The 72,089-nt window shown below is 40.6% G+C and overlaps 1 protein-coding gene across 3 annotated transcripts; it reads right to left on the reverse strand.

Annotated features, from left to right (window-relative positions):
* Positions 1–12,099: 12,099 nt before the first annotated feature.
* Positions 12,100–42,097, reverse strand: lysmd4 (LysM, putative peptidoglycan-binding, domain containing 4). Of its 3 annotated transcripts, none has more exons than XM_069686687.1 (3): positions 42,049–42,097; positions 15,381–15,653; positions 12,100–15,286 (listed from the first exon to the last, which is right to left on the reverse strand). In XM_069686687.1, exons 2-3 carry the CDS (start codon positions 15,642–15,644, stop codon positions 14,738–14,740), a joined length of 813 nt encoding a protein of 270 aa, XP_069542788.1. In that variant the 5' UTR covers positions 15,645–15,653; positions 42,049–42,097; the 3' UTR covers positions 12,100–14,737. The 3 variants fall into 3 exon arrangements, with proteins under 3 accessions (XP_069542788.1, XP_069542787.1, XP_069542786.1); XM_069686686.1 differs by lacking the exon at positions 42,049–42,097 and adding an exon at positions 17,607–17,678; XM_069686685.1 differs by lacking the exon at positions 42,049–42,097 and having other exon boundaries at positions 15,381–15,688.
* Between the last annotated feature and the right edge of the window lie 29,992 nt (positions 42,098–72,089).

Below are 72,089 nucleotides of genomic sequence, written 5' to 3' on the forward strand. Positions count from 1 at the left end.
TGTCTTTAAAAACCATCAACGGGGAGCTCAGTGGTTGAAGCTTGCGCCTCATTTATGGAGGCACAATCCTCAATGCAGCTGTGCCAGGCTCATCCCCACTCTGCAGGAGATCCGCACTCTCTCCACCCTCATTTCCGATTCTATCCACTATCTTGTCTATAAAGGCCAGAAAAGCCAAAAAATTATCTTTAAAAAAAAGGGTTTAGCTCAGCGTTTAAATCGCACGTACACCAAATGATGACATACATCAAATGATCGGCAGACCAGGAGTCAAACCTGCGATCAGAGCGTCAAGGACAGTAGCCCCTGAGGCGCCTGCTCCACTAACTGAGCTAAACCAGCGCCCAACTTTAAAGCTGCTGTGAGGAACTTTTGGTTTTTGTTGATTTTGGCGCCCCCTGTGGACAAAGCTGTACCTCTTATCTCTCTGCTGTTTTTGTCCTGTACATGCTTAAGAGGTGTTTTTAACAATAAATCTCATCCTGCTTTCTTTAACAGTCATATGTATCACTCACTTTAAATGTTTGCCCTGGAAAATGTAAACAAAGGCAGCGTGCAGTTAATCGCTTCACCTGACACCTACCCCCCGCCAGCGGTTTCAAGGATTAAAAGTAACTATATAGAAATAATCTTGTTGCTGATGGTCTGGTTTGCTTTTGTTGGTCATGTAGAGAAATAAGAGTTAATTTCATCCTGTTTCATAACCAATGAAAAACTCCTCACAGGAGCTTTAAACTACAAATGCCAACCTAATGTTAGACAAGACAAAAGCTGTTTGCGGAAGCCGCTCTACAAAGAGTAAAAAATGTGAAATATACCTTTAAATCTCACACACAAGTAACTTAACCTAGCTATTATAAGGTCATTGAGTATATTATAACTGCTGCCTGTGTTTTGTCATGTTCAATACACAAACACAGACAGCACAGAGCCGTTTCGCATGACGTCAGTGAGCATGCACTATCTGCAGTGGAAAACATAGTCGAGATAGTACTAGCACAAATTTAAAGCAAGTAGAGTCAAGAAGTCAATGCTGTGATGTGTGCGGAAAAGCTGCAAATGTCACCAGATTACATCATCCAGGAATTATACTGTAGAAATCATGTGTACCTAACGGTGGGAATCGCAGGGTAACGATACGATACACTAAACGTGGTCCACGGTGACGATATCACGATACAGCATTAGACAATCATTTAATGAAGCCTCACAATATCTGATTAACTTCTTCGGCCAATACATTTCCGTCCACATTGATGTCATAAGCGCCACCTTGAGGAGTCGTGAAGCAGTGCCACAGTGAAGTCAAAATCGCAGGGAAATCTGTTTAGAGGTGGAAAGTAACTAATTACATTTACTCGTGTTTCTGTAATTGAGTAGTTTTTTGTCTACTTATACTTTTTAAGTAGTTTTTAAAATCTGTAATTTTACTTTTACATAATTAGGTTTCATTTGAAGTATTGTACTTCGCTACATTTTAAATCACATCTGTTACTGAGTAAAACAAATGGAGGCCTAAATAAAAAGCAAAAGGGAAAAAATCACGCCTCGTAAACAACTGCAGGGAAACAAACTGGCGTGAAATCACAAGGACGACCGAGACGCACAAGTCAGACCACAGCGGTCCCAGCCGAAGGCGAAACGCTGAATTCTGATACTTAGATTTTAGTCTTCTTTGGTTCATTTAGGGAAAGTCACAACACTTTTGACCTTGTGTTCTACAGAATCCACAACTTCAGCCTCCTTCAATGGTTGTGTTGTTTGAAAATGTTTTATGGGATGGTCTGAACTAAAATGTCACGTTATACCTCCCTAAGGGTTTTAAATGTTGTGTGTCGACATGTTTGTAAAGATTTTCCTTTAATTAATAACAACTAGTTTGAGATTTATATCCCCATGTCCTTTTTGCACTACACAGGGGAGGCCCCCCTCTCGTTGTTAAAAAAAGTAACTTTTACTTTAAGTACATTGTAAACAAGCTACTTTTTACTTCTACTTGAGTACATTTTTTAATAGCACTTTTACTTGAGTAGAATATTTTAGTATTTTTTCCACCTTTGGTTTAGAGCATCATATATTTGTCAATTCAAATATCGATATTTGGCTCCAGCCTATCGAGCAGGGCGACGATAGGCGATATATTGCTGTGTGGATATTTTGTCCCACCCCTACTTGGACCTATCCATCCCTGATATTTGCCAAGATTAATGAGAACCAAGTTATCTGCTGTGTTTACGAAAAGTAAGAGGATTACCAAAAATATTAAAATGCATTAGGATTCATCATCTGGTGACCAAGAATGTGTTCACATGAATTCATGACATTCCAACGAGTAGTTGTTGGTTCATGGACAGACTAACCAATATTGGCATCTCTAGCCCCAGGCCGATAGATACAAGGAAGGTCCTTTAGAAACAGATATAGCTGCCTCTTTACAGCATTGAACTGATTTCAACTACGTCTAAGGTGGTAGTCATACAAGTCAGTCTAAAGTCAAACTTAGAGTAAAAGGGGTCAGGACATGGTGCACTACAACAATGAATTAAGAATGATTAAAATAAAAGTGTTATGAAACCACAATCCGATCATTGTGCCTGTTGTCCTTCGTTTGTTCCACACTTTTCAGCTGCACAACAGAAGACAGCCTCAAACTCCCTCGATCACTTCCTGCCAGTCAGAGTCTCACTAAGTGACAGTCTCAGTGACCGCCTCGCTGCCGCAGATATAAAAGTACCACAGGGTAGTAGTTACAGTACGTGGAGCTAAAAGCTTAAAGCCCAGCAGCCCTGTGATCTGAGAGGCTCACCGTGTTTTCAAGTGTAGAACAAAGTCTGACCTTTTTGCATCAGGTTACAGTGTGTAGGGATTCATTGTCATCACTTTGGCGCACACACACACACACAGCCTGTGTACGACCAACCTCCGAGAGCAGAAAGGAATCATGTTTTCCATTCAACCTCTCCTCCTCCTCCTGTGCGGCTGTATCCATGGAGGCACAAACCAGGTCAGAAAAACATCAACACAAGGAAATCAGATCGATACCAGAGTGTGGGGAAAGTGTGTTTTTATAGTGTGTTTATAAAGCAAATTAAGTCATTACAATTATGAATAAAAAAAGACCTTGTAGTGGAACATTATTCAGTCAAACCAGCTTGTTGATCACGTGTCGAGTATAACTTCAGACTTTATTTCTCGCTGTGTAAGGAAAGAAAACACTCTCTACGCTCTATTCAATATCGCGAAGTTTGCAGATCTTTCATCTGCATATAAAAAAGCCAGTGCATGCGAGCCTCTGCTTTAATATTCAGCAGCATCTCCAGTATTAAGACAGACCACAGAGGCCTGAAGCTCAGCAGTCTGTGATGTTCCTCTGACTCTGGGGCTGCTTGTATGTTTATCACAGTCAGCGCTGAAAGGAGAGCGAGCAGAGTGTGCTTACATTTCTCAAGGGGCATGTTCCACTAATCCTGATTGCTATCTTGGTGCCATTGAAGTGGTGAGCATCCACATGCACTATTAAAAAGTGTTGATTAGCTCAGTTTCTAGCCGAGTTTACTCACGCAGAAGAAAAAATCTATGACAGCCTTCATCAGAGCCGATACGTTTCTTTAAATATGCTGAAAAACAACTTGTGTCCTTGTAGCGATGATTACAAAAGGATGGGCTATTATCCTCTTCATAGTGAGGCCATACAAATGTCTGTCATTGCTACATGTTAGTGACCTACCTAAAATGTTTTAGTAGCTTTGACTCACTCAGAATTTCATGGCACTGTGATTTTAGTAATGCAAGCAGCATGACCAAAGAAAAGAAGTGGACTTACCCAGCAGCCATTGATTTGTGGACTGCTGTTTTGAGGCTTCTAGTTTGGCTTTCTGGTCATTTGCAACTTCTTTCTTTATATTTGTCTTTGAACTGACCATATAAGGACAAAAAAGAAGAGCTAGGATGGAGCGCAGGGTTAGAAAACAAAAATCAAGTTATCAGCTGTGTCTCATTTCAGGGTCTGCATCCTTCGAAGGACGCGGCCTGCGAAGGATGAGTCATTCGTAGCCTGTGTAGACCGCTTAGGCCGAACGGGAATGAGACGGAGCATTTCCTGTTTGCGTTACCAGCTGTTCCCGGACTTACCCTTTTGTCACCAAACGCAGCTCCTGTCGCCTAGCAACAGCTAGCTAGCGCGCTAATTAGCCCGCTAATGTTAATTTAACCTATTATTTTAAAGATAATTTGTTTCAAGGCCTCTTTCGTTTCTTTTAACATATGCATCGCCTCGGCCGGTTGAGAGTCCTCGGGATACAATGGGCCACGAAGGATGCACTCGATGGATCCAGCGTGGCCCGGGAAAAGGAGGACGCATTTGTCGGCTGTGTCTGAAGGAGCCTTCCATGTGCCGCTGTGGCGCAATCAGCCTTCAAGTACGTCCTTCGAAGGATGCAGCCCCTGGATTGGGACACTGCCATCATCTAATGCTAGTGCTGGCTAGCTAGCTTGGTTAGCAAGATGCATCTGTAATTCAAATTAACTGTGATATTAATTGAGCTGCTAATTTTGGCTACTAAAAACATAAAGCATGCTTATATTCTCAAACCAAGATGCAGAACATCTTTTTATACAAACCTTAAACCTGCTCAACCTTGGCATGTGATCATTTCCTTTTAAGCAGCAACATTAGCACGGATTAGCATCGCTTTTCTGGCAATGTCGCTGTTACTGAGGTCATGATGTAACTTCTTAAACCGTGTCAAGTTCTGATGTCGTTCATAGTGACGACAGAGTTATGGACTATCATGACTGGCCAATATAAGTGTCAGAACGATCAATACGGAGGGTTAGGGTTAGTAACATAAGACAGTGCTGCTGTGCTTTGATTTATACTGTCAGAGCACTGACCACAGGAACGCTGTTTGATCTGTACTGTAGTAAACCAAACTGCACATGCTTGTCTCCTGATTGTCCTGTTGTTGTCCTGCGCTTGTTTTCTCTTTCTTTGCAGACGAACAAACTGAACTGAACCCACTGGCCTCTCTGACTTATCTGCTGAAACATCTGCTCGTGTCTGGAGACTGGAGGCACAATTAATGACCAATCAGCCCGACTGTTTACGCACAGATCAGTTTACATGTGTGGATATTCTGTCATCATAACAGCATTTCAGACTACGGACAGTGATTCAGGGTCAGGTCTCACATCGGTCCTTCCACAGTATTTGTCCCCCCCGATGACAAATAATCTTCCAGGCTACGAGTCAGGAGGGTCTGTAGCTGTATCTTTATCTGGCCTTGGATCAGGGGCCACTCGCCAAAGGGAACGCAGCTGACAAGTACTCCCCTATGAAAGACAGCTCTGTGAGCCTTGTGATGAGAGATAGACGCTTGTTCCCTCTGTCCTCATTGTTGACCGAGGCCTCGATCATGTTCTCATCAACTTTGTCTGACCTCAATATTCAGAGGTCTTGACACTCGGTTATGTCAAGAATCAAAGACATAAAAAAATCCACAAAAATAATAATCATTTAGCACTGATTAAATGTAAATTGATGTATGGACAGGTTTATTATCTGTTCTGTTCTTCCTTTATGTTATTGCCGGCCTCGTGTACCCTCGAGCGTGTTTCAGACAGCCATCTTTAGCGGGGATGTGCGAGCAAATGGCAAACATGAGCGCAGCTTTCGCAAGCAAATAACTCTTCCTTTGAAAGGCTCCTCTGAGAACATCTGCACGGGAACATCTGGGAATGGCAGGAAATTCGGCATCTCTCAGCGTGACGTGCAACGAATGTTTTTCAAGCACTTCAGAGGGATGAGCAGGGCACTGAGCCCCGCAACCTCCCAAACCCTGACACAATTTATGGAGTCCAGCGGCAAGTGGTTCTCATTACGCATGTCATCTCGCAAACAAATTGCAGCATTGGAGTCGCAGCTGGGGTTCTGTCTGCTGTTATAATTACTGTTATATTGTGTTTTCACAATAACGCTCCAGTTGTTGTTAATAATACACTCGGTGTGACGTGACATGAATATAAACGACAGAGGAGGATTTTCATATCATTAATGCTCGCTATGCTTGTATTTCAACAAAATCCCAAACGTCCCGGTGCGGCAGAAAACCACAGAAGAAGAAATGTCTGTTAATAACAGGAATCCCCGACCAGACTGACAGGGGCATTCCAGCTCCAGTTTAAAAACCATCCACTTTTAATAGTGTTCATCTGGCAGCGGGGAGCTACGAATTACCCGCCAGGAATTACGGTATAAATTGTTCCTGAGGCCGGAGAGCCAAGCAGACTGCACCTGGTCTGACACAGCTGTTTGCACAGTTCTGCTGCTTAGATTAAGAGGCCTGCTTTTGTGTTAAGGTCTTTTAGAATGTGTCAGAGGCAGAAAATAGAAGGGAAAAATGGTGTCTTTGGCCGGTTGTTTCAAAACCAGTGAGTTTAAAGTGTTTGATTTGGCATCTACAAGCTATTAGGAGGAAAGAAATCGAGGGGAGTCATTCATCCGCAAATAGAGAAATGAAATTTAAATTCACTTGGTAATGTTTCATCAGTTAATATTGTAATAACCTTTATTTTGTATTCATGTGTGCATTGTTTGCCATTATAACTGAAGGCCGTTTATTGTGCTGAAAGTCTTTGTTTCCCTCTGCAGCTCCACGTTTGCAGGTTGCAGATAAGGGGTTAATTTCATCAGCGCTGCAGGTGTAATATTCTATCAGAGAGAACTGAGAGGCCATATTGAGCCTCCTGTTTACGACTGGTTGCGCTCTCGTCGAGCCAAGCAGGTGCTCGGTTGAGTTGCATCCAGTGATTTTGAGAAGCATGTCCAACCCATTATCCTCTCCTCATCCATGCCTGTCTCAGTGGATTCGGTCCTCCTGCCAGAGTTTCACATTGTCCTTGCCTGCTAACAAGGACACAATGAGTGTGTGCATGAGAGAGTTTGTGATCTCAGAGAAAACCACTTCAGATAAGATACAGTTCGGCGTTTTTATCCAAGTTGCTGAAACAGAGAACAAATTGTGATTTTTGGAATCAGTTCTGCAAAAGTAAAAGCAAAATTTACGGCTTTGTCTTACATTATAAAAACCTTAAAGTGCATCCAGAGAAGAGATTAAGTATCGAAAGGAGTCAATGTTGTGTAAATCTGCTTTAAAAAGGGATATAAATGTATTAAAAGTATGTTGTAATTTATGCTCGGTATTTTAGTAGTATAATATTGTCTCTATCACTATATATTTAAGTAATAGTAAAAAATAAAGCTGTAAAGCACTAATCAATCACATTTTATTTATATAGCACCAAATCATAACCAAGAGGAGCAGGTCTAGACCGTACTCTTTTAGAGTAATAAGGAAGTAAATTATGTATTTGGTATATTTTCTAAGTATATTGGTGGCATCAGTATGATCTTTTCAGTAAAAAAAAATGTTATACAGCAGGAAAAAATACAAAGAAAGTAAGCAAAAAGGATAAATGTTAGTTTTTGGGCGCCAGTTCAGCTCAGCGGTTCGATCGTGTGTCCCGTCTACAGAGGCTCGGTCCTCGATGCGGCGGCCCCGGGTTTGCCTCCCACCTTCTGCCGCGTGTCGTCCCCACTCTCTCTTCCAAAGACCTCCTTCTCAATAAAGGCATAAAAGACCAAAAAAAAAAAAGTTTTCCAACCTACATGAATTGAATTGAATTTTATTGATAGGGGGGACGATGCAATTGAACATAGTTTGAGTACAGAGCACGAGTCAACTCTTGTCCATAGTTACCTACACGAAGAGAATGAAGTATCTCAGCTGTAGAGTTAGGAACAGATGTTGGTAGTTACTATTAAGTACTTGTATGTGTGTGAATTACTTTAATACAGACATTTACTCAATATGTCTTCGTCATGATTGATGATCATGGGTTGTCGCTGCAGATGTTGACAGCGAATGCTACAAAAGAGGCTAATGTGTTACATGATGTCAGTCACAAGTTTTGGAGACGAGAAGAAAAACCTTTGTCCTTTTTAACTGTTTTATCCTCATCTGGTCATACAGTATGTTTGTCCTCAATTACAATTCCCTCTATGATTTTGATGAAGATGTACAATATGTCACACTTTTTCACGAGCATTGTAGATGTTAGACACTTCTATAAATAATTTCTATTATCACTGAATTGATATACCACAGACTTTAACTACAGTAAATTAGCTATAATAGTTTAAATAGGGAACACTTAGAGTTGCTTTCTATCAGTATTCCCGGTTCAGCTGCTAAAGATCTGACAACCTGTTTGAGTTACATATCATGTTGTATCCTACATGATCTTGCCAAAAAGTATTGTTTCATTTCATTCTTTAAGACTTTTTTTTAATCTATAGATTGTATAAATGCTACTACTTTGTTTATACAGCTCATGAACACTGATCTATAAGAGGTGTCACGAGGATTTTAAGCGTAAACACCAATTAAACACAACAGAACTCTGCTCTCTTCTTCTGTGTAGCTCAACCAGCACCGTCCCCCGAGTGAAGACCCCTCAAACCTCGGCTGGAATGTAAAACAGGTGCTGCACAATTGGTTCCTCCGCAGCGGGGGCGAAAGAAAAACAGCCGCCCCTGACTGACAGAACATCACATTCTCCAGCCAACTGTGCCTCCAGATGATCCCTTATTTACTCAGACAGACTTAAGGGATAACATACAGCATGCGTGCTATTTTTCTGCACGGTCCCTTACATTTAAAAAAACAAAATCCCACTATAGAGATGAAACATTCATTGATGGCACATTTTCTGATTGTTTCCATATCACACATGTGTGTTTCTCATAAAGGGGAAAATATGCAGATAAAAAAACGAAAAAATCCGAGCTCTTTCCTTGACACCTTGTGTGTTCTTCAAGTGGCGAGGTAACATCTGGCATGGATTTATACAGTGAAGCTCTGGCAGGGGATTCAAAGAGGAGAGTTTTTAATTGAATCCACTCCGAGGCCTGTGAGACTGAAATGTCTTCTGGCAACGAGCTTCGAATACATACTCATGTTGCTTTGTCATGTGACCTCTTTCACAGATCCAAATAGTTTTCCCCTCGTTATTTGACTCCTGTCTCACACCGTCTTTTCATGCTTATATTTAAGTATCTTCTTTTTTAAAACTTGAATAATGTAACATTGATTTAAAAAAAAAAACTCTTTACTCGCTAAGAAAATAAGCAATTATAGTGAAACCATGCACGCGGGTTGTGGTTTGTCTCTGATTGTTTGCCGCTGCCTCCCTTCCAGCACTCCAGCCCTGACCGTAGCTCATACCGGCACAACACTGAACCCACTGCTGCTGTGCAACAATACACACATTCACAGCCCACAGACAGCAAATTGCTTCTCTCATTCCCCACCACGCCCTGCCTTCGTTCTCAGCCACCTGCAAAACAAACTGCGCTGGAAATTTCACTACAAATTACCCTGTGTCTGCCAAATCCCCCCGGGAGCAGAGGAAATCAGAACCCTGGATCTCCCTGCCCCCACTGAAACAGAGCTGAGCCTCGCTCACAGGGAAGCCTCATGTTTGTTGATAGGTCGAACATTTAGGTGTTTTTTTTGTTTGACAAATTAATTTAAATACTTTGATCTTCTTGTTTGAGTGATTATTAAAGTTTTATTTCATATCTATGAGTTTGTATTTGGCATTAAAAGTGGAGCCAAGCTTAAAAACAGAAGATAATCTGAGTAAAAGTATCCAGAGGTGGAGACTAGAAACAAAGCTAAAGTTCCCAGTATAGATTGTTCCACTTTCATGAACACGCCATACATCTGCGGGCTTCAGGTCAACAAGACAACGTGAAACTTAGCCTCCATTCCCACTAAGAAAGAATGAAAACTGAGACCTGTTTCGCTTCAGGGGAATATCAAAGGAAGGCACATACCTTAGCAGTGAATAACGATCAACAGCGTAAACCCAGCAGCTTGCACATCATCAGGGCTACAGCGCCTCCTGGTGACCGCTCTGCAGACCTGCAAGCAGACAGGAATGTCAGATAGAGAAAGAGAGAGAGAGAGTGAGTCAGTGGCTGATGTGCCAGAGAGATGAGTGTTGAAAGCTCCTTGGAAAAAGGATTAGGGCTGTTTATGTTGGCCAAGTGGCGCGCTGCCAGCTGCTCAAGTGTGCAAACTTCTTAAAGCTGCAGAGCTTCGGGTTTGCTCGTGAATCTTTTCACTCTATTTACCCTCCACCCAGACTGTGTGGATGGTTGTGCTTTGTTCAAGGGGAAAACCCCCTTCACTTCAGCCCCAACCTCTGGAAAAGCACGCTCTGCCCCCCCTAAAAAATGTGTTGGATTCAAACCGAGCCTACAACACCAACCACCCAAAAGTACAAAGACTGTGCTTTAACATAGTTTATAGGCTTTCATGTTCCCCTTAAATACAGGAGCAAAAGTTTTGTATTTCAAATATATGAGGTTAAAAATCCTGATCATACTCAAGTCATACTGTAAAGGCAGCTTTTTCTGAGTGTAACCTAATACATCAACTAAACCTCTGCCAATCGGCATGCACAGTTTCATAGCAATAAGACACACCGTGTTTGGTTTGTTGAAGCTAACAATCTGATTACATTAAGGAAAAACTGTCCTCTACAGGAGCGGACTTGATATGGATTTCATCACATAAAGAAAGGCAGGGAGTAACAGTGTCCAGGTTGGAGGTGGAAGAAAAAAAAGAGGGGAGGCCCATGTATCAACAGTAGGATAAGACTCAGCCTGGGAGCTGGCAGCGTGCCACAGCTCTGCGGCCTGGAGCTACATCAGAGCAGGGTTCGTGAGCTGCAGTTATGAGATGAGGGTCATGGAATAATAAAAGGCATAGAGCTCACTGCAGCTGCGGAGTTAGACTAAAACTTTTGCTATCAAGCTTAAAAAAATACTATATAGCTTGTTTGTCCTTGCACTAGCAGGCTACAGGACTACTGTTGCACACAATGGATGTGTTTTAAGGTGCTACAGCAGTTTGAAATGTTTCCTTAGGAGGTTTTTTTTTTTCTTGAAACATTGGGTACAAACTGTTTAGATACACTTTATTAAACCAGGAAATCAAGGTTCAGACCTCATTGCAACAAGCATCCATTGGCCAGACACTGAATGTCTTATTAGATTTGGCTCTGGTGCTGACCTTGTGCTTGGACTTCTGCAATAAGAAGGGAAAGAAAAGCAATTAATTTTGCCTTGGGCCTTTAAAATCCTGCTGGTTCTGTTACTGAGTGGAGTGCTCATAGTTGATTTACAATTGCAAAAGCTCTGGTGTAAAACCTGGCCACGGGTGTCCAAGGTTATCCACATATTTCTTATTCAAGTCAAGCTATTCAGAACTTTTAATTTTAACCTTTCACCTGAATGAAGAGCTGAAACTTTTTGCCATACAAAAGTTATAAAGACTGGTTTTCTCTCACTGGCATTTAAGCAAGACTTGGAAACCTGGAACCAAACTAGGAGTTTTGTCCGGTGTTCGAGTTATGTAACTCTTTACTAAATGTTTCAAGATTCCTTTCACATACAAGCTGCTCCTCACACAATTTGTACTTTGGGTTTTACTCTGAAACCAAAGGAAATTGTGTTCAAATAAACTAACTAACTCCAACAGAATGACCACACATCCTTGGAATTAGCGAGAGATTGTGTACTAACTCCTGACTGATCAGACAGCAAAGCTCATGTGCTCTACAAGGTGCAACACCTGATCCTATACAGTGAGAGATAGCTGCTGCACAGGCCTCCTAAACATCACAACTATCATAACTCAAAGTCAATTTTTTCATCACCCTTCTAATAGAATTAGTACTATTGTCTGACTCCATCCCTCCAAAGACAAACACACAACAGAAACACAAATGTTTGTGCATGCTGCCATCTGTTGGTACCTGCAAGTACTGCAAAGATCAGGGACCACTCTAGTACATAGACATAAACAATCCCACAATATATGCATGTTCTGTAGAGTTAACTGTATATTTGTAATCACATACAAGTGTGATAAGATAATCTTGAAGGAAAAAAGCATCAGCCACAAAAAATCAGACATCAACTCAAAGAATATCTCAGAGACACTTTGACTCTATAAACTTTGTATTCAAAGAGGACCATGCTGAAGAAAAACATCCCTGCACATTCATAGTATCAGTCGTTCCATTTAAAATGGTTTACAAATTGACTTTAACACTTGAAAATATGTCAACAAAATATATTTTCCAGTTTCATTAGATTAAAATATGCCGACTTTAAAAGTGCATTCAACAAGTCACACAAACTTGCACTGTAAGACGGAGTGTGCAGAGCTATAAAGAGTTTAAGGCACTTTCATTTATCTCACACTTCTTTCAGGGAACTTAAAGATGACTGAACGCCATTTTCCAAAATGCAACACTTTGTCCTTTAAAGGTCGCAAGTTTTCAGATGAACACAAGACAAAAGCATATTGCACCAAATTCATACTGTAAACACTGTTTTCACTTTAAGCACTGTATCCAGACCTAGAGAAAATGCATGAGGTGCATGGCAATAACTTACTGATAAACACACAGACACAGAAAATAAGTTACATCAAACAAGGCACACAAATAATGCTTGAACCCCCGTCCTGTACAGTTTACCTCCCAGAGATGGCAACAGGGAACTAACTTGCATCTTTTAATTAAAAAGTAAAAGTTTAAATTCTTAAGTAAAAGTTTAAAAATATATTACTCTATCAGGACATAAATGTGCGACAGATTGTGCCTGATATACAACACCTGATATGATGACACATGATGGTTGGCTAATACTGACAACAGGCACTGGTGAACACACAGGTTATGATCTGATGCTTGCATAACCACGGTTGGCCGATACAGGCCATATCGGTATATCGGTATCTGCATATTTGTAATGATTATCACTATAGACTGCATAAAAAGATGGACGAGATGACAGCTCCCTAAAAGTGAAGCCAAAACATTTGGAGCGCCCCCTGCTGACTGGCTGCAGTATAGCTCATAAAGCCCGCCTCCTCCATGTCAACAGATGGGACATGAGTCAAACTATAAAATCAATATACACGCCAAATAAATGTTTCTCATGGTTTCTCTCATTATAGTTAGTTCTTATCCTGCTGATTTATGTCCATGTCATTTTTCTGACAAGTTTAATTTTAATTAGTTATTTGATTCTGTAAAGATGATTGACAGTTCTGTTGACAAATCCGGCTCCTGCAGCCGATCTGTTCCGCATTAGCAGAGTAGAGGAGGAACAGAGAGAGGAGATGTCACTAAAACAATCACTACAGTCATTGAAGTTTCCATATCTGTGAACGTCTGCTTCTGACCAACACAAGAAGCTGTTCTGCTGTTAAACACGCCGATGTGCGGGATCTTTGCTGGGTTTTTTCAGTATGTTAAATTTGTGTTTTGGTTAGCGGAAGTGCCTACATAAGCTCCGCTCCCCGATCTCTACTGCACAGCTCTGGCTCCAAATGACGTCACCATCGCAAGATGGCAGCGCCCGCCACAGGGGCTATTTTGGCATCAAATTTGTACAATGACAGCAGATGGAGATGTGTCATCCATCTATATATACAGTCATTGATTATAAACCAAAGCATGTGATTCTTGGGGTGATTCAGAAATGGTGTCATCACATGCCCAGGACAGTGCACTCCAACTCCACTACAACACTCTTAGCATTGTCTGAAGCGCATATAGCTGAGCAAACAGTGTTCTGCACTACAATTGGTTGACAAGAATAACATTGTTAAATACTCTTTATTAGTTATTTGTTTAAGGAGAAGCCTTCTGCATACCTTAGCCTAAGCTGGGTAATAGGTGCAAAATTGGGGCACGATCCCTGTAGACAGGTCTTATTTCATTCCATCTAAAAAATCCTTATTGGCGTTAGTGAATTTTTGTCCTGTACAATTGGCACCCTGAGCTCAAATGCATACCTCAATTTAAAGGAGCAGTTTGCCATCAGTCAAAGCTGGTGTTCTCTGTAATCGATAGAAGCAATAATATTTGAAATTGGCGCCATAGCTGTCGAGACAGACAGACAAACAGCTTGTGGTTTTGCCCAGTCTACACTCCTACAACACCCAGCGTGCATTGCGCCCCTCCCTCTGAAAGGAACGGCCCAGCGAGAGGCGCTGGAGTGAAATACTACCATTTTCCAGTCAAGGACATTGATCGCTGCAGGCAATGGCTCAGAGCGGTACAGAATCTGAAATACAACAAGAATGTACCGGTGGATCATCTAAAAAATCTTTAGGTCTGCAGTCTACATTTCAAACCTGACAATTTTCCAGGTTTTCCAGGGCCCATTGGAGAAGGCCCATTTTTTCTACTATAATGGCATTAGCTCTCCATAATAGCATGAAAGGACTGAGGTTGAAAATCGGCGAACTGGCCCTTTAAATCAACTAAAATCATAGAGTTTTTCAAAGCAAAGGATCAAGAGTATGAAGCGTAGCACTTCGGGACACTGTACTCTGTGAAAGCTGTTTGATCAAATGCTAGCGCCATTAAATGTCATAAAATATGAGTACAGTGTCGAGCTAATTCACTTCAAGACAATCGTGGAGGTATTTCAAACATCAGTTATTGTAGAGCAGGTTTAATTTGCTGGTGGAAACTAGACACATATTGTGATATTGCACTTAATTTAAAACGTTTGAGAGTTTGGCTTTATCTTTATTCTGAAAACATCAGACAACAACAGTCTGGTTTTCTGAGATTTCAGTGTGCACTATCCGGCTTCTCTTGTAACAAGGCCCATCCCTGAGGCGTTTGAAGAGGTGATAGATGCCTGTGTGGCTGCACTGCCATCTGTTGGCGAAACTACTCCATTATCTTTTGTTTTGAAATAAATTACATAAAATAGTGGCAGAACGATGCCTATGAGGAGCATAGCGACTACAGCGTTCCACCACTGGATGCCCCAGTCTGCACCGTGACTGGTCAGGCTTCGTCCTTTGAAACCAAACCTCCACTGACTCTCAGAGTTATCCAGGAAATCATCATCTTGATCATTTGTGGTCTGAATCAGTTTCTCTATATCCTGGTCCACCTCCATTAGAAAGTCAGTGACCTCCTGTAGATGTGGTTGGGCTCTGGCTCTGTCTGTCTGAGTGTTCACTGGTGTGTTGGATGAATGTGGCATTTCTTCTTGAGGGTCACTAAGGTCCGTGTAAGCCTCCGTTAAAAAGCTGTGTTTCTGAACTGGGATTTTGATAGATTTCAGTGCAAATAAATCTTGTTCCTGCATCAGGTTGTTGACCCGCTTTATATCAGCTACCTGTGGACAGAAACAAGAGTGAAGCTACATAAATATTCACATTTATAATGCCATTAAAGAGATAAACACCAGATAAATCATTGAACTTCTTTACCTTGCAGCCATATTGTAGTGCAAGCTTGTTGAGATTGTCCCCATCTAACACCTCCCGCTCCAGGAGCTGGACATTCCTCAGTCGCTCGTGCTCCTGATCTCGAAAAACTCGAGGCCTCATCTCCAAGACTGTAAGCTCCTCATCATCTGAGGATACAGTAGACTCATTCGCCGTCCTCCTGAACATGTAAACCTGGCCATCTGCACTGGCATGGACGTCCACCGGGGCCTGGAAAGCCTGTGCAACGTGCTCCCCCCGCCGCATAATGAAAGCCTGTAAAGAATGTCCCAATTCCAACATTAAAGTTGGGTGTGCATTAATATGGACGCTGAAAAATTATTACACAAGAAGCTTTTTCAAGCTTAATCTCCAAGTTAGACTTATTCATATTTACTTCTAACTAGCCTCTGCTCCACTGGCTTGTGTAACTGAGTTGGGTTTTTCATCTGCCTTTTTCTATTCTCTAAAAACAGATACCTCTATAGGGAAGCAGAACCTGTGGATGAGGAACAAGATTACTGTCAGAAGTATTTATTATTCTGAGAGGGATCACCCGTCAGTGTTTCAGCTGCCTTTGGGTACGTCCAGGTCAAAAGTCCGTTAGGAGCAAAAGAGACGAAAAACACATGAGCTGAATGCAATCCCAAAACCCATCCACTATCGTCTAATGATGAATACACACAGACATCTGCCTATAAGTGCATATAACAGTACAGTCAGTAGACGTCATCTCTCAAGTCCAATTTAATGCTTGCATCAGAAGTTGCTAGTCAGCCTGTAAACAATGACAAGCACACAGAAAAGGAAGTACATTGTATCTGTGTTTGAAAAAACACCCGCCATGACTTCATTTCTGTAGTGTTGTGCACTTGCATTTCATTTGCAGAGAGAGAAATCATTCACTTAAATTGAAAAATTCCACTAGAGTGAGAGGCATGACGCATGACCTTGGCAGGATGCTTCATGCAAGTACTTATTTTGGCATCTTTTCCATCCGTTTGTTACAATACAGTGACAGCAAAATCTGTAAATTTTAGGTTCATAGAGCTGTAATAAGCGAGATTTCCAGAGACGTATGCTTCACAGATAATGCAGAACCCTGTCGGTTTGTTTCATTGCAAGAAATTGTAGAAACGAGCCAAGCCTGACCTAGCTAACAGGACATCAAACTGGGCACTGGTCATTCTACTGAAGCTGGAAGTGGCAGTAAAGTGTACCCAGACGCGGTCCCTGGAATAGGCTGAGAAATTCACCCAGCTTGGTGCACTCCATGGGTGATGCACCCAGAGACAAGTGCATTTTATTTACGAACATAACTGGAAGGAAATATTTGCTGGTCATATTGAACAAACACGATTTAACACAAATGATCATGCGGTCAAATGTGTCTGAATAACGCAAGGAAAATTCACTTCACTTTTGGTCTAAACAGACCAAAGCAGATGATCTATGGTAGGTATCAAGAGGGCATTTTTTGACAAATCGACAGGTGGATGAACACTGAACTTAAAACTAGTTCGATTTGGACAGCAAAGTTATGTCACACAGCTAACGTTATGACTTTAAATTGTTGTGTTTTGCGTTCCACCACTAACCACGCACAAGAGTTGCGGGCCGATAGCTCCACTTCAGGGGCGTCTCGATGCGTTTGTGTCGTCCGAGTTAGAAATGCAACTTTCACACCTGCATAAACTGACCAAAGCAAACATACAAATGGAAAAAACGCACCCTTTCAACTAACGTTATAATGTTACCTAACTGTAGGTATGTATATGTATTTAAGGAATAAGTTAAACAAAAAAGTTAACTCATTCTTGCAACAGCTTTGGTTCATCATAAACATTTCAATGAAACTTTTAAATTAATCTCATCAAATGTTGCTTTATTTTAATTTACAGCGAATCTGACGCAATTATTTGGACGGATTAGCAAAACGAATTTATGAATTCTGTTGTGTACAACGCTCACAAGCAGCACCTGAAGGCAGCACTAACGTCAGCTAGCTAACAGGGTAACGGCAGCTAATGCTAACAGGTTAGCTGTAGCTTTGACGTTCAGCATGTGTTCACTCAACTACTGGCACCAAGCCTGCGACTGTTTCACTTCAGCTAATGTCACAGTGACAGTTGACTAGCTTACGTGTTGGACAACATGGTTAAATACAACTTACATGAGCTACAGTTCCGCATAGTTTTTAAACTCAGACTGTGGTGTTCTTTATGTTACCTTATCCAAAAGCTTTGACAACAGTATTTCAAGACACCACCTTCCAGGAGCAGTCCTCCTCCAGCTTGACGTGCTTACATTACAGCAACTGGTGGCACTAGCTAGCTTCTGGTTAGCGTAATTCTTCCTCGTGCAGTTTCTAAAAGAATTTGGCGCAAGTAACGCAATAGCGCCGCCTACTGCCCTGGAATGTGACAAAGCTATGACAATAACAACAATATTATTTAAAAGTTCAACGTAGTAATTGACATTAAGAAAAATTGTATTATTATTATTATTATTATTATTATTATTACACACAGTTAAATGTATCCCACTTGTGTGACCAATACTTAACTGGGGTGAACTGAGCCAAAGCAGGAACATGAATGGCCCACACAAAGATACAAGATACAAGACAGAAACCACTACATCTCATCAATGTTTAAAATTCATACCAAACTGAGGTGTATATTAGAAAAATAGCAAAAGAGAATATCCTTTTGGGGTATTTTCTCTTTAAACTTTCTTCTTAATATTTAGTGAATAATATCTCCTTGTCTGTCTTATATCTGTTGGTAGGAAGCATAACATTTCTTCTAAGCCATTAATGAGCTGAAATGACTGTAAATTCTCCTCTACATGTATCCCAGTACCAGACACATAGGATCGAGGATGCAGCAGCACACAGCCTTGGGCTGAGGGGATGCTATAAAGTGAATGCTGGTTCCTGAATCCTGAGGGGAAAAGCAAAAGAGGTTTTAGAGAGGTCAAAGAAGTGATGGCGCTTTCTTTGACCACTAGATGGTGCTATTGGTCTTTCATATCTCCTGTCGTTTGTTTGAAGCTGTTCATTTTTTATCAGATTATACTGATGCTTACGGTTTTTGGCATGGGGCAAAACATTATATTCATTCAATTCTGCCATTGATTCTATTGTTAACTGGTGTGGAATAATCCGTTTGTTAGTTTGACTGAAAATATTAGAGCAATGGTAATTGCCTCTTGTGTGGTGCCAAAGAGTATCACCCCTGCCATTAAACTCAGGCAGAAAGGAAGGAGCTCAGCAGCATGTACTAAATTAAATAATGGGAAGAACTTAATAGACAGGGTGATATGATTCTTTACATGGCTGGTCATGTTTTGACATATTGTACCGGCCTTTTTACACCACTGTTTTTACCTTGTTAAGAACTTTGACCCATACAATTCTCCCCACAATGGCCTAAAGTTAATCTGATGTGAAAGATCTCTCTCCCGAAGTAAAGGTCTATGGCCAAGTTTATGAGAAATGTCAATTTGTACACGACTGACTGAAGAGTATGGTAGCTTTATAGAGTCTTCTCCATGTGCTGTTCCTGGATATTCATCCAGCACAATTTATTTTAATATTTTCCAAAGACTGTGCATTACAAACCAACCATTCTGCTTGAACTAATGTATCCAGCTGAAATTGTTTTCAGACATTAAGGTAATATGCACCTCAGGTTATCCTGGAATATCCATGGTTATCAAGCTTATAGCTAACCGACACTAAGCATGTTTTCCTGCAGGCCAAAGACACATCAGAGGGCATTACTTATTGCAATTCTTTTGCCTATCATCTTCCAAAGACACAGAGGAAAAGCTGTATGACTTTGACTCCGTTTTTTTTCTTAACTATATACAGTCATTGGTACAGACACACAAATTGATATATATATATATATATCTCGCAACATTTGGAGCGTAATGAACTTCCTGTTTACAAAGTATCTGATTGGTCAACCCGGAACCGCGCATTCATGTGGGCGTTTCTTTCGGCTGGCGGTTTATCCTTCGACGAAATGTACGCATGTAGTGTACAGAGAGTTGACTGTGTGGCTCTTTACGGTATGAATAATAAAACCGACATAAAACATTTTAGCATGTTGAACTGTAATTCTAAAAGGGTTTGAAGGCAAGGCCTTCTGCACTACTTTCTTAAACAGTCCGGTCAAAACCACGGGGACGTCAGCCCCGCCTCCCAGACCACATCGCTAATGGTAAGTCAATTGTTATATATTACACGAGGTTCAACTGTAAAAGACGGTGCAGGAGGAAATAGTCCGTAGAAAATGGTCCATGTTCCCATCCTGCCAAACAAAATTGTTCCCCATTTTAGCTAGCATAAATATAGCATATGATTTCACTGCTAGCTAAAACCAGGTATGGAGGGACATTAGCCTACGTGACGTCTTTTCAGGTAAACAAGACCTGTTAGCTTACAATCTCAGAAGTTTTGCTATTGCTAGCTAAGAAACGATAAGTTTGCCTAAATTTAGCCTGAAAATGGTTTGCTGCTACGAAAGTTAACTATTTTAATGCAGGTACAACGTCATTGTTAGGGTATTTAATTTGCGGTGAAAAACACATGGTCAAACTAGAATAATTTATGCTTCGCCCTCAGCAAGCATATATTGCTTATAGTAGCGCTAGCTAAATAGCTTTATTAAAAATAACCCACACGAGTTGCCCATGATAGTTTTCTATACAGGTTGTACAGTGTACTGCAATATTTTACAGCATGATGTGAAACGCTGGTCTGGTACATTGGCAGGCAGATTCATAGTTTTAACACAGAACAGTGTGTTTCTCTTGTTCGGCACAGTGTTGTTTTTTTCAAAGTTGATCTACTATACATGGAAATAGATTGAGGTTGATAATGCTAATACTGACTCTTTTTAGTCAAGTTTATCAAGTTCTATGTCATTCTTATGTTTAGCCATGTTGTGGAGCTACCAAACTTCCCCTCTGTCTCTGCTGCAAATAAATTGTGCATGGAAAATTTGTGCAAGGCTGTAGGTGGCAGTGACAAAGAGGCAGCTTCCTTGTGTGTTTTGCTAGTAAGGCTTATCTTATTCTAAATATGGTGCTACATGTTGAAGTGCTGCTAGCCCCTCTGTAGAGTTCAGCAGAGATAATATATATTTTGACAAATGGTTTTTCAATTATACAAGGTGTTTTACAACAGGCTTCAAATACAAAAACCATTAAAGGCATCAAACTCTACTCTGAAAATATGCATCTTTGTGTATTTGGTTTTTGAGCTTTTGCCCACAGAGCAGGCAGGACATTTATTTTGATTCCTACCTTTATTCAATACAGTTGCAGGTTCGGAAGGAAGGATACAGAGACAGCTAAAGCAGGGGATAGCTGGCTTAACAGGTAAGAGTTAAGAATGAACAGTAATGGTGTCTAATACATGTTATTTGACGTGTCTCTTTTGTAATTTGTTTTACATTAATGTAGAAAAGTACAAAATTTAAAAAGTTGTCATTGGAGTATGACAAACTTGTTGTCAAACAGGCATCAGAGCTTCTGATGGGGAAAGAGAAAGAGCACTTAGAGCAGGAAGCAAGAAGTGACGAGGTAAGTTGTAATGTCATCACGCAGAGCACGACATTGGTATAGTGATGGGTCTTATCGTGGAGCATTTTACACATGGCTAATTGGATTGTGACATATCCAGTCCACAAATGTCAAGAAAGCACTTTTTGGTATGGAAACCTTTCAAGGACTTGTAGTTGTTGGTGCTAGAGACAGGGACATTAAAAGTGACACAGAGACTAGAGACCGAGTGCAATGTCGAAGAGAGGCACCAGATGTTGTGTTGAAGCTGTAATTGTTCATACTATAGAGCATTTCACTCTTGTCAGTTGTCCCAGCTGAAATACATTTTTGGTGGCCTTAACTTAGAGTCTGGAGTTGTAAGTTGTGTTGCACTCTCTTTGTTGCTTTATGTATCTGTGGTTTGTGTGCTGTGTGTAGAGAGAAGACACCTTGAGATTGCAGGAATGTTGAATGTTGCTGGTAGAGATTGTTGATAGCTCAGAAAAGATAAAGCAAGGCACAGTGGTCTTCTGCTTGTCGGAAACATACATGCTGTTTCCCATGATTTCTGCTCTCTATTGCCTTATGATTACTAGTGTTGTCACGATACCGACATTTTGGCTTTGATACCAATATCAAGTTTAGTATCATGATACTTGAAACTAAAACGATACTGATTCGATATTTGACACCTGATAGATCGGAAACAGGATGTCAACTAGGGTTGGTCACATTTTGGAATTCACAGTTTATTGACAACTTGTAATATATTTAGAAATATTCAGAAAACTTTACACTTGTAACAGCAGTTTCAATTACCACAGCTTAACACAACACTTACAATGAGTGTTTAATTATTTAACATTAATTTCATACATATCAGGGCAAATTGGTTATTTATATTTATATATATATTTCTTTATTCTGTGTTTATCGGCTCAAATTTAGTGCTCTTTTGCAAAACCATGACACTCACAGAGCATTATGTATGTGCTGTGATATGTTTGCTAAGTTAACTGTGGGTGTGTGCCTCTTTTCTTGGCCGTTCTGCCTGATGCTATAGTTTCACCACAGTAGAAGTGACTTGTAAAGTCAGCTAGTAGTCCTGTGTTATTTAAGTGCTTAAAAGTACACAAATGATTCCCAAAATGATTCATTTGTCGTTTTAGAACTTTTTAATACGCTTGTCAAGCTGTTTATGCACGCCAAATATATTCACACGTTAATGTTTCGTTTGCGTTACATGTCTCACAGCCTAATATAGCATCTCATCACCATACTATTAGCTGGCTAGCCAGCTAACTTATATGATAACCTGTCGAGTTTTGTACTCCTTGGAGAGGTCTGGCTGTCTGTTATGAGGTGCTTGGCGAGGTTTGAAGTGTTTCCTCCCTTGCACGAAACTGTTTTGTATGCTACAGGTGTCGATAAGTCAGCGGGTTTGCCATCAGCATCGGCTCTGTAGACAAAATAGTCCAACCAGAGATTTCGGCAGCTCGTTACATTCACCAGTACAGGGCGTGGAGGTACTGTATTTTTTTTGGAAGATGACTATCTGTTGTTGTCGTCGATAGTGGACATGTTCAGGCAGAGGCATTGCCTCTCGCTCTCTCAATCGAGGCTGAGGCTAACGCAACGCTGTATAAACGTGGATGAATGACAGGTGTCTACCTCACCATAAACAGTCAGTAATAGGGGTGGCTGTGGCTCAGTGGTAGAGTCGTTGTCTCTTAATCAGAATGTTGGCGGTTTGATCTCTGACGGCTACAGTCACATGTTGAAGTGTACTTGGGCAAGACACTTAACCCCAAATTGCTCCCGGTGGCATAGCCATCGGGTATGAATGCATAGATCGTTAACTCTCAGATGTATGTCGCTTTGGACAAAAGCGTCTGCTAAATGAAAACTTTAGATTGTAATAATATTTTATCCTCTCATGCCGGAACATGCTAATCTTTACTTACACCAGAGCCACATTTGACCTACAACAAGTACGGTATACAGTGCAACACTAATGAGTACTGCACAATACAGCCTGATAATGCACATATTCATCTAGTGGTGCAGGCATTTAGGATGACAGGGGAATGTAGCTGTATTGTCAGTCTTGACAAAGTTTATCAAAACTAACCATTGTTGAGTAACACATCTATTTTACAAAGAGGTAAGGACTTTACCTCAAATAACTGAAAACTGATGCTGGATTATAAACCATTCCTGTGTTTGAGGCACCTATGGAAATATAAATCAACCATCTGAATCGTTAACAATTGTTACACCTCACAAGTTTACTGTCAGAAAGCCGAGAATAGGTAACAGGCACTAACATGGTCTGTCTGTGTTAATAATGATAACTTTAGTTGCACTGAAATATCACAAATAAGCTGATGGTTTCTTTGTTGCTTAAAACTGACAGACAATAGGTTCTTGTCATTTCAGCACATAAATAATAGCAATGAGCCTCCAAGATGTTGTAATGTTTACTTGATCTCTGATCAGGTCAGCCCTTGTTTGTGTGGATGAGAGAGCATGATGTATGAGAACCCATGCAGACATTAAAACCTTTGCCTGGCTCATAGTCTATAAATGTGATCTATCCTTGTGTTTGTGTTACATTATGGGTGGTTATTTACTAGCGGGCTGTTATTCATAATGATAATTGTTGTAACTAAATTGATTGACTTTCTGGTTACTTTACAAATTCAGGGGTCATAAAATCACCCTCTAAAGTTTAATAGAGCTGAAACCATGTAGTCCCTGAAATCCAAGAAGGACAAAACCATATTGAGATTGGGACATCAAAGAAAAATGCTAAAATGGGTTGCCAAATACACTTTGGCGCCCTGCCCAAGTCGAGGCTATTTGTGGGAAACACTAGGGCTGGTGCTGCGCTCAGTGATGGCTGTTACCATTGGCTGGAGAGAAAATTGTCAACATCTGTATTTGTAGCTTGTTTGCTTCTTCCAAAAAAATGTGACAATCATTTATGAGATAGAAGCAGCTTTTCAAGTTGTTGCGAGGCAATTTTTAGACACAAGGACTTTTAAATCTTTCGTAGATCTTCATGAAAATTTCAGCAAAGCTGCTCAAAGTAACAACTCCTAAATGTTCTGTGTTGCCTTGAAATGACTCTAGGGGGGGAAGATAACTCTCATGCTTGCCCTTTATTTATTTAAAACAAAGCAAAACAAAATAAGTGACCCTGGGCAAACATGAACACAATCCCAGGTTGAATAAATAAAGTGAAACAAAGTGGCAAGTAGACCTGATTGTTGGGCTTTTCATGTGGTGGCAAGTACAATCAAAGTGGATAGGAAGAAAGATCTACCAACCAACATACATATAATTTAACTATTCACAAATGTTTTATTGTATTTATTTACAGTTATTTAGTACTCCTGGTTATTGCTGTGATGGTACTGAATTTCTCTAACTGCAGTGAAACACTAACGCCCAACAAAAAGGCTCCAACAATACAAACAGGCGAATGGGGGCGCTAGGGGGGCCTCAGAAAATTGGAGGGAAAAAAAAAAAAAAAGGAAAAAATATATATATTTTTTAATTTTATTTTTTTAACAACAACGTACGTACAACACGTAAACTGCCGTAATCTCGGATTCTCAAATTCAGCTGCAAATTCAGCATGACGACGTCATAACGAGGTCATAATCTGTGTAGACCTGGCGGTTGTTATCAAGCTGCTTTGCTCCTCAAGCTTGCGTGTAGCTAGCTAGCGCAACATGGACAGGTTTTTCACAACAAATAGACCGAAGGAGCAGACCAACAGCCCTGCCATGGAGGACTCTGCTGCAAAAAAACCTAAGAACTCAGCAGAACTCACTCTCATGAGGCAGCATACATTAAATATGGCTTTACAGCAATACAGAAAAATGGCCACGATTGCCCGAAATGCGTCCTCTGTCTGGAGACCCTCTCAAACGAGTGTTTAAAACCTTCGAAACTTCAGCGCCACTTGATGCAAAAACATCCGGCATAGGCCGATAAAACAGTAGACTTCTTCAGACGTAAAGAAGAGCATTTGGTCAGGCAATCTGCTGCATTCACACAGCAAGCTACCGTGCCCGAGCGGGCCCTGAAGGCATCATTTTTAGCCTCATACCACATTGCTCGTGCTAAAAAACCTCACACATTTGGAGAGGATTTGATTCTACCAGCTACCAAAGACATTGTCTGAGAATTGCTTGGTGAGGATGCTGCCAAAAAAATCGACGCTGTCCCACTCTCTGTTGTCTGTGGGTTTGGGGGTCCCCGGCCAGAAGCTAATGCTGTTTGGGGGGCCTTGGCATGGAAAAGTTTGGGAACCCCTGGTCTAGCAGACAGCCAGCAGGATCCACCTGTCAATCAAGTGGGCCGGTCCCTACGATTTAAGGCTTAATAAAATTAAAGCGGGTGTGTTGTAAATAAAAATTCACCCCCCATACAGTTATCTTGAATTTTTAACAAAACCGTTTTTTGTACCAGGCTGTACCAGGCATTTCCCCACCTGCTGTAATGTTATTTCTTGTTTTCTGGAGCCAGCCTCAAGTGGCCACTCGAGGAACTGCAGTTTTTTGCACTTCTGCATTGGACCCTTGAAGTCCTCTACTTTGTGTTGTAGAATGGAAAGTTAATGCAGATACTTGCACAGTGTGCTGCTAAATGAAAAACATTTCATGTTCTGTGAGCTGAAATTGGCAGATGAAAGTACTTTTTCACGTGGAATTACAGGGTTTAAAGGATTCTTGGTTTTCATGAGTGAGACCGTATTCTTATTCATTAGAAAATATATCTGTGCAAATCTTTGTTGCTGACCTGTCAGTATATTCATTGTGTTCCCCTGAAGGAGGCAAATGCTTGACTGAATGAACTTGTGCTTTCAGTAAGACTCAGGCTTGAACCATTACTTTTTCAAGGATACTGCATATTTCTCATATTGGTTATATTCTTGCGTTCTATGAGATACAGCATGTGTGTGTTATTTTAAGTCACATCTGACATAGGGCTGAGCTAAAAGCAGTACTGGTTAAACATGGAGTTAATAGCAGTCATGCATATTCTAGTGTTTCCTTCCACATATGCATACCCACTCAGCTGGAAACTACAAATGACCTCCAGTTGACTCCTTTAACTAGACGGTGAAGTCGAATCACTGGAAAACCTGATGTTGTGTTAAAGGATATAAACCAGTCTCATAATTAAAAGACTCATTCTAAGTCATTGATCTCATGCACGTATACTGCTGACTCTTTTAAACCATATGAAATTTACTTCCATTATTGTATGTTCATCTGTGGGCACACCCACTGTGTTAAGCTGGAGTGAACCTTTCTGTTTACCTCATTGTCTCATGGAGACAACCTTTGCACTTGAAAAAGCTGAACGATAGTTAAGTTAATGTTGCCTTAGAGGGTTTCATCATATCATTTACATTGCATTCAGATTCAGGGTGTAACGCTGAACGACGATCAACAGAGCGGCATAATGTGCCATATTTCAGGGCCACTGAGCAGCTTGTCCAACTGACAGAGAGATAGAGAGAGCGAGTAAGAGACTGCAGGGAGAGAGAGAGAGGGAGAGAGCGGAAGGGAGGGAGGCAGGGACCGAGGAAGTGGGGATAAAACCGTGTACACTGCATGCACATGTTGCCCGAAGAACAACAGAAAGGGCTTTGCTTTAAATGATTCAGAGCAAAGATTAAATATTTATTGAGGTGAAAGATTCATGTATGCCACATCTATGAACTCATTGCTGTATGGCTACATTATATCATCTCCCTGTATCTTGTGTTAAACTTAAGAAATTGTGAGAGATCTTTTCCTTTACAAAAAAACATGTTACATTATGTATGCACAAAAGATGCCTTTTTAAAAGCAACATTTTCATCTTAACAAACTGCAGTTTTCATAGATCAGTCACTTCAAATATCCTTAAACATTTAGGCTCAAGACAGTTTTGGGGAGCTCAACTTTTTTAAAGGCAAACTTGTGTTTTCTAATGTTTGCAGTAGTTCTCGTAATTGTTATTGAAGTGTTGACACAGGCCTGATTACACCCAGTTTCCAAACACTGTGAGAAACATTTGATTATTTGTGATGCAAAAATTAGAGCATGAGAATTTTGTCTGGGTCTGTTGGCTGGATGTTGAAATGAACCACAGGTGACGGGAGGTTTGTCTGGGAAATCCGCGGGGGTCCCGCTGCAGTCGGTGTGGGGAAACCAAATTAAATCCTTATGGCTCAGGGTCATGGCAACAGTTCAGATGTTTATTGATTAAATGTCAACTGCCCAGGTGAACGTGATTCACAACTCAGAGGGGCCTAAATCAACAATCCATCACCTGTAGAGGAACATTCAAACCAACACAACATCACCGCATGTCTGGATCTCCTGTATAACTCTAAGAGATTTTCACAATACTCTCAGCACTGTCTGCAGCACATGTAGCAGAGCATCACAGCTGAGCAGATGGTGGTCAGCTGTGATGTCAACTGAGGTGAGGTCACCTGGTAAACGGAATGTAATGGGGATTTTTTTTGGATTCTTGGTTGCACATGGGGATGGACATTTTAAGAAATGTCCTATCTCGACCATCGATAACGTTAACTTAATTGATTAATCCTTATCTTTTTATATGAGAGAAAATACTGAATGTGTTTTTCTTAATTAAATCTTTATTTTCACATTTTCACAGCCTCAACCTCCCAAATTGCTCCTCTGAGGATCAATAAAAGATTACCGTGAATTCTGAAATAACAGCCGGCAGTCAAATGAAAGCCGGCTCTATAGAAATAGCCAGGGGCGTGGTCTGCACGACCAAATAAATGCCTGCCCCAAACACAGGCCGGGGAAAAAAGGTTAAAATAAAGGTCAAATCAAATCATTTAAAAATGTATTTTTGAATTATTTATAAGTGATGAATTTTATCTTTCTTTTTATTTACAAATATGAGCCAATTATCATACAATCATGTTTGAAACCAACACTTTGTTGTTGTGAGTTACTCATCTAAGTGTTAGTGTACTGCTTTAGTCACTGCGGGTGCAATCTAACTGACTTTCTGTTCCGCATGCTGCATTGTTGACAGAAAAAGAACAAATTTTGTCTTGTGATTTACTTTAATTAACGGGTCTTACCTTTGCTGAAATTTGAGCATCATGATGCAGATTAGTAAAAAGTAAAATGAAGCTTTGTCAGGTCTGTCCTCAAGAGAAGAAAACTACTTTTAAAACTACTACAAAGTTTGTTGAACGGAGGTCAGGTCATCGATCTGATGCATTCGAGGAGGTCGGGAAATCTGAACGCTGAATGGCTTTCGTGACACAGCGTCAAAGGAATTTATCTCATGTAGCTTAGAGCTTTAACACTGATCCGAAAAGAATCAGGTACTGGAAAGAACAGCACAAACAGAGCGGATCATAGAGCAATGAGGCCTCATACTAAAATATGACCACATGTACAGAGGGAATGTCCTGTCTCTAACATGAGGCCGCTTCATGTAAAAGCCTGGTACCCTCTGCAGCTGAAGTTAATAATACTATTTGAGAATTTACGCTATCTTAAACAAAAGGACAATAAAAGAATTTCAGTGAACAATACGTCACCCTATTTAAAGAAAGTATTTCATAATACCATTATAGCTGTGCTTCATTCTTCTCCACCATATGTTAGTGTTTGTTTACAAAACTAATCTGCTCACCTTGCTTCTCTTCAGTTATTTCTCCCCACGCGCCTTCAGCTGCTGTACCTGTATGCAGCGGCTCGTCCCGCCTCTTTCTGTTTCTCTCTACCTGTACTGTTCATGTCTGATCTGATGACATTCATCGTGCGCTGTATGTTCTGCCTAAAGTCCCCCACAATAATACAACTCGTGAGTTTTTCACCCGCGATCTTGTTTTCACAGCAGCAGGTGAGCCGCGTGTGGAGGAAGCTCGTCATTAAAGACCATACATGATCAAAACAGACTAATGAGACACACTACACAGCTGCACTTAAAATCTTTTAAAACACAATAAGATGTTCCATATTTAACAGAGGATGTCGCACCTCGATCAATGCTTTTACAAGAGGGACGTACCAGCAGAACTGTGTGTGTGTGTGTGTGTGTGTGTTTTTCAGCATGCGTGGAAGCGCTGCTCCAGGTATGAGAGAGACGGAACGCGAGGGCCGAGTGTCCAGTAGGCTAGTTAAGGTTAATCTATCGTGGTGGACGACAACAGTTCAAAAAAAGAAACATGATAGAATTAGTCGGCAAATAGACTTGCCCCCTCCCCCCTCGACCGACAGGGAATATCTCCCGCTGTGAGGAACGGGAAAGGGCAACTCTTGGGCTTGTGATACCAACAACAGATTGATTCAATTCCACGTGATCGACTAAATTATTAATGACCAATAATCGATCATCGATTAACCGTTACCCATCCTTAGTTGGACACAAGAAAGATGTCACATGGGATCTGGGTAAATGCAATTGATGTTTTCAACATTTTCTGTTGTTTCATTGACCAAAAGCTTAACTCAAAAACATCGGCTGATTTATTGGAAGTTAAATAGTTGTTAGATCCAGACACATTCCCAATCAAAGATCAGAAAGAATCAATACAGGAGATTATCATAAGTATATTTAGTATGTCAGTAAATATTAAACAGCAAAGCAGCTGTAAGGTCCACTATGCTTTTATGAGGACAGCATGTGAGACAACACATCCTGGCTCAAACAGCAAACTTCCGTATACATGATACTGGCGTGCCAATGATGATGAATTTTGCGCTGCTATGGGTTCAGGCACGGAAGGCCTTCAGCCAGGAAACGGAGAGGGGGAGGGGAGGAAGGGCATTTTGCTGATAGGTGCAGTCCAACTGTAGTGGGGTACCGTATATTAATTTGGATCCCAAACCCTAAGGGCGACCCCTCACATGAGACAGAGGTCTGGCAGTCCTGGTCTTCATGCAGGCCATGAGCGTACAGTGACACATAACCTTGCCCTGTCACCACCCTCACCAATGTGTCAGCTAACATTACTGTGATTGACGTTGAGCCAGCACTCCAGCCCTATGAGATCCGAGGCTCTGTATAACCTCGCCCTAACTGTGTACCAGGGCTAGGACATTTGGGGCATGGTACTGGATCATGATGTTTGTAGCCTGCACCTCTGTTAAACAAGGGCATAAGCTTTTGTGACCTTGTTTAAACAGGAGCTTATTTCATGGTGTTATCTCGGCCAAAATCTGAATGTGTTTTGAAGTATCACTCTATTACAGACAGACAGACGGACAAAGAAACATGTTAACAAAGTGCCATTACTGCAACGGGGAATCTATATATTCTCAGATTGACCATTATCAGTGACAGGTAGGAAATGAAACAATATACTCCCTCCTTCAGCTATATCATCAGCTATAGCATCCTGTATATGACACCAACATGCAGGAAAACTTTAACAGCAGAGACGGGGATACAGCTTATAAGAGCACAGATCAAACACAGGGCTCGACATAAGCACTGGCCCGGTGGCCCGACGGTGTGTTTTTCACCCACCGGGCCACTAGATTAAGCATTTAACTGGCCCGGTGTGCCAGTAAGATCCACAAGCCCACAGTGTAAACAATATAGTAGCCCTCCTGAGATTCACAGTCCCGATGGATGGGACTAATTACTTTCTACGCAGAATGGCTACTACTGTCAACAACACGACAGAGCAGCTGTCATTCTAGAACATGCTAATTGACGTAAGCAAGCTACCGCGGACTAGTATAAATACACATGTTTTCGTTGTTCACGGGCCGTTACGTGAGGTGGCAATAAGCGTGTGTATTCCCGTTATCAGAGGCACCTCGTCCCGGTGCACGTTAGCGCTGGGGCTACATAAACAGACCGTTCACAGAGCGTACGTGCGGCGGACAGTTTACCTTTAACGGCCACATGAAGTAGGAGACGATAAAATATTGTTTCAAAAAGTTACTCTCACGGGCTGATCACGCTAATAAACATACAACATTGAACAGCGTCAGAAATGGTAGGTACAGCTTATAAGTAATGCAACTGCAGCTATTACTACTTATTCATGCGGGTGTCAGAGTTACTGAACCAAGTGTGTTAAAGGAAGCCTCTTTATACCCATATGTTTATTTTGGTCTATTTTTATAAGTTTATAATAGTTCCACAATTGACTGAACACATATTCAGCAATAAGAACCCTAACATAAAGAACAAATTATCCCAGGGACAGTGGTTTTAATGGCAGGGCCAGTGAATTTGAAAAGTTACTGGCCCGGAGTGCCAGTGGAAAATTGTGCTCATTGTCGACCCCTGAAACAGAACATTTTATTGAAGAGTATATCATGGTGTGGAATACTGTTATATTGGCACTGTTTGATACTGGATGCTTTTTAGTAGTCAAGTCTGTCATTTCAACAAAAGGTGACATTACAGTCACATTCTTTTGTTTTATGTAATGCTTTCTCTCTCGGTCAGGAGATTGTATAGCAAAGCCAGAATATAGGATTAGCTTTTGGCTTAAAACTAACAATCTTTACAGATGTCAGTAATTCACTGTGTGTAAAGACTGGCTTAAAGACTGCTCCCTTGTCAAAGACACTCACAAAATGCCCTTTAGTATGTTTAGTAAAGCCAATGTTATGACCTGTTAGATGGATCACTGCACTTCCCATCTGACTCCAGGACTCAAAGTAACTTATCACTGAACTTGGGAAGCGTGTTACCAGCCACGAACGCTAGTGAGAACCTTCTGTTAAGATTTGCTGGCCTTACTACACCTGGCCTACACATCCATAGATCAGATACAAGGGCTGTCATTTTTCAATCCAAATTCGAATATCATTCGAACTTGGTGACATATTAATAGTTCAAACTGTAAAGATGTGATAGAAATTCAAAATTGAAGGACGGCAGATAACACTTGCCCCCGAACAAATTAGTAATCTGCTTTCCAGAGTCCCAAAATGCTCTCACGTTTAAAGCAGTGTGCCTTGTATTCCAACAGATGGTGATAACACGCTGCCTTCTACAAACCAATGGAGGGAACTAACGAGCCAAGCCGTTGTTAACCTTTCCTGCTTCAGCGTCCCGACCGTAGTCAGAAAGCACTGGGGAGACTTATTGTTGCTCCAGGGCCGAAGCTGTAGCTAGCTCCGGGGCTAACTCCCGTCACTTTAACAACGCCAGCAGCATGCAGCAAGTCTTGAGGAGTCGTAGGCTTTATTTTGCACAAACACAGCCTAAACTGTGTTGTGTTGTTTATACAGCTACCGATCACTCCTTCCTCTGCTCTTCCACTGCTCCCGTCCCCGACACTTCATGTAACCCGCTCTCACACACACACACAGCTCCGTTCTCTCTCACTCGCTCTACCGCCCCACTCTCATGCACTTAGCTCTGCCCATAACAGAGCTACACTAACAGTATAAGAGCGTGTATAATTCTTGAACTTGAAAGATGTACTCCAAAACTCTTTCTAGGACTTGATTTTTGGGAAAAGTGACAGCCCTATCAGATACTGGCTTTGGTATAAATGTAAAGCCATTTGTCCTGCTTCAGGAACTTCAACTTCTGCATACAGTCGCTACATTGAAATGTTCCCCTTCATGCATTGGTAACAAAGTGAGAGAAGAATGTAACACGACTACTTTGGGGTGTATAATTTGGGCATGACATGGCTTTTTATACTGTATATGACATCAATCCATTCTGATTCTGAATTAATGGGTGACCTTATATATTAAAGGCTAACAGGTGTTAACTCAGCTTGGTGAGATCAAAACAGTTGAATGTTAAGTTTGGCAAATCTTGTCACCATTGATGCTGTAGGCTGCACTGAGGGTGTAGCTACAGCAGCAGCTTTGCAGAAGCAGACAAACACGCTTCACTGTTTCAGATGCATCGAACGTTTTGTTTTTGAGTAGGGATGCACGACATTGGATTTTTTGCCGATATCCGATATGCCGATATTTTACAACTCATTTAGCCGATTACCGATACCAATAGTTTTTTCCAGCACAATTGCAGAGATCATCAACTCTCTTCTGTATTGGAATTAGCGTACAGTATAATGGTGATACTCTTATCACATTTGTTACAACGGTCGGGGTGACGGGTCTTGAGGTGGTTAATCAAGTTTGTAGAGTTGAAAGACTTTGCCTTGGCTCCTCCTCGCATCACCGAAGCTGAGCAGTCATTGCAAATAGCAGTTTTGCTATCTATTTCGGACACTTTGAAAAACTTCCACACCACGGACATTTTGGCTTCTAACTCTCTCATGCTGCAGGTAGACACACGTGACGTCATCTAGCTGCGCCGCACAGGTCTTCTTCGCTCCGGGGACAGTGCACCGAGGTCGGGCATTTAATCAAGTATGCAGCAGCCCATTATTTTATCGGTTAATTATATCGGCGTATATCGGCGTGTTGGCCGATATCCGATAGTTCATTTTTAAGCCAATATCGGCCGATACCGATAACATGCCGATAATATTGTGCATCCCTATTTTTAAGTGTTTCATGAGGTCAGTAGGGATTGAATTTAGATTTCCTGCTACGTTAGACAGACATAGCATTACATAAATACCAACAGCAGCACCGTTTGTCCTGGTGCTTAGCAGTATTTTGGAAACCAGTACCAGTTAAGTACCGGTTCTGGTTCTGTGACAACCGGCTTAAGAGTCAATGCTGCATGATAAGTTAAATCTTATGCCAGAGTCATCTACAGCAAGGACATGATGTTTGAAGAAAAAGCACGATTTTAGCTTGAGTAGCGGTAGCAGTTTAGCTGCTACTGCAACTGGGTAAGACGGTGATTGTATAATACTTAACTCATGCCTGTCATGGTCTTTTTTCACTACACTTGCATGCAAATACCCCCGAGGAAACATTGAGTTGAAAGGCTTCATGTAATGGACTATGTTGGAAAACACTCCCCTTCAGAGAGGGGAGTGACTCGTAGTGCTTGGTATCCTCAGTGCGAGTTCAAACTGCAGTCACAGGCTTCACTACCTTTGCTGTGTAGTTTGATAGAATGTCAGTTTCCTTGTGGCCATGGGAGTTTAATAATGTATGCCAGTTGTGTTGAGGCACTGCGCTGTGGTTTTATGCCTTAGCTGAACCACTACATGACCTGAACGTTCCTGCCATTAAATTATCACTGACGATGGGGGGGAATGAGATGCATTGAAATATTGATCATTGTATAGACTGTGCTCTTTATGCAGCAGTGGAGCAACTGTGTATACTGTAGTGGGTAAAACCTGTAAAAATACTGTCATGGAATCAGAAACATCTGAGCTAGCTTATAAATGTTAGGGAAGACGCTAGCTATTTAGAAAATAATTGTTTAGCTTGAATTACTGAAACATGCTGACTATTGGCCACTAAACAGGAAGCTTTGGACTCTTGGCCTACAAGCATGACAACATGTTACTGAAATATGATTTGAAGAACAAATTAAAAGCAGAAGATCAGATGCAGAATACTTTAGAGATTAAAAAATTGAAATAATTTACCACTAGGTCAAGCTGTTTTAAAATGATTGCAAGTAAAGCGTCTCCTTCACAGTCAATGAGCGTTATTGTACGTTTCTGAGTATTGGGAGGAATTTGCATCCCACATACCAGTGTTGGTGTCTGTAGTGGCTTCAGTGTTTGCTGCAAAAACACTCTCTGAGGAGAAAAATAACAAAGAAGACAATTAACAATGAGAAGAACAATAGAGCTCCAGGAACAAGCTTTTGAGGCCCAAATACCACTGTGCAGCATAATTCATGTTTTCTTATTCATTCTAAACATTTACAATGAAATGCATCTGCCTCATACTAGGGGTGGGAATCGCGATATTTCACTATATTTCACTATATTTCACTATACCCATGACCCATGATAACGATAATATCACGATATAGCCTAGCGATTCTGCGACAATTGATATATTGCAATCATAGCAATCATATAATTAGCGATGCACTGGCTGAACATCGGAATCGGCCGATATCGGCCGTGCTGACAGACATCGGCCCATCGGAAAATAGGGTGGCATGCGCCAATGGCAGCCAATGTTTTTATTATTTAACTGCTTTAATTGTGCAGTAAATTTAATTGTAAGATTAAAGTATGTAAGTATGTAAGCACTGAAAAATGTTTGTGCTATGACCAGGTGATTCTAAAACAGGTTTTCAGGCAGTTATTTTCATTGTCAAAGAAGTTAAAATAAAAAGATCTACTGGGAATTTAAAAGATTGAATTCATGCATTCTCAAAGCTTTCTCAAAGACTGTGATGAAGGCCTTAAATAAATTATTTTTTTAAGTTAATTTGGCCCCTCATCCATATGAGGACATTAGTTATTGAAGAAAACATCGGCATTGGCCATCAGAAAAATCGTTGTTTTAAACATCGGTATCGGTATTGGCTTTGATTTTGGTGTATCCCTACATATGATGCATCACGATATCTTATGAACTTCTTCTTCGGCCAGTTAATCTCCGTTCGCGTTGACTCCTTTCATATCATAAGCGCCTCTGTGAGGAGTCATGAAGTATATGCAGAGTCAAAATGGCAGGGGAATCTGTTTAGAGCGCCGTATATTTGTAAATTAAAATATCGATATTTGACGCCAGCCCATCAATAATTATATTGCATAAGTCAGGGTGATGATATATTGCTGTATCGATATTTTGAAAATCACATAAATTGATTTAAACTATGTGTGTAAGTGTGTGATGTGAGTAAGTGGAAGCTACGCCAAGTTGTCCCAAGTGTGGGCAATAAATGATGGCTGACGAGGCCCAAACACGTTGCCCCAAAGATCATCATTGGGGAAAACATGCTGCAAATTTTGTTCCTTCCCAAACCTGTCAGACAAATTCAACAATAAAATTAAACAGAGATGCTGCAGAAAACAAAACAAATACGTTAACAGTGAACGTCCAGCCAATACAAAAAATGTTAGCTAGAAAATACAAGTGACAAAAAGACTCTTCATATCCATCACAAGGAAAGTTTCCAGCAGGGCATGAAATGTCAGACTCCACAGTGCCAAACGCTGCCTGAAATCATTATCCATCATAAATCTGCAAGAGTTGCAACGGCATAATAGATGTATTATATGTATTATATATTGTGTTGTTACAAATGTATCTTTTCATTAAAGTAAATTGTCAAAGAGGCTTTTACATTAGAAACTCCTGACTAACAGAAGCTGTCACTGACCTCTGTTTGAACCAGAGTGACGATGGAAAAGGCGATATGGGGGAGGGGTGCTATTGAGGTAAATATACATGATTGTATGGTATCCCGCAGGCAAACACTAATGACTGACCCTTAGAGCACAACTTATACAGCTTGATACTGAATAGATTTCCTATTTATCCACAGGGACAACCGTGAACTTGTATATTTAAAGGATGAAAATACTAAAATAGATTTTTTTAAGAGGACAAAATGATCACTCGTGATAGTACTAAATAGTGTTATCTGACAGTGTATCATGGACAAAACATAGTGGCCCTCATCTTTCATTCAAAATATATATATTTTACAATTCAATAAAGAGCAGCACTGTATTAACCTTCTGTCAAGAATGCCACGGCCTACTGATGAAGTACATCTTCTCTCCATTTGGTGGTCATCCACAGGGAAAGGGAACAATTAGGCCAAAAAGAGGAAATGGTCAACATCAGGAAACAATGCGTCTGTTTCCAACTGTGCTGCCCCTTTGCCACTGTTTCAAGAAGACAATAAGGGAAGACAGGCAAAACTGAGAGTCAAATCGAAGGTTAATTGGAGCCAGGAAAATGTCAACCAATTTTACCGATCACCCACAAGGGATACGCAGCCCTTGGTGAAAAAGATGCTGGTATATCTGCGGAGTATATTAGCTTCCTATCCATAATGGCCTCCTGAAGAGAGTGATGATGACATCTTTTCAGCACTCTGTTCGCCCTCAAAGCATTTGCGTGTGCACAAAAGACAAAGCGAGAGTGTGTGTGTGTGTTTGAGTGTGTGTATATCTATGGGTGTGTTGTATGCTTCATGCCAAAATCAGTATTGCAGTCGGGGATGCACGCTCCCTGGGAACCGACAGGTGTTGGCACCAGATCTCTGACACCTCCGTGGTCATGACATATCCATCCCCCCCGGTTAGTTTTACCACAACACAAGGTGCTTTGACAACAACAACCTCTCTGCCGGAGAATATAAACGGCATTTTGGGCCTGATATGCCATGTATTATAAATATGACAAGTATAGTAGTGAAAATAAAGTGCTCTTTGTCGTGCTTCTGAAGACTTTTCAGGCTGCTTTGTGAGGCTTTCATCACGGCAGCCTTTGACAAATCCCAGGTGTGAATTTAGCTGCTTGTGCCGGCGTTTGTGAACGATTATTACGACATCCTTCACCGAAATTGAATTCTCAAGAAAAAGATTGATAAGAAACTTTTAAAGCTATAAAGGAAAGGAAATAAAGAATGCACTATTTTAAGGTTAACCTGAGTGAAAATGTCACATTGGCAGTTTATAGAGGAAATTGGCCTTCAGTCAAACAATGAAAGGATTGCCACAAAGGTTGTTTTTTTAAATACAATCACACACACGCCTGCTCACATACACACACATTTTGTGTGACCTGGACCAATCTTACGTTGGGAATAATCTACAACTGTAGTCCCATAAAGATTTCATGAAATTCATATATGTGTCCTCCTGTTGTTGAATTTTTGCCCTTTCTTTGTTATTATTAGGTTAGTGTTGGAATAGGTATTAAAAGAAAATAACACCATGTTAATTACATTGATTAGCTCATCGTGCATGTTTATTGCACCCTTATTGAGCAGTGCTCTCCAGCACTCCGAGTGACCCATGCTATCACTCGCATGAAATCATGCTGTCACATCCTGTAGTCTTTTTTTGTGCCTTTGACAAAGGGCAACTTAGCCTTGATCTTCCTCACAGGACTATAGAGACTAATGATAATAAAAGGATTACTCTTGGTATGAGAAAAGGTGCTGTAGTCCTGTCTTAATTGGTGAGTTCCTTTGCTAAGTTGATCTAGTCTTGAGGCTGCCAGTTAGTGAACTGGTCAATTAATCTTCCCTCTCTCATAATGAGGTGGGGGATTTCAGATGGCTGGTCCTTCACACAAAGACAGACAATGTGCCCAAAGGATCCTCTGTCCCTGCACCAAGTGACCTGACAATTAAAAAATGTACCTCCCTACTTCCCCCTCCTCACCAGGTGGCAAATTGGTCTGACCCAGCCTCATATCAAAAGGACTAACCATGACTTCAAATCGACTTTACAGGCACAAAAGGGGGGAAAGGGCGGTATCCTCCATGAAATAAGATTGTTGTATTAAGACTTTTTGCCCCACATCATTCTGCCTTCCTCGTTCTGTGGTAAATGAAAAGAGACTTGTTGGGTCCTCCCCGCTGCGTGTCACAAAGGTTTACCCTCCCACAGGACAAACATGTAATGTAGCTTGACATTAATTTGAGGATGCAGATGTGACAGTGGAATAAGCTTAATGTTGAGGGTTAAATGTGCTTGACCTTGCATTGTCACAGGCTTTAAATCTATTAAGTGAGAAGGAGCCAGTCTCAATGAAAAGCAAAATAGAAACCAGTTACGATTCTTTGACCTTTACAGCATCTGTCCAAGTTTTATTCCCTGCTAAAAAAGTACCTCTTTGTAACCAATCAGAGGGCAGTCCTTTAGGAATGGTCTCCCAGGAGCAGCACTGCAGATTGCATTGCATTGCTTTGGTTTCATAAGGCAGATAATTGGGAGAGACTTGAGCTCTTCGGAGTAACCCGGTATCAACACACCAAGTGTTCATTTAATCATCACTACAGCTTTAAATGCAAGAACTGCTGTGGAGAAACAAGGTAACAGGATAGGACATCAGCGGTGTGCTGATACTTTGGCTATTTTAAGCTCAGTTTGGCAAACCAGTGCATGAGACGGTCCAAAGCGGAGCTGTTGGATAAAGGCCAACCGGCAACAGTGGAAGTATATTGTTTACTCTGCTGGAAATCTGTGCTAACAAAATACTACAAGCTTTGTAGTAACTCCTGAAGTATTGTCGTCCAATCGGCCTAATGAAGCTGGGAGTCTGCTGGAGTAAGCAGGGAGTGTAGATGTTGAATTCTGTCATTACTTAGATTTGAAAAGATTGCTTTGCAGGAAGTAGCTCTCAAAACTTTGTGACAACCATGGAGAGGGGTCGTTCCTCTTTGCACCTGCATTACCCCATGATGAGATACATCTTACAAAAACTACTAGACAACCAAAACCAAATGAATAAACAAATAACATTTGCAGATTAAAATAAAACAGGCCTATTTTTTGGGAATATTTTTCACATACAAACAAGTCACTATGAAGAGATTTGTTTTAAGCCTTGGTGAGTAACAGTCTCTTGGTTACACTTCACTGGCTAACCATTAAGGTTACTGATGACATTGTTTAAGTTCACTGTTGAGTGTCAGTAGCTACAATCCTCATTGATCCATGACTTTATCAGGTGCTGCCATGCAGAACGGCGGTACAAACCATGAATTAGTCCCCTCACTGCCTCAACCTGGTTGTTTGACCCCTGACATTTTGACATTGTCTGCTAGAATCCAAAGACTGCAGAATGTGACTGAAATCTCTGTTCAAAAGTCGTTTTTTATAAGGAAGCTTTTCTTTACTGACTGAAAGTTGCGACACGAGTAGATATGTGGATATAGTATGTGTAAAGACTGAGTGATGTATTAGTAATATATCGTGTAGAGATCCTGCAGCATTGTCTCGATTTCGCATTTTGTCACAAAGTAATGTAGCTCAAGATTTGTTTTTCATGGCCATGATTGTTACTTTGCATTTAATTAATGTCTATTTATCTTTATTAAAGAAATATAAAATACAGCTTATTAATCATTTTGATTGTGCACTAACTTGTCGTAGGGAATATGCCGCCTCTCTCCTCTCTGTGGCATCCCTAATTCAAAGCTCATACATTTAAAAAAGTGGGTTAGAAATCCATGTTTTTCAGCAGGTTATCTGTCATATCCATTTTTGGACAGTTGTAAACTTTCTGTCTTTTTCGCTGATTGTCATGTTTTACACTTTATGTATGGAAAGCCCCATGAGCATTTATTTGACATCCTTGATATCAAGCATCAGTCTCCTATACTAGTTCAGTCTTTGAAAGACTTACACGTTAACTAGTGGGCAGCAAAAGCTCTGACATAGTAGCCAAAATATCCACTTGTTATACTGGTGTAGGACATTGTGACCTCACAAGTTAACTAGTGAGTCTTCAAATGTTTAGTAGTATACTAATAAGAGCCAAAATATCCTTACTAGTAAGGTCAAACAAACCCTAACTAGTGTGAGGTTCAAAGGGATTCACTTGTTAAGTAATTGGGACAAAAATGTCCATTAGTGACGGCATTTTTGACCCTACAAGTGAAATACTCATGGTCAAAATATTTAGTTAAGTTAACTACTATTCGCCAAAATGCCCACTAGCAATAATAGTTGTGGTCCTTTTGACCTTACTAGTTAACTACTAGGGTTCAAAATGTTTTCAAGTCAACTAGTAAGAGCCAAAATGTCCACCAGTTGTACTAGCGAAGGTGTTGCTCTAACTCGTGAGCTTGTGAAGCTAAAAGCATTTACTAGTTGAACTAGTCCCACTGTTTGCACAAAGTGATAATGAGGAGGTGGGGAAGACGTGTGCATTGACTCTTTCTATTGGCTGTCAAGTTCAAAATAAAAAATGCCATCGAATCAGGACTCAGGAGTTTGTTATCATCCCACCCGATTCATTTACATGAACGCTAGTTATCATGTTGGACTGAGAGATTGCAACTAGTTGGTCTTACTAGTTAACTACTGAGGCTCAAAATTCTTACTAGTTAACTAGTTAAGGCTACAATGTCAGCTAGCTACACTAATGAGGATGTTTAGACCTTACTAGTTAACTAGTCAGAGCCAAGTGTTGTTTTTCAATGTATTAGGAATCGTAGCGTAATATACATTTTACTTATAAATGATGATTCGATTTTTCTTTGGTGCAGTTCAGGAGATTTGAGATTAAATTTTTTATATCTTGCAAAACATTTTATTCAGCGTGTTTCCAATAGAAAATAATAATAATGACAGTTAATAGGACTCCTCCACATCATACTTTTCAGAAAAAAACAGATGTTTCCCATTGGATGCTGAAGAGTCCAGAACATCCTATATATTTGAACAGCGTATGTCTAAACATGAACTTGACCTCACTCATTTTCAATTTATGGTGACTGAATTGTTCAAATAGTAAAAGCCCTATGAGGGATGATTTAATAGTGAGTGTACCCTAAGTATGGGTCAAGATCAGAGTCAAGTTTTTTTGGCTCTGTCTTGTGGAGTACAGACTCCATCGAGAGTAATTATTTGTGGAGGGTTTAGGGCCCTGGGGGTGACGGAGTGGGCGGGAGGGGCACAGGGTGCGCTGAAACGGAAAGCACGCCAGTCCCACTCACGGTTGATGCTCAGTGAATCTGAAAGGTCATGTCATGTTTTCTGGCAATTGACTCGATTGGTTTGGATTCTGCAACATAAGGCCGGGACAGTGGTGTGTGTGCGTGTGTGTGTTTGTGTGTATGTGTGTGTTTCTGCACGTTTGCTGGGAAATGTGCCCCTGGGTTATTTTTTGCATTGACCTTATTACCCTGCGCAGTGACGAGCTTGCCACATAACTTGCTCCCTCTGACTCTTTAACACACAAACACATGTAGATGCAGATGCTGCACTTGGTAATTGTTAACATCAATAAAAAGCTTTTGAATATAAATTTACATTAAGCCAAAGCGTCTGTCATGCATAACATGTGAAATCCTTACTGCTATATTAACCACAACAACACATTTCTATTAAAGCGTAAACGTCTCCATCGTATTAGCTTTATAGATAATGTTGGTTAGAAAACACAAAGAGAAGCTGTTTGTTTTGTGTGTGCGTGTTTGCAGTCTCCATTTCCCCAAATGAACAGAGACACTGACAATATTAGCACATTTAATTAATGTTGATCCTAATCATCAAACACCGACAGCTTACAACAAGATGCTAGCTCAGACATACTGTGAATTCTCTGCTGCAGTCTTTCAGGATGTATCCGCTGATACGGCTTCTGCCTCGCAGCCATTCTGTGCAAGTAATTTACCAGAACAATGTAATCTTAACCTCTCCCCTTTATTCATCATCTGGGAGGCTCAACCACCCGGCTATAAATATAGAAACACCGGGAGCATCAGGATGATTTCTATATACGGTCTGAAAGGGAGCTGTTGCTTTAAAAGCTTTATAGCACAATTTGAAGGAAATGTCAGATTCAGTATTTAAAGCAGCCCTTTAGTATCTCTAACCTATACATTTTAGGTGTTTCTTATTCACACAAGCACGTAAATAACTGTGATGGAAAAACATATAATAAAGGCACCAAAAATGAGATCTGTTTGTCCTTTAGGCGATAGCACGCAACATGCAGTTTTACCAGCAAATCCTTTGCCAGCCTTCACTCTGCCATGCCTACGCGGTTGACTCCTGCACTCCAGCGGATCGGTGGCAGAGGTCCAGAGTCACTTAGATCATTTTACCCGGGGCACAAAGGGGGCAGAGAGGAGCCACTGACCCTGCACTCGTCAGGCAGGGCTTTACGCCTCGCTGACTTCCCTGGTGTGACATTTCTCCTGTATTTGCCCCTCCCAACGCCTCCCTATGTAACCACCACTGCAGTGCAAAAAAGGGATCATTGTCTGTAGCGATATCAATCAAATGAACAGCATCTGGGGTCAATCTGCTGTCAGTGCTCCCTCTTTGCTGTCCCAGCTCTCATGTAAAGTGACAATAATGACAGAATGTCAGAAATGTTACCAAATGTAGCCGGTTAACGCAGGACGACACTTTGAATCCCATTCTTCTCAAACACAAACGTTGTACCTGTCTTCCCTCCCGTCGCCCATCACAAGACCTTAACGTGTATGTGTAGATTCAAGCCGCCTCCCCCTCCGACAAACACACCCCCTGCTGCGGGTCATACAATGGTCATGACATTATAAAAGGATCAATTGTGCCTTAAAACACTGCCTCTCCTCCATGGGGATATGTAGCAGAGCAGATGGGACTTATGCAGAGTGGCTTTAATATCTATTTAAAGGGCTTTGGAGACAATGATCTAATGAGACATTTACATTTTGTTCAGCCGGGTTGAGGGAGCTCTGACCAAAGATGCTGTCATCTGATATTATGAGTGTACACACATTCACAGTATAAGCTTAAGTTCAGATACAGGCCATTTTTTTCTGTATTTAACAATTTTCACTAAAGCTAAATAGATTTTTTTATCTGGATTGTGTGTCCCCGCACAGCAAAGGGAAGATGCTTATCACTGTAGATAGAAGTGTAAAAGGGCTTTTATTCATATAATGTGTCTTACAGTTAACAAAAAGAGGGAGAAAATACAGATTTGCAGCTTATTATGCTCCAGATCACCTTCATAACATAACAAAAACAATATAAAGTGTAAATCCAGTTTGATAGTGCTGCAATTGATATTTTTAGCATTACTAATTTTTCATGCTTTTTTATTTCCACCTTCCATATATCATAGAAAATGAGCCCTAATTCAATACCACTATCTACTAATAATATGGTAAACCGCTTATAAGTCTGCCCGTCATTCAGTTAATACATCGATGGGGATGCCTAGTGCTTGTGATGCTAAAGGTTGCACGTTGCTGACACGCCTGGGCATTCCTTCTATCCATAAGAAGCTGTCAAGGGAGTTGTGAAGAATGGGAAGGTAAAAGCTAGGACATGCTGTGCAGGGATCAACACGTGTCTGCAAAAGCCTGGAGGTTCCACAACAATCTGTTCCAGTTGGTTCACTCTTGTGCTGTGACCTCAATTTTTGACTGCTGTTGGAGCTTCCTCGCACTCCGGTTTGACACAAGAACAGTGCAGGCAGCGCTACACCCGCCCAGCAGAGCAGAGGTCGGCAGAGTGGAAGAGCCGCTCTGATATCAAACAATGAAGCCGAGGACGAACATTGAATTAACGTCCGCTTATCCTGGGCTGCAAGTGCATCTCCAAGTTGGCATTCCTGTGAAATGACACTTTCAATTGGGGTCAATTGGACCCCTGCCTCTAGATTTCAGGCAGCTTCTCTGCCTAAGGGTAATCAAGAGCTGTGGATATAATTAGAGTAACAGGCTTTCATAGTGCAGTTCAAGCAGTGCAACTGAGCGTTTGAGTAACACTAGGGGTCAGTGGCAGTCCATGCAATCATGCAGTGAAGAGACCCTTACTGACATGTATATCATCACTTTAAAGTGTGAGCAGAGGACACAGTTTTTAAGATGCTGACAGGAGCTTACAACAGCTTCAATAGCAAAAACTATTACGTCAATTATTATTTACACAAAAGAATAGCAGCAAAAGTTACATTATTAGGACATAATTCAAAGCATAAAATATACCTTTTTATTTAAGATATTCTTCATCTTTTCTCCGCTGTTTCATTTAAAGTGTTTCTGCGGGCTCTAAGTGCTGGTCGTTACTTTCTCCGCTCCCTCTCAGCGGCACAGCAAAACATCTCGGCAGCGGTGACACGGTGGTCTAGTAATTATCTAATTGTTCGAGCTATGTCTTTCTTTGATTTATGGTCTTGTATCAGTGGCTGACCTGATTTATAATGAGGTTCCCCCACTTGTGAAAATATGAACCTGAATTATGTGGCACCAGTCCAATTATTTCTTTGTTCGCCTGAGCCTCCTGTCGACATTGACGGTGTGCATCACAAATAGCTGCCATTGAGGCTTTCACCTAATAACAATAATATGATCCATCATTTTAGATTGGCCCAATCACACCTCACACCATGTTACCTACTTCATCTATCATTGTGTAGATGCCCCCTTATGCTTGAAGACTCATATCAGACATGTTTCTTTAATGGATTATTGGTAGTTTGTGCGATTGGAGTTTCACTGCAATGTTTTTTAATTACACACAAGCCGAGTAGAGTATCTGTTGTGATGGTCATTACCGCAATATGTGTCTTAAAAATCACAAGAGCACTAACATGACTGCACCTTCCATTAATCCAGAAACTCCCATCATCAAGTTCAGGCCACAAAGTCAAAAAACTGGGCACTAAGTGGAGCAGGTTGCTTGGCACAAGGACAAAGTTGACAGAAAACATAAGGCCCCCACACACTGTCTGGACAGCAGGAAGCCGTGAGCACACGGGTTGAAGAATAGACCCAGCCACAAACACATCCACTATACAGATGAGCTGCCCCCTTCAAATTAGCACCGAGCACGGAGACTGCTGCTGGTGTGTGATGAAAAGATGCACGGCTGCCACTATTTGTGCCGCTAAGGCATTCATCAAATTAATTACTGCCGGATCCAAGCACCTCTCTGATACCTCTTTATTTTGAGTCCGGTAAATGGGGACTCAGACTCGTGCTGACAGAGAGGCCTAATACACCCAGTCTTTCGCTGCACATAATTAATTGAAATCTTTGCTAGCTTGACAAATTGGAATGATGAATCTATCTTCTATGAATAGCTTAAGAAAAAAAATGCATAATCAGTCAAAACCATACAGTAGAAGCAACATCTTGCTCTCTCCGTCTCACTCACTCGGTCTCTGTCTCTCTCTCTTGCTCTCTGCAGCGCGGTATGATCCATTAGGCTGAGATAGCATGGCTTGTTGAGAAGACTTCCCTTCCTTTCACCCTCTCGATTGATAACTTTGGCTTCTTACTTTAATAGAGCGGTCAAGGTGGAGAGTTCCTCTGTGTAGTTCAATAGAATAGGGGAGACGATAAATCAAACTCCATTGTTTGTCGCCACAGGAAGTAGATTCACGGCAGCATCTAATCTCTCAATCTTTAATTGTCATTATAATCAGTATTAAGTAATAGCAAACTAAAGCAGCTATAATCAATATAACTGTGATAATATGGATAAAATGATGATCTGTTATCCTAAAGGGAAGTTGCTAATGAACCCACAGAGAATTATCAACTTGCTCTGCAGTTCCTCATATTTTAAGCTAGTTTTCTTTCTCTGCCTACTATTTCTTTTGTTAGTTCCCTCTTATAGTAATGTGTTTCAACCACAAAGCTCCAAAAACTCCATGTGAACCACCTAACTGCAGACGGATACGGGTAGCAACTTGTCGGAGAACATATCTGGCTCTTCAGCTGTCAGCTGCTTAACGATCAGGAGCTGGTGGAGACCAAAGTGAGAGCTAAAAGAAGAGTGATAATTGAAGTTTAAGTCATAAGATGGACAGAAATAGGACTCAAATGAATGCCGACGTTGCCATCTGCTTGCCAACACGTCAGCCATATGAATTAAAAAGTGATAATATACATCATATGCAATCTCGGTGTTGTGCACCTGTTAGGGTAGTTTCCTGGTGACAAGTACAACAGTTCACGCGGAATGGGCGGAGCGATAAACCTAAAGCAGTATTTATGCAGATCAGGCATCATAGTGACGTTTTGGTCCTGATCTTTACATGAAAGCAAACTTATCATATTAGTATTACTATTTAAAAAGAGGCTGTGGTGGACAGCGATGCACACCCATGAACCTTTAATCTGTTGTTCAGATTCAGAAAGAAATGGGGTGGACACCACAACACACCAGAGAACCAATTTAAAAGTCAGAACTTGAATTTAAGCAGCAGATTGTTGGTGCAAATGTACAAATAAAGTAACTAAGAGTAATCTGAGAGAATTAACCAGGCACCATATTTTTCAGCATGTTTAAAATGACCCTTTTGAGTGGCGTCACTGTCAGTTCTCAAAAGTTACACTTAAAAAAGACAGATCTATGGGAATAAAGGTTTTTGTGTTGCACATATCCTCTGATGAAGTAGTTGGCATTCAATTATATGAATAAAACTGAGAATATTTCAGCCCTCCTAACTTTTACTGACCATGTACAAACTGAATTAGCTGTTTTCTGGGGCCACATGCTCATTGTTCTCAGAAAACACTGGTCCAGGTCCAGAGCAGTGTATAATGTTAAAGATTTCAAGGGTATGATAAGGGGAGGGAGGACAACGCCATCACATGTGGCAGTAGATGAAATATAACACAAAAAAACATATGCACAGCAGTCTGTGTGTGTACATGTATGTGACTGTGTGTGTGTGTGTGTGTGTGTGTGTGTGTGTGTGTGGATTGAGAAAACACTGAATGTGAAGGTTGCCGCTGTGAAGGACATATCTTGTCTATGGTAAGTAGTCATCCTTAATAGGTTTGGTTTGGATGTGAAATATTAGTGTGCCAAGTCAGTATGTGACATTAGTGTTGTCTCTGGGGAAAAGTGCAGACTGATCTCAGTTCAGCAAGTACCCAGACAGGATAGGGGGCTAAATAAAGGCTCAGATATATGAACCTGTACCTAAACCTTACCACCCCAAGACAATCATTTCCTTCCACCTTCTATGATGTCCATGCTCATCACATGTTCAATAGTGTTGTTTTAAGATGCTCCTTTTGATGAGCGTCAATGTTTCTCTCAATTTTCTCAATTTAATGTGGATTAATTTATAGTTTAAACGCTACTTTCATTTTTGTTTTAGCACTGAATACTGACGCTAATGTTATCTAAACCTGGATTTAATAAACAAGATTAACTTGCGTTTGATATGACTTAATATTTTAGGTATTTAAAAAATCAATCTCCAAAACGACAGGCAGGCTCAATAAACTATTAGAACCCAGAAGGAATGACAATATTGGATTTTTTGCCGATATCTTATATGCCGATATTTTCCAACCCTTTTTGCCGATTGCCGATTTCGATATATTGGGCACATGTTTTTTTCCACCTAATGCAGAGAACATCAAGTCTCCCCTGTAGTGGAATTGATATCATGCCTACTCTTATCGTAGTGGCCAAAAACTGCCATACCGCAGACATCTTGCTCCCTTCTTCACGCTTGACGGAAGAGGCTTGGTGCAGGCAGTGCGTGCGCACACTCGCGCCAAGTTAGTGTAGTAACATTACGTCAAGCTTTTTTAGGGAATCATTGAGCATTAAAGTGTTGTTTTATCGGCCGAAAATATCGGCAGATATCTGCCGATGCCGATATGTCATTTTTAAGCCATAATCTGTAGATACCGATAACATGCTGATAATATCATGCATCCCTAGAACCCGGGGTTAATGTTAAAAAGTTTACATAAACAGTTGGGTAAGGTTTTATGTCACTTGTGTGACATAATTTAAAAATAAGTCGAGGCTGTTGTGTGTTGTCCTGTGTGAAAGCCTTGTGTGACCCAATCATCCACCCCTACCTCCTCTCTTGGCAGACTTTTCCTCTCTGTATAATACATCACCTGACTTCCTCCTTTTCTACTGCCATAATTACTACAACCACAAGTTGGCGGCTAACATCAAAAATGAAAAGCAAGAGACGAAGAATATGGCCATAATTTTAGGAGGATGGTCTAGTTATAATAAGTGTGTGAGCAAAACATTAGCCTGCCAGGAACAGAAAATCTTGTATCCTATTTAGATTGTTTGTCAAATCCAGGATTTTTTCAGTCATGCAGCCAATTAGAAGGAAGCCAACTTGTAATCGTGACACAGTTACTTTCTAAAGAAAAAAGGCTTCAGGAAGCTATGGATTGTACTTGATTTAAAAAGTCTTGGCTTCCTGAATGAAGTGGTTCTTTGATTGAAATCCTTGCCATGGAGCGTGACATGAGCATTTCCTTTCTGTTCTCCTATTATCAGCTGAGCCTGTGGTGCACAACCTAATCCCTCTTCATCAAAGCGGTGTGGGCAGCAGTCAGCGGGATGTGACCATCAATTAATCACCCACTACCCCCCTGACCAAGCTCAGTCCCTGCACAGATGTGAGGCCTCATTGGTTTTAAACACTCTCACTGGGAGATCTGCTGCAGAAGAAAGACTGCCACAAACTGGCTTTGTCAAAGGGCTTCTGTGGACAGTGAAGCCGTCACCAATATGAGAGTCAGGCTGCTCAGAGGGAAGGTCAGGGTGAGGGAGCACCATCAGATTAACCTTTAAACTGAGCCTTAACTACTTCCCTCTTATAGTCCGTCTTTGTTACCTTTATTTTTAATTGAAAGGAATGCTCATATTTTTTCTGTGTCTTTGTCAGCATGCCTTCTCTGAGAGTTAAGACCAGCGAGTGAGCTCATTTGCTCAGTTTAAATCTCAGGGTTTCATTGCTCTTCAGCTAAGCTGCTTTCATACAAGTCCATTGTCTTATTGGAAATCTTCTGAATATTGGATAAACCAATTTCCCCAAAGCCTCTATCCGTAACCCACTCCTCTGCTCTAGCCGACAAATTCCCAATACACAAGGCAGATAAAACAGCAGCTCGCTCACCTTACTTTTCATTAAAACGCAGGTAAATGTCATTTCAAAGTGCATTCATTCCGCCCCTGTGTACTTTAAACTCTAAATGCACTATACTTTTTGCCACCTCGCCATATAATATTCCATGTAAATTTAAGCATCTCTAGACCAGTAGCTTAGAGCGCTGCAGAACAGAAGGGTTGCAGAGTTCATAAATGAGTAAGAATCTCCAAATGAGTTTGGTGACCTCTTAAACTCCATGAAATTAATATAAGCAGACATCCTGCACGCTGCAGGCTAGTGCAGAGCTTGGGAAGATCACTTAAGCTCTCTGAGTTCCATAAAACTTTTATAAGTTGACTTTCAAGACACATTGCAGCTGCTTACTGTGGACGACAGGGAGCAATATGGAAGCAAACAAACCCCACTGTCTTCACTTAACCCCTCGTACAAGTACGACCGCATCAAAACATGAAACATCCCCCCTGGGCTTCGCACAGGATGCTCATCCCAAAAGATTTTGGATTTAATATATGCAGGCTTGAGGATGTGACCGTTGAACACAGGTACGTGTCTGTGAGGTACTTTACATCTTCATTTATTGTCTTGATTTGCAGTAAGTAACTGAACCTAGATGGTCTTTTTATTGCTCCTGCTGTTTTGTGGGATGCTGTCACATAAGATTTAATATACTGTTGGTTCTGTGATAAAATATACAACCTCTCTGTTTCATCTCCATAACTTAGATACATCATTACTGGAGGCTTGACTTTCCTACTGAGGCTTCCTTAAATTCAACATTGTAACATATCACTCTAGCTTTGTTCGACATAACTACCACGAGGCAGCAGGAATGGCAGATCATGTTAGCAATAGCATCGCTTGTTGGACTGAGTTACCACAGTCAACTCCACAATAACAAATGACTATTGTGATATATATGAATTTGTACATCGTCTTCCTTCTATGTCGGGTTAAATTACAGAATATACAGAATCAGATTACCACCAGTATTGACGGTCCCATAGCAATAGCAGCATGAAAAGAAACCCTTTTAGTCCTATTGTACTTCATATGATCAGCCATAGTATTGCATTTAGGGATGCACGATATTGGATTTTTTGCCGATATCCGATATGCCGATATTTTACAACTCATTTAGCCGATTACCGATACCGATATTTTTTTCCCGCACACCTAATTACAGAGATCATTAACTCTCTTCTGTATCGGAATTAGCGTACAGTATAATGGTCATACTCTTATCACATTTGTTACAACGGTCGGGGTGACGGGTCTTGAGATGGTTAATCAAGTTTGTAGTGTTGAAAGACTTTGCCTTGGCTCCTCCTCGCATCACTGAAGCTGAGCAGTCATTGCAAACAGCAGTTTTGCTATCTATGTCGGACACTTTGAAAAACTTCCACACCACGGACATTTTGGCTTCTAACTCTCTCATGCTGCAGGGAGACACACGTGACGTCATCACGCTGCGTCGCGCAGGTCTTCTTCGCGCCGGGGACATTTAATCAAGTATGCAGCAGCCCATTATTTTATCAGTTAATTATATCGGCAGATATCGTCGTGTTGGCCGTTCATTTTTAAGCCAATATCGGCCGATACCGATAACGTGCCGATAATATCGTGCATCCCTAATTGCATACTAGACCTTTTTTTCACAGGCTAGCAACATAAACTAAGATAACATAAACAGGCTGTTCCAACACTTGAGATTAATCACTGGTTTCTCATGCTGTCACCAAAACAACCACTACGTCCTGCAAATCTTAATGTCATTTTCTGCTACATCCGTGTTGTGGATGCATCAGGACACATAAGCGTTTACACTCCAAAAACATGTGCTTCAGTGCTTCGCAGACCAACTGGGCAAATAGTTTGAGTGACTGGATCACAATGTGTCTATTTTCACTTGTATTCAGGGCTGTCCACACAGAAAATGTGTCATAAAGAAGAGACGGATATTGCTCTCAAGGATTTTGTTATGACCCAAAACAGAGTTTATGGAAAACTAGTCTTTCATTTACAGAATATTCATGAAGTTGTAAGCAACATATGAATGCATATGGTGCTCTGTGTCTGCTGAATGCATACAGGTGACCATTAGTTAAGAAGTTCATATTCATTTTTGCTTAATAGCTTAAATTATATGGCTCATCAGACTACGGAAGCATATTACTGCCACGCTGGAATAAAAACAACACAGGTCAAAACCTAGTATGTGGCTGACCACATCAGGTCAATGTGCACTTTTGTGGGCAACACTGGAAGCGTGGAGTGTGCGTGACAGCTGCGGGGCGTGTTCTTTTTCATTTCCTCGTTATCGGTATCGGCCGATATTGGCTTAAAAATTAACTGTCTGATATCGGCCAACATGCCGATATCCGCCGATATAATTAACCAATAAAATAATGGGCTGCTGCATACTTGATTAAATGCCCGACCGCGGCGCAATGTCCCCGGCGCGAAGAAGACCTGCGCGGCGCAGCGTGATGACATCACGTGTGTCTACCTGCAGCATGAGAGAGTTAGAAGCCAAAATGTCCGTGGTGTGGAAGTTTTTCAAAGTGTCCGAAATAGATAGAAAAACTGCTATTTGCAATGACTGCTCAGCTTCAGTGATGCGAGGAGGAGCCAAGGCAAAGTCTTTCAACACTACAAACTTGATTAACCATCTCAAGACCCGTCACCCCGACCGTTGTAACAAATGCGGTAAGACTATCACCATTATACTGTACGCTAATTACAATACAGAAGAGAGTTGATGATCTCTGCAATTAGGTGTGCGGGAAAATATCGGTGTTGGTAATCGGCTAAATGAGTTGAAAATTATCGGCATATCGGATATCAGCAAAAAATCCAATATTGTGCATCCCTAGTCTTAATTGTGCATCCCTAGTCTTAATCTTATTTTTTGGCAGTTTGCGACCCACTGCCTCTTGCTTGTTTACGGTCTGCTCAGTGAACATCCCAACTAGCCAAACGTTTGCAAGAGATACATGCACAAAATTAAAAATCCACATTTCTTCACAAAAAAGGAAACACACCAACTTGGATATCAACAGTGGAATATTAATATTCATAAATCCTATTAACACCTAAGTAGGAATATTGTAATTTTCAGAGGAGGGCAAATACTGGAATATTTTGTGCATTTAAACGTAGCCATTATTTATCACACATTTAACAGCCCCCTGAGAAATTCTTTAGCTTTGAAGGATTCGAGAACTTATTTTAACCAAGACAATTTGCTCTGAGGGTGAGGGAGACCAACAGAGACCAAACAGGTGAGTGAATATTGGCTTTGCAATCATATGACACATTAAATGCATACTATGTTGCAATCTCAGCTATCATTTGCTAACATGCTAGCCATAACAAGTGGATTTAGCGAATGGTGTGGAGGTTTTTGAAGTTTCTGTGCCCCGTAGTGGTTTAAGGTAAAATACACACTAACCACTACTCTGCTCCTATAGTCCTTTACTTAGAGCGACACCCTTGGAAATCACTCTCTCTTTTACCTGAAGATGCATAGGAAGGTCTTCTAATTACTTTCTTTAGCCTTGGAGGATATGTTAACTGAGTGTATGTTAAACTACTGTAGCCCTCTCCCCCCTCATGAATCTTAATGCTGTTCTTATAAAAGGTGCCGTATTAAATTTCTAGTGTCCCAGAGTGTGACTGTCTAAGCAGTTGGTGGGATACTAATCTGAACACGCCTCTGGAAATTAAGAGAGGGAATTGGCTGTTTAAATATGATCAAGCGCAGTGATGCTGTGGGTATTTGCTGGGGGTTATCTCATGTGCAGAAGCTGGTCCAGGTTAAGCAGCATGTTTTTGAGGAAAATGGGCCAGCAAGATAAATGGGGACACGGAAATGTATTTAATGAGGATGAAATCGCCTCCTCCCATAAGGATGTGCTCATGCTTAATGAGTTTTACCTCCCCAACCTTAGAGAAGATTCACAGGACTGTTCTCACCAAGTTATGAGTTTGTAAGAACAAGTTGTGTCAGATGAGGTAGTGTTATATGCAATAACTGTGGGAGACACTGATAGTTCATAGTGTTGTTGACGCAGAAAAATGACGTAAGAATAAGTGAAAGACAAGAAATGTGAACAAATACATTTCAAATATTTATATCAGATCAATTAAAGTCGAGTGTTTCGGCATGCAGTTTAACAGTCCAAGGAAAAAGTCTGCGTTACCATGCATCAACTTCTATTCCTCTCAGTCATTCCTTTTCATCCTTTTTGGGAACGTAAGTGTGATCAAAAACTATAAAGACAACTCTTCAATCAAGACCTAGATTAAGCCCAAGTGAACATGGGGCATGGGTGGAGGTCATTTTGGTCCACGTCATTTTGAAAGATAATTTTTGTTCATGCTTAGGCCTGTATTTTATTTCTTACACCTTTCTGCCATTCACTCCCACATCTCACATCTATTTAATAGACCTATAATACACCCTCAACTTAGGCTATCATATTGATGCTATCTTTTTTTTAATATGATTCTTTCTCTGTCTTTAGTTCCTTCATGCTGCTGTTTTGGGTGCCCCAAGCGCAGCTTCATCAGCTTCATCATTGTGTCTATCTCAGTAGGTGTCATCAGCCTCAACCACTAGAGTCTGGACTACATGTGAGGATTTATCTTGCTGCTGCTCAGGGCCACACCCCTCAATAACAACATCTCCCTGTAAAGTCTAACAATCTACAAAGGTGTCTGACTAGACTGAATGATGAATTATCAGCTGTTATAATAGATAATTGTCTCTACTTCCTTTTACTTGTCTCTCCTGTTTAAACTGATTATATCATAGATTTTGGTTCGGAGTCTTTTTTCCTCTGGATGTTCTTTTATATTCAATACTTACCCAACCAAATTCATATACGTAATAAAACAAAATAAATGGCCAATACAGAGTTCAAGTTGCATATCTGTATTATGGGATGTTAATATTTTATGTATTAAAAAGACTCCTCTAATCCCAGTTTCTGAGACGATCATTGTCAAATGTTGAATGAATTAATGAATTAATAAATGTCCCGATGTAACTTTGACTGTGCCAGTAGTTTCCAAATGTAGCCAAGTATAGCCGGCTGATGGAAAAAGTGAACAGCTTCCCGACAGGCTGGGGTTTTCAAATGGTGAAGAACCAGTTGGGTTTCCTTTGTACATTACCTGTAATGCATTTCAATTGTCAACTGATCGGTCAGAGGTTAGGGTGTGTTCTTTGAGAAGCAGCTAATGCGGCTAACATGAGGAGCAGGCTACTGATCGGGTTAGCTCACCATCTCCCCACCCCAGATTAGTACCCTGGCATCACCATAAAGTTATTCTTTAAGGTACATTGACTGCCTTCAACTAAGAATATTGTGCGTCGAATCTCATGCCCCAGCACCTCATGTTATCTACATAGTGACAGGATAAGAATCTGTCTTCTGCTGAGGTAACTAGGAGGTGACTATATCAGATGTGCACTGACCCGGAGACAAGACAGTCACACTCTGATGAGCTCCATGTGACTAAAATGTGCTAATAGTGTCCAACACAGAGATGACAGTAATAGTGATGGCATTATATAAGACTGATGTTCTTATGGATCAGTGAGGAATTCATCTATACTTCCTGAACAGTATTCCAGAAATGGCATGCTCCTTCACGCATAAAGATAACAGAGTTTTAACACGTCTCACATAGATGCTCTCTGCAGTAAGAATTGTGTTTGTAATCTAACTGGCAACAAGTTCTCATCTGCAGGATTATCAGGATGTGTAACTCGTGTGATTTATTTATACTTATCTTTAACCATCTAACACCTGATAAACCTGCATCATGATTGCATCTTTATTCACGTCAGTATCTTCAAGGTCAAATCCCTCGACATTAAAACTATGAAAAAGCAAAAAATTGGATCAATATTTATCTGCCTGTAATAAATATAAAGCCAGTCTGTCCACATGTATTTAATATAACCGATAAACTAAAGGAAGAGTAGCTTATGCCCTTAACGTGACCGTAAGTAGACGAAACCGATGGTGTTTATCTTCCTGTTAAATTATTAAAAGCACAGCTGTCGTAATCTCATATCTGAGTCACTCACAGGTTCTCGGATATTAAATCAACAACCCCCAATTATAAGGTACACAAAGCTCCTGTTAATCACCTGAAAATAAACACTTTCTGCTGCTTTGAAGTTTTAGCAGAGTAGAGAAAAAAAAATCATTTTCAGTTTGTGTGAATGACTCACTCCACTAATATTAACAAACACCCTGTAATTACCTCACACAACTTTTAATTGATGAAGTCTATCAATACAAATACTCTAAATCACAGATTCCTAAAAACACTGTCGGGAGTCCATCTAATCTTTGGCAGGATAAACTATTTCATGTGGGCTGTGTAGGCTAGAGTTGGCACTGAAAGCAGCCATAGCTTAGATTTAATAAAGCCTGTGGTGCTGTTAGTTTTCTACTTTTCAGTCAAATGTCATTCTGTGTTTTCTAAGAATCGAATGCAGGGTTTTCTTGTGTATGACCTACAACAGTCAAGGGGCTGATGAAAGCATGTTAGTAACATTGATGGAAAGTAACAACACCTATTCTATTTTTTCTTACTGAGTATTTCTATTCCACTACATTTTAAAGGGCCAGTTTGCTGATTTCCAACCTCAGTCCTATCATACTATAATGGGGAGCAGATGCCATTATGGTAGTAAAAAAAAAAAATCAAAAATTCACTCTGTGTCTTTGGAGGACGCTATCCGCTTCTCCAGTGGGCCCTGGAAAACCTCCGCCAGACAACGTTAAACGTGTCATCTGGCGGAGGCCAGGGAGCTCGCTAAACTACACTTACTCAACTGAGGACTCGTTCGATGTCTCGTTCAGAATCGTCAGGTTTGAAATGTAGACTGCAGACCTGAAGATTTTTTAGACCACCCGTATATTCTTGTCATATTTCAGTTTCTGTAGCATTGCCTGCGGCGAAACGGTAGTATTTCACTCCAGCGTCTCTCACTGCGCCGTTCCTTTTAGAGGGATGGGCGCAATGCACGCTGGGTATTTTAGGAATGTAGAATGGGCGAAACCACGAGCTGTTTGTACAACTTTCTCCAAAGCTATGGCGCCAATTTTAAATGTTATTGCTTCTATTGATTACAGAGAACACCAGCTTTGACTGACAGCGGCTTTTTACAGGGAATTGCTCCTTTAAAGACTTAAAGATTTAACATACTGAAGATCTCATCAGTCCCGATCAGTTCCCGATTTCTCTAGAAAGTATCTAAAAATATAGGAGTAATAGTTTTCTGCACAATGACCAACTTGCTTTGATACATAAGAATATTTTCTGATAATGCTCTTATATATTTGCTGATAGTCTGAGAAGGAAAAGGCCTCCTCCTGACACAGCACACCAGTTATAACCTTATGTTCACAACATCTGGTGTTTAGACTTTGCTGGTGCACTCCATGCACGCGCAGCCTGTCATGCAGCATTCTCTTTCTTCACTTCCTCTATCTACATGGTTTTTGTTTAAAAGACTAAATCTATATAATTATAGGTTTTCTCAGCTCTGTTCTTAAGCTTGAGTTGATTACGCTGGCAGAGCTCCGTGGCAGGGTGATGTAGTGCATGGTATGATGAGATTAGTAGGCATGAGTGAAGAGGCGAGGTCAGAACCAGATCTTTGTATGCAATAATCTCAGTTACATCCACCGTCAGCATGGGAAGTGTGTGGGTTAGATACTCACCTAGAGTGTGTGTGATTGTGTGTGCGCATGTGCATGTTTGAGAGCTAAATAGTGTGGAGCGAGAGAGAGAGAGAGAGATGGAGAGAGAGACTGCTGTATGTTGCAATCTCCCCTGTGGGCTAATAGATTCGAGATGACATGCTCTCCGCTTCCGAAGCTGAATGTTCACTGAACTTTCTGGCAAAAGAGGCTGCCACTAAAGAGGGTTCAACCAGAGGTTAATATAAACAAACAGCAGAAAATGGAGAGCTAGGGATTATTAAATACTGGGATGACTGACAAATCCCTCATTGCTATTAGCCCCTGGCCTCCACCCATGCCCCCTTGCCAAAAATACTGTATCTCTCCATTGTTGTCTTGATGACCCTCCTTGGAGGTTTTATCCTCTCGGGTCAGATATTTCCTATTCGTGATTGTGAGGTGGAATAAATGCATAAAAAATCCAATAATTTTTAGTTTAATTGTTGCTTAGACAACAATATTTAATTCAATATTTTCCCTCTAATTATGTCAGTGTTTGTGCTTCTGTTCACAAGATTCAATTAAGTGCATTTTAATGCCTCTGCGGAGTCCCACTATCATCATTTAGCAGAGAGCCACTGTGACTGGCTGGAATGTGTTTTTTGGCACTTCACTTTTGGAAAATACCCAAAACTGTTTATTAAATCCTCCCATCATTGTGTGTTTATATACAAGTTCATGGTGCTTAAATTGTATCCTGCCCTCTAGTGGTTGTTTCCATTCATTGCTCACATTGCCACCCTACATGGCTGCATAAAGAAGAGGTATAACACCCAGTTAAAGCTCAGTATTTCTCACAATTTTCCAGCACAGCGTCTTTTAAACATATAAGTGCAGAAATCTGCTGTCATGATCGTTAATATTTCCCAATTTATTTCCCATCTTTTATTACGCAGTCATGAAACTACACTACATTGCAAAGAGCGCGTTAAGTGAACGATGTGAGGTGTCCCTGCTGGGCTACTGAAATTTATCACTGCCAGCTCTAATGTGCAAATTTAGTGATGTTAGCTGTGCATTGTTAACAGTGATTGTCATCTAATTAAATCGCGGTTTGTCACTAGAGATGCTCTTAATGGCGAGATAAGCGCAGGGAGTCCACTGAAGCATTCCCAGGATCAATAAGGATGTTACAGTCTGAAGTATGAACTGTTTCAGGGTTACACAGGCCAGTTGAATTAATTAGAAAAGCCATCTAATATCCCCCCACTCAAACTTTCTGAACAAGCAGCATTTATTGGGCTGCTGGATGCGTCTAGCTTCTACCTTTTAATGTTATTTGCTGTTAGACAAGTTCTTTAAGGAGATTAATCTGCCATGTTTTATTTCTACACATACGTGTGCATCGACACTGCTCAAAATCCGACATTTTATTCTGAACTGATATTTTTAGAGATCCCTTATTGTGTACTGGGTGTTATTTATTTCCTCTTGTCCTTTTTGGCCCAGTTTTTTTTTCTCTTGCAACAGCTTTATAAATCATGTCCATCAACCAGCTCTGGAAAAAGCTTTTCTGTCACTGCAGGGGGCCCCACCACCAGACTGATGTCTGCCCTATTTGTAATACTGTGATTTCAATCAGCAGCTCCTGGACAGGTAAAACAAAATTGCTTTTTTGACTTTTCTTGGTTAAAGGAGCCTTTTTGGGGGCAGATAAAAGTGCTCAATACTGAAGAAAAAGATGTCCTGAGTGTCGAGCAGCATGCTGCAGACATAGTCTGAGAAGAGCCGTATCAGGACGGGTGCTGTCTGCCTGTTCTATTCTTATTCTTATATTCTTTTGTCTTGGAAAAAAACACAATACTCTCAACCAATGCACGATCAGTTTTCAAATGATACAAGCAAAAGACTGAGCCTAAATTCTGCATTAAGACGATGCAGTTACTTTTTCTGTAAGTTTTTCATGAAATATATATAATACAAAAAGCATATTACAGCTACTATCCTACTATTCAGAGTGTAATTGTGACCATTAGATAATTACTCAGATTATGTTGAACGTATTTCATTACAAAAATATGACAACCTTTCAAAAGTTCTGTTTTTGGATAAAATTTTTTTAGAAAGTGAGCAAAAATCAGGTGAAAATATGGCTTAAACTATTATTGCATTTAGTTAAAGTAAAAGTGCTTCTATATGCAGTAAATCAAGGTCAGAGCTGCAGTGTTATAAGTTAAATATAACTTATACAATCTTGTAGTTGTTATAAGACAGGGGGAGATAAGGGCAGAAACTGAGGGTAAGTGGTGTCAGTCCAAGCATGCTGAAGCAGAGTCCTGCTCAAGACATGTGACTGTGACTGTGTGGACCCCGGGGTCCCTCACAGACTGCGCCTTGTGACAGTAGAGCGAGCCAGGGGCTCGACTGAGGGGCTCCGCTCAGGCCACCTAACTGGGAGTCAAATCAGAGGCGCTCAGTTGGCACCTCATGCCTGACTGGCCCATGACCCTGAGGGGCGAGACCCATGTCTGGGTCATGTACAGTCCTGTGACCCACTTACCAAGTGATGGGAGGGTGACAGTCATGTTCTTATGAAGCAGCATCAACTTCACCTTCAAACAGCCGTTCTTCTGTTAGCAGCACCGTTAACTTGTTGTCCACTCAGGTCAGAATTGACTGACTTGATGCCATATAAGTTGCTCACATGTTTGTTGTTGTGCAAATGTATTTTTATTTCCTACATTTTATACCATTTATATCTATAATAACTACATTTCCAAATTAACAACTTGGGTCCCCACACTTATTAAAACTATGTTATTATTACTCCAAATGATGTGCAACTAAGGAGATACTCCACTCTCTTCCACTGTTAGATTGTACCAAGTTGCGTGAAACCCCACTGTTAAAGTTGACACAAAGCTAATTTTAAACATTTGTTATCTGAGCCATATTCATCAGATCTGACATCTGATATCTTCTGGGTATGAAGGAGCACAGTGCAGACTGCAAAGTGGCGGAGGGCCACTTGGAGCATATCACCTGCTTCCCTTGTCGTCACCCTCTTCCTCGCAGCACTGAGGCTCCACTGGGTCTGGTCACCGCTCTGCTCTGTGAGCCAACCCTAACGCGTCCCATCCCCCACTTTGTCCTCTCAGTGGCCTTTACACTTCAATGTCACTCATCCGCTCACCTACAGCACGGCAGTGCGATGACTTGTCTCTTTAGGTCAATGACATGTCCCACGTCGTATTCATACATGCTCCTTTTTTCAACATAATGCAGTTGTGTTGTAGGATTAGTCTGATTGAATTTTTATGAGATGGAAAATATTGTCGACCATATATTAATACTTTGAGCAGTTGATAGAATTAGTGTTTAATTTTAATACACCTGCTAATGGATGCATAACCCTCGTAGCTTTAAAAAATCTCAATCTCAAATGTCAACCATAAGCTAATTTAGCTTATGGTTGACAACAGTAGTGCACCTCCTTTGCGTAATTTGAAAAGACAGAGTGAAACTGTGGTCTCTCCCTGTGCGTTGAGGTCTATTAGCTCACCGACATGCTACACAGTATGTCATTTGAGTCTGTTACAGTGGCAAACTGCCTCGTTACCCCTGTGCCTTGTTGTGCAGCCTGACCAATTACTTTTGATCTTAAGAGGACATGACATTTGTAGGTTTTGCACTCTGAAATGACTGCACATGTTAAAAGATGCATCATGCCTTTTCCCTTGCAAATAATTTATAGCCCTCTACCCCCAGGGTTTACTCTTTGAACTTAAAGGTACAAGCTTTAAATATAGTCGTTAGAGCTGCGCTTTTAAAAATGTCACATTTGGAATTTGTTACAACAGATTGACCAATTTGTTATTTTGTGATTGGAGGAGAAAAAACACATTTAAAGAGCAAAATGTACACTTGTAGATGGATGTACACATTGTAACTGTTAATTTGCACTATGTTCTACTAGAAAGTAAATGATGCCCTGAAGCCTTAAAACATGCACAGTTCTAACTACTGCTCCAGGTACTGACTAGAAAGCACCACAGGGTAATGCAGATACCTGCTCTGATCTGTCAACAGCCTGCATATTCTCATCTTGTTTTATACCCCTACATGGTAATGGCTGATATGATGTATTACATGTCACGTTTGTCTTATTACGTACACTGAAGGCCTCAGGTTTAGACGTGTTTTATGCTTATTCAGCCATTTGAATAGTTGCCTTTCATTTCCAAATTTGCTGTGATAGATTGACTGAAATGCAAAGACTAGAAGCGTCTCTGCATATGCTTTCTTTGGTTGTTGCTAAAACGAAACTTACATAAAAACCAAAACATTTAATATGAATTCATCATAACTGATTAATTTAAACCTATGCTAGTTTTCTGACATTATGGTATAGGAACTTTTCATTATATTCTAGTTATATATTCTATTCAGTATTGCGTTCAGGCCAAACACAACAATGAATTGAAAAACAGTTTACTTCCACCCTTTAGATCACATCCTTTCTGTTTTTTATGTGTTTTATTCCACATTTTGCACAAAACTTTGGGTTCAATTTAGGAAAAAAACTCTTTATTTACCATTTTAAAATGTTAAGGTGACCACTTAAAGTAACAATCTCAAACTTTTTCATGTAAATAAATGTCTGTTAAGTCTCTATCTATCGCTGAATGAGGTAACACAATGGTGATTGAGCCTATGGCCCACTGATTAAAGCCTTTGCATTTCCAGTATATAGTATTATTATGGACTGGGCGTCTGGAAAAAATCACAAGCGGCGCCCAGTTAGTGACGCGTTTTCCATCACCAAGCAGTGGTTGGTCTGCCGGAGAGGGTAGGCGGAGCTAAGCGGCTGCTTCTCCGGTTTCTGTCTGACTACAGATACAACTTCAAAAATAAGTGAAAATCCAAAGAACAAGAAACAAATTTGACTCTCAGAAAAACAGTCTACAAACGAAAGCGAGGAAAATCAAGAGTTAGAACCATGACAAAGGGAGTCAGCCGTAGACGCCGTTAAATTGGGACGAATGCTTTTCAAGAGCACAAAAATTGCAATATTTGAGACTATAACTTTGTCTCACTTAACATCACATTAATGTTAAGTCTTTAATTCAGATCTATGCGGTACACTAATGCGCACTGGTCTACATACTGTATGTTTACGTTGCACTCTGCTTTTAATTTTATACTGTTATACATTTGCTCTTCCATCATCTCGTGCACAAACCTGCACATCTGTACAGCTCTTTAATTACACCTGGTGTACATATTGCTTTTTTATATCTTATTCTTAGAGTCTATTTTCTATCTTAGTTCACTGACAGTAGGAGTACTACTGTTAAATAGCTTTTATATATATATATATTATATATTTTACTTATGTTTATTCTACTTATATGTTTATTGTTCTGAACCTAAACACCAGTCAGATTCCTTTGTGTAAACCTACTTAATAAACTTGATTCTGATTCTGACCACTGACTTCCTCTGACTGACTTATAAACCAGGGCTAATTTTATCAAAGCATCTCCTCCTCTGCAGCTGCTGCCTGTCATGATATAGCAGATTATACACATAGAAAACCAGGGGTGGGTGTGTGGGTGGGAGGCTGGTCGGGTACCCAGTCCTCTCCCCTAATTCCCTCGCTGCATACATGTGTTACCTCCATGGCAATTTGTCAAACACAACACTGCATGCTTGAGGAAACAAGTGCCCCCTGGTGGTAATGTAATGGACCAGAAAAATAGATTTTGATTGTTCAAATTGGATGTACAACCAGCCAAGGGCACTCTACGTCCGTTTAAGCATTAATTTGCACAGAGAGAAACAACTTGTAAAGCCATTTATACGAGCCCCAAACAGTGTAATGTGTGATAATGATGTTTTATGTGTCTGCCAGATTGAGAAAAGACAAATATTCTAATATGCAGAACTGTTAGAATTTCTGAGACGCAAAGCAAAGAGATTTGTTACGCAGTCACACTTGTGCATCTTCTGTTTTATTTACAGAGAGATAGAGAGAGAGAGTAATCCCACAGATTCAGCCCCTCCTCTGCCTCTGATTCAAAGTGTTGTGAAGTTTTAACATGGATGAGTAACCCACTGCCTCTCGCGCACACAAACAAATAAACAAGGGACATGGGGGAGCGTCCAGCCAGATGGTTTTTAGCCTTTGTTTTTCTGTGGGGAGGTCACCGAATGAAAGGGAGCCAGAGCAGGGCATTTAATCCCATCAGCAGAACTGCATTCCCATAATGAGAAATTAATAACATGAGCATGCTTTCAGATTTAACAGAGCAGTTAGGACCATTAGATCGTTTTCATTGCTGGCATTAGGGCAGAGGATCAGTTTTTTTCCCCGTATAATCCAACAAAGTAGGTCAGTGTCTATTGAGTATTAGTGCTGTGGCTGTGATCCTGTTGTTTCAGCTCCAGGGCATGGAATTAACCCCAGAGACAGCTAAACTGGATAGGGCAAAGGTTTTTGGAAGGGTATGTTGGGGGTAGGACTTCAGGCACCGCTGGACATGGGTGTAAACTGTGGATAGCAACTCCTCACCTCTAACAGGTCCTGACACTCAGCTCCTGCTTATTCCCACATCTTGGAAAACTGTGTCTGCTTCCCTCCAGCAGCAATTTAGGAACATGCTACTGTACTTTCCTCACTTTAGCTTCAGCTCTACTCTCACCCAAAAAGCTACACATGCTGTCCCTTTCACGTAATGCTATATATGCTCTGTTTAGTTGGGCAGAGAGTTAAGCTACTGATTTTGTCGCATGTAAAAAAAGCACTTTTAGCAGCTAAATGAATTGGCCGCATGCACCAAGCGTTGCCCATGCAACATTTAAAGTTGCGTCACATTAAGAAAGTCTAACAGCTCAGTGATCCCGTCCACAGCTGCCCACTGAGTAATAATCAGTGAACAAGCAGAAGGCCCGTTTAAGATCAGTGTCCTTAATAACCACACCCAAGACCTCACACCCAATGAGATGATGAGGGGGAAGTCACAGATCATGTCAGATTAGTGCAGCTTGTTTTGCTTTGGCGGTTGAAGCCCCCACGCTACACACACATACACACACACACACACACACACACACTCACACAGCCAGCTTGTCACTGCTGCCCTCTTAATGTGGTAGCAAGTGTATTTTGACAGATAAAGAATGAGTGGCAGAAGAACGCAGCACATCTCTTGTCATACACTCTAGTGATGTGATGCCCGCTCGATGTGACAACCGGACGATGGAGATAAATAATTTTAGGGAGCCATCTTTGTAAAAGGAAGTGCTTTATATTCAAAGGGTATGGGATCACATGTGTGGCTGATGTGGTGCGACTCAGCCTTAAGCAGTTCACCCAATCTAAAAATATATACACTAAACAGTACATGTGATGGGACTCACTAGATAGTGTCCACTTTAAGCATTGGATATCTTCTGGATATCATTAGAACAACTATACTTTTATAAAATTGTCGCAACATTCTGACAGTTTTTTTTACCCAATCTCTGACCATTGATGAAAAAAGCAACCAAACAGAGAGAGGCTGTCCACCTCCTGCAGTCACAGATGAACCTAAAGCCCAGTGGTGGTGCTTCCGAAGCAATCTATGATGCCATTAAAAGTGACAGCAGCTGCTCTGTCTGTCCTTGCGCACGGTATCAGTAATTCCCTCTGCCACTTCTTAAAGAGCCAGGTCACTTTTCGCTCTATTGACCCGGCTGCCCTCGCGCTCTACCTTTGTAATGGTGCTAAGAGGCAACATGATCGTGAGGAGGGACAGCAGCAATGTAAGGCCACTCGATTATTTCCTTTTGCAGTTAGCACATCTGTGTTTCTTGTGCTGTTAGCGCATTATTTCGGGTGATGAATTCACACAGCAGATGCCGTGACCTGAATTGCCCTTCTGCCGTGATGCAGGCAAAGTTTGCGGGGTTGAATCCCATGTGAACTACTGTTGTTGGTGTGACCTAAATAGGGCAGTTTGGCACATTTACCTCAGTTGGCCCACGCAGGCAGAAGAAGGGAAGAGAGTGCAAGGGGGAGACAAGAGGCTGAGACAGGAGGAGCAGCAGCGAGAGAGAGAGAGAGGAATAGAGGGAGAGCGAGGGCTTAACAAAGTGTGAGAGCACGCACATGCATACCGTAAGGGAAATGCTGCGGAGAGGTGACTCAAGGATAAATTTAGCACTGTTGCTTTAAAAAATACATCACAATTAAAGCATCAGTTATTTTTATTATGAAAGTTATTTTTTAAAGCTCAAATATTGTATTATATTACTCAAAGACTGATCGACAATGCACTATTGTCAAAAGGTCTGATCATTATGAGTCATCGGACAGAAGAGGCACCTTTGTGTGGGTTGTAAGTGCAAAGTGTGGATCAATAACATGGCAGAACAAATCACATGTGATGGCTTCTTTCACAGGTCTGTAGTTGTGCATTAATGAGCTAAAGTAATCACTACGTTTACATGTTGCACTACTTTATGAGCTTGGAGCTTATAGCTTGTATTGACTGATTCATTTGTGGGACAAAGGTGCAATGACATCATCAAGCATTGCTTATGGTTGTTTCCAAAGAGTTAAAGTGATGAGGATGTAACATGTTGAAGAACAGGTGGGAGAACAGCTGATAAAGAGTTTGAGAGATGAAAACCTAACATGCATTTGGTTGTCTGAGAACATGCACACATTATTTGTAGTGCTTATACAGTGCACTGTGTGAGGAAATAAGTGTTCATGACAACTTACATTACAACTGCCTTCTCATCAAATCTTTGCTATCATGGCCACTTAATGTATAATTCAGTGTATAAGACTTTTAATACTTTTTTTTAATCTAAAAAGTGGGCTGCGTCCGATACCAGTGCGACCAGTATACCAGTATAAAATGCAGAGAGAGGTATGTTATTGTGTAACGCTATTTTACCCAGACGATGGCGCTATCCAGTTGTTAAGTGGTGACATCACATCTCCGCACTAAACTGTTTCCAGATCCAAGCCGCTACAACGTCTCCTATGTACAATATGCCGCAGTGCTGTTTTGTGTTTTCCTCGCTGGACAACTAACTAGATTGTTGCTAAAGCGTTGTCACGGACATGCACCGTCATAATCAGCATTGCAGCCGCCACATTCAGAACAATCAAAGTTACCATCGGCTGCCAGCTACCGTTAGCGACAGCACCGTTAGCTAGCAGGATTGCAAACTCGACATGCTGAAAACAGTTTGTCTGTGTTTTTTGTTTCATGTTTTAATTAATAAATAGCTATAGAAACTTTTTTCCCTCTGGTATATCTTATATTCCAGTGCGACTTACATTATGGATTTTACGGTAAATTATATTTTGACTAATCTGCAGTTTTTAGAAGTTTTATTAAAGTTTAAGAGGCTGTTGCCTTTTGTTGATTTTATTTCTTTTCTGCTTTCTCTCTTTCTCAAAGGAATAATACATCCTCTTTAAGAACTGCAAAATAAAAACAATCTAAACAATACATAATCCAGCATTCAACCTCCTAAAGTTATGCAAAGTTATATTCTGCACTGTAGTGGAAACAGTGAGGTCTGTTGCTCATTGTATTAAAACTTTTCAGACTTTAAGTACTTCTGTAGTTTATATAACTAACTTTATTTATATTATGATTTAATTTACTTTACATAATTATCACACATTGTATGCAACTTATAAGTAAGTATAAATGGCGTAAGACAGCTCCAGTCCTATACAATCTAATGATGTGTCACAATAGCCATAATCTGTTTCCTGATATAAGTTCAAACTGAGGTTAATACATTTATTTGCTTATTGGATGACAGGGACCACAAGACATGAAGTCTTAATAATCATGAAGTCAACCAGTTTGTAGTTAAGTCACTTTCTCTCTCCTTTAATATTGTTAAGTTTCCAGACAAGATAATTATGATTGTGACAAATCTGTGGATAAGCTAGGCCCTTAGAAAAAGCAGGTTTCTATAGATTTACGCAGACGACTGCCTTTTACGGATTTGTGTGTGAGTTAATTGCTCTGCTGGTTAAGCCCCTGGCCACAAAGGTCAATGACCTCAGCTCTAATCTTACTCTGAACTCTGCAGAAGTGCAGCAGGTGGAAAACAACACAGAAACTAACGGAAAACTTACTTGGTCCACTAAAGCACAAGAAAATAATCGTGACTTTTAAACTTGTTAGGGGATGTGAGCATAAATATTTCTATGATGCTACCTTTTGTTGTGACACACTTCATTTTACTATGAAAAAGTAATTCCCTACAGCTTTAATGAACTCTCTTTAATCAGATATATCTTTACATATGCCTTTATTTGTGAGGAAGAGCATGTGTGTTAAAGTAAGAAAAGACCCTATAGTGCTGCTAGGGGCTGTTGTAAGGAGTTGGGGTGGGGGGGGGCAAAGACATATCAGAGACCATATGGTCCTCTTCCTCCTGTAGAGGGCAGTGAAGACACATGGCACAGTGTACGCCTGGGTTCTGTCCTGTCCTCTCAGAGCTGTATAGTACATGTAGTGTTCTCCAAGCATGGCATCTGTAACAGCAACACAACACTTACATGCAGCAGTGACATGTAATAAATGAAGCCTTTTTAGAGCCACTGATCTGCAGCATCAAACTGCCTGTGGTAATCCTGCTGGTTGGCTGAAAACTAAAACCCTCCTGAAAGAACTTATTAGTTACATCATTTTCTCTAATACAGGTACAAATACAAGCACAGCCTACTAATGTAAATTATTATTTATTTAGGTTTTATTTGGAGTAGATGTACATCTGAAAAGAGAAAAGTGTGGGTATTGTAATTACAGCCTTTATAAGTACTTCAGCGATCGGCTATGTCACTTCCTAAGGCCTTGACGAAGGAGCGTAAATATCCTGACCTTTGATCCCTAGAATGGGTCAAGCACTAATAGCAATGACTCCTACACATTCTGTAATGCAACTGGATAGCACCTTTTATTAGACCAGGTAAAAATATCCCTGATGCTGTCATCAGGGTGTTTTCTCTAACTTTTTAAAGCTTCAAACAAAGCTGTGTTTTCACAGGTTGGGTTGTTGAGCTATTTGATCTTTATGTGGGTTATCAGTGGCGTGCACCTTTTATAGTTAAAACAACTTTCCAGTGCAAAACCTTACTATCAAATTGCCTGTTCTTAAGCCTCAGTCCAAACATGCGACATGTTTCCATTCATTTCCATTTTAGCGCTTTTTGCTGCTGCAGTCAACTTGGTATTTATGCTTAAATATGTGTTCAGTGAGAACTGTTGAGAGCGTACTATACTGACAGATATACCCCTACAAACAATCAGTTATTGGTTAAAAACTAGGTTGTTTACCTTCAGTAGTTCCAGAAGTCCGAGCTACTAGTTCTTATTTTGTTGTGAGCCTTACACAAACCCCTTGATCACTATAGAGTTAGTAGTAAAGAAGCATTAAATTGGGACAAATGACTTATTGATCATAAATTTGCTCAGTTTATTTTTTCTTTTATGATCTTGATATTGTGATTAATTGGATTTAGATCTCTCAACCAATAAATAACAAAACACTTAGTACTCTTGTCATCACCTCTCACAACAGGTGTTACAATTCAGTATTTGTCGTTATTACTTCACTGTGAGGAAAGTGATTTGCTCAACATTTTTTACTATAATGGACAAACCATAAAATGCAAGTAAAACTGGTTATATTCAATACAGAACAGAGCGATCTGTGTTTGTAATCATCATAGTTCCTGTAACGCAGCGCTTGGTCACTTATGTCAGATGATTATTACATGGCACTCGAGACAGAAGGCACCGGGATCAAATCCTCCTTGGTGCTTTAGACTGTCAGAGTGCAGATTCTCATCCAGCATAATGTGGAGGATTAGGCGGGTAATGCCTGCGGTGGCACATCAGTGGCACATGGTCACAACTGCTGCCTGACCTGGCTGTTTTTTGAAGAGGTAAAAGTCGCACACTTTGTAGAGTGCAGGGTTTACTGTATTTCAGTGTCACATCTGCAACAATGGTGGACAAACAGCCAAGTTGTGTCATGTCCCCTTGATCTGTATTAAATATTACTTTGGCGTTTAATACTCTTATCTCCTTTACTCCTTTGATTTTGTCAGGTTTTATCATGCCTTTGAATCTTTGATTGAATCCTGATTCATTTTCTTACACAATGGGATCTCCTTCATCACTTCCTCCTCCATTATCCTGGATATCAGTGCTCGGGAGAGGGATGCCTCGTGTCACATTATAAGCAGTTGAAAGTAAAAGATAGGAGACAAGCCCGGGTCATCATGGCAATCTTCCAAACAGCTTTTAAACAGTGTTTCACGATTGATAAACAACCGTGCCTGTAATTAATATTGTACATTCGTGGTAAAAGGCATTCTGCATAATTACTCCACTGTCTCCCCCAGAAATATGCACATTCAGTGTTATTATAAAGCACACCAGTATATCATATTAAGTCATAAATAATGTGCCAGTAGAATTAATTAATTTTATACACAACCCTCCCCCTTGTGTGGTACTTTACATTTAACTATGTCAGCAGTTATTGATGCACTCTTTAAACAATGACATTTTACATGCCTTTAAAACCGAGCTGTTTTGCGAGGCGCTGATGGTGTTGGTAAAAAAAAATCCTCAGAGATAAAGTTGGATTGCAAAGGGGTTAAACTGTTTAAAGCATTATCTTTAAACAACACGTCTGTAAGAATTTAGGCTAGTTTATAAGATGATCCTTTTTTACAAAAAAGTCAGATAAATAAGATGGGTTAAGTTTTCCATGTACCTGTAAGACTTTATTTTACCTGGTCGATTTGTGGAGGTTGGGATGGATACATTCATCATGTTCCTGTGTGTAAACTCATAAGCTTAATCAGCTAATTAGCCCAAACAGGGACAAACAATATACAGCAGCTATAGTGTATGATCCATTATATTCCTAGGCTTTAAAAAGATGCCGTCACATTTCTTCATGTACAATATAATGTTATACTGACATGGCCATGTGTACATTACAAGACTTATTGTTGCTGTAACAGTTCCTCCTCTCCTTACTAAAATCAAGAGTGCAACTGCACCATTAACCTGGTGGCAAAATCCACATCCCTCATTTCATGCAGTGTTGTATTCCACAGTGTAGCTGAAGCTACAGTAGTATGACGCTCCTGTAGTCTGAACTAGGCTAGCTCTTTTGTAGCATGTTAGCATGTTCCCTGCCTTGGCATTTTCTCTGCTTGCATATTGTGGTATATGAACAGAGGGTTTTATGGCGCAACAAATCCACATGTGACTAGAAGGATGGAGATATCCGCTTGACATGCACAATTTTGCAAAACATAAACTATTGATTTTTAATTCCCTTTTTACAGTGTAATCCACTTAACCCAACTACTGTATAATTCGGTGTACAAGGCCATTTCTACACATAAAGGGCATTCTTCAAAACGTTGTTTATTCTCTGCGTTTTGGCGTTTTAGGTCACTGAAAATTGATCTTTTGTATAACTCCGGCCAGGGTGAAGACTTTTAGAAACTCTGTTTCCACGGAGACGTGTAGACGGGGTATTTTTGGCTCGTGACATCAGGCTGTGTGCCGTTATCTCCTTTCTGAGGCCTCACAAATGAGCCGACATTCCTTGCAAAATAACGGACGTGACAGAAACATTGATACTTTTAACCCTGCTATGTTTACACATACTGTATATGTACAGTTATTCATCCACTATATTCATATATCGTGCCCCTTCCTCGATGTGCCGTTGCAGTCCGGCAGGTAGTCTTCTGGCAATAGATTTTTACTGACTTTTGATTGGCCGTAATTTTCTTTTTGTTCTTTGCACGACTGGTTTATATCGCCACCTGTTGGTGTGGCGTTCTCATGACAGCGTTTCTGTTGGGTTTTTGCGTTTTCGTTTGGACAGGGACTTTTTCTATAACTGTGCTTGTGTGGACCGGGTTTTTTGGAAACAAAGAAGGCAAAAACTACCCGTGTACGTGTAGACATGGCCTAAGACTCACTTTATATATATACCGGTGCGACCAATATACCAGTATAAAATGCAGAGAGAGGTAATTTTATTGTGTTAAGGTATTTCACCAGACATTGGCGCTATAAATCTAGCTAGAGCTTCGCCACTGACATGCGCAGTCATGATCGCCAGTGCAGCGGCCGCCCTCACAAAAATCAACGTTACCATAGGGTGAGCTCAACTACAGCACCGGTACCTAGCAGGATTGCAAACTCGACATGGCGAAAACAGATGGTAGGCTGTAAGTTGTGTGTGTTTCGAATAGTTTCAAACAAAAATAAATTGAAATAGTGTTGAAATAACTTGTACACATTATTATTAATAAATAGCCTAGCTATAGAAAACCTTTTTACCTCTGGGAGACTCCCCCAAAACAGACAAAAACATCTTATATTCCGGTGGGACTTATATTCCAGATTTTACAGTAATGTTATTTGAGTATTTTGTCCGGGGCTGTCCTAAACAATTACCAGAAGAAAGAGACAAAGAGAGGCAAAACAGAACTAATTTAATGAGTGAAAGCAGCAGAAGAGAGTGTAGCAATATGGTTACATGGTTGTACTGAAATAAGTAATGACAACCATAATAGTGTGGGGAATTAACTTTTCTACCCCAATTTTGGAGACTGGTCTTTAGACCGCATGTCTGTAGAGAGTAAACATTACCATTGGGAACCTTCACATTTTTTCACACGCATTTTTATCCTTGTTTAATTTCAGGATTTGCAGTTTAGCATCCCAACCTTAACACACAGCATTGCAGAGATGCAAACAGTGATATCTGACTTCAAAATGACATGTTTGATACCCTGACATTTCTTCTCTGTACTTTTGCTACATCTACAGGAACACAGTGCGCAATAATATGTCATTATTTTTGCTGTTAATTGCCTATATTTTGTATATTTAAAGACCCCCTCCAGTAAAATCCAATGTTTAATCATGTAAACATCTCCATGTGGTGTTTCTCATGTG

Source organism: Semicossyphus pulcher, unplaced genomic scaffold, assembly GCF_022749685.1.
Source record: "Semicossyphus pulcher isolate SPU_LCO1_2020_fin unplaced genomic scaffold, fSemPul1.0.p SCAF_8, whole genome shotgun sequence".
NCBI classification, from domain to species: domain Eukaryota; kingdom Metazoa; phylum Chordata; class Actinopteri; order Labriformes; family Labridae; genus Semicossyphus; species Semicossyphus pulcher.

Coding starts and splice junctions, on each gene's coding strand:
- lysmd4 (XM_069686685.1), bottom strand. CDS start 15,680: ATGTTGGAATTGGGACATTCTTTACAGGCTTTCATTATGCGGCGGGGG. Junction 15,287..15,380: donor CACTACAATATGGCTGCAAG/GTAAAGAAGTTC, acceptor TTCTGTCCACAG/GTAGCTGATATAAAGCGGGT.